This window comes from Archocentrus centrarchus, chromosome 17 (assembly GCF_007364275.1).
Source record: "Archocentrus centrarchus isolate MPI-CPG fArcCen1 chromosome 17, fArcCen1, whole genome shotgun sequence".
NCBI lineage: Eukaryota > Metazoa > Chordata > Actinopteri > Cichliformes > Cichlidae > Archocentrus > Archocentrus centrarchus.
In genome coordinates this window covers 8,063,253-8,134,225 of record NC_044362.1, presented here as the reverse complement: position 1 = coordinate 8,134,225, position 70,973 = coordinate 8,063,253, and the positions used below count along the sequence as shown (strand labels likewise).

The following is a 70,973-nucleotide window of genomic DNA, read 5'->3' as shown; positions in this document are numbered from 1 at the left end:
AGAACCAGGTGCACAGTGTGCTCTGTTGCGAAACTGTAAAAAGATAAAGGTGACTTTTAAACTATGTGCTGCAGGTAAAACATTAGATAGCCACATCTCTCTCTAGTTGTCATTCTTTCTTAACAATTCATTTCCTGCCCAAATTCCTCCTGCTGACTATATCCTCTGGTAACACCAGGAATTGTCTGTCTGTGAAACAGCGCAATGTTTTGGGGGAAAGCAAAACTATGGATGGTATCAGTGGTATGCGAGGAAACAGCTGGACCTGTTCCTGCTTGTTTTACACCAAGCAAAGACACAGCAGGTAACGCTGTAAGAAGCCTTACAGTGTCCCCCTTTTTTTGTTTTGTTTGTTTCCCTTTTATGGTCTGTTGCCCATGGTTGCGTTGCATTAGTGGAATAAAGTGGTTTTCTTGGTCAGTTTCATTTCAGTTAGTTTCACATTTTGTACTTTATGGCCTATCTTTGATGCATTGCTTAATGCTGAGATAAAGATCACACTGCATTGTCTTCTGCAGATAGTTTGTGGATTTCAGACACACACCCACACACACACACACACACATAGATAGACATGGTCATCCCTTGCCCGGAAGCTCGCCCCTCCTGATGCTGACAGTGCGCTGGGTTTAAGCCAGGCCTGAAAGGGAAGTGCTGAGAGACACAAGAGCCCCTAACACACCAGTGTTTGCAGGGCTTTTATCTCTCCAAAGGAAATCTGTGCATGAAAAGAAAAGAGCAAAACTTTATCTGCCCTATTTAGTGTAACCAATATGCTCACCGTCACTCTGAAACTAGGCTGTGTGTAGTGGCAGTGAGCCAAAATCTGCTCCTTGGTGGAGTTTCAAAAGAGGAACAGGTGTCCATAATAATAATAAAAAAAGAAGTGCGAAAAGCTTTAGCAGAAGTTGATTATATTTCCACACTAGGCTTGCACGCTTCTCAAACGAATGACCCCTCCCTGTTTATTTACGTGCACAATTACCTTTTAGTGAGGAATAGACTCTGAGGCTGAGGGAGTGGTAGCCTGAGTCTTGTGTACATACAACAGAATTATAAAAAGGTATGCGGGAAATTTTTTCCCCCCATTTTTCGCTGCAGGTGCGCGGAAGACATTCAGCTAATACCCAGGTATACACACTGGCTGCAAGGTCACGGCAGCCAGTCCAATCAACGCAGGATAGCACCAGCTCCTGTACAAGTGTAATCTGTTGTGACATCAGCAACCCAGTTTCAATGGCAGGCTCGTCAAACCGGTGTTGAAGCCTGCGGGAGTCACTGAGACCGTTCAGACTGCCAGGAGGAGCCCACCTGTGTCGCTGCATTCACTCGCGTTGTTCCCAGACTTAATTTGTAGCAGCGCCCAAATCTGAGTTTTCTGCCCGGTGCGTACAGAAGAAAGAAGGAGCAACTTTACATGAAAAGCTGCATCAAGGGACACGCGTGGGGAGAGGAAGAGTGGACTGCGTAAAAAGACACAAACTCGAGAGAAGATGGAAACGAATGGGATCGAAAATAAATCTCAAGGTAGGACCCACTTTGGATTAAGCTGAGTAAATTAAATTATACTGCGCAAGTCTCAGATACTTCCAGAATTTTCCAACTCTGAATAACCCCTAATACCAAAATTACACATCAGCAAAAAGTGGTTTTCATTATTATATATATATGAAAGGGAAGTGCTGAGAGCCATATATATATATATATATATTGCCGCTTAATGGAGAGAGAAGAAGATAACCTATGTACACTTAAACACTCGAAAAGGTGTGGCACGTTTCATCCAACCTGGCTTCACCTTGCTGCAGGCACACTGCTTATATTACCAGAGTAAAAACAAACTTCCACATCCCACTTCAAAGACTCGGACGGAATTGAGTGTACCCACATTTATCTTACCGTATAATTCAGTGTGTCTGTTGCCGTGCAATGGCATACCTGTAAGCTTTTTAAATAATGAGAAGCCTAGTAATGTTGAGGTAAGTCACGGCGCTCAGCAGTGCCGTGGGTGTCACCACTAGATGGAGCCCGTAAGTTAACAAATGTAGACGTCAACACCATGCAGGCTCAAGGGGCAGGTGTCAAACTCATGTTAATGATTATGATGATGATATCATTTAGGATTTTCATATTACAAGCCTCCTGTAAGTTCAGCTTTTTTAGCCACCCTATTTATCTTCAACTTTCTAGCAACAAGACACAGACCAAGTCAGGCAGTAGCAATAATCCTGCAATTTCTCCAGCAAATTGCATCGCTTTGTTTTAATATGAGACACATACAGCCGAATTTGATCTCAAGTGTTTCATACTATAACACCAAACAAATAAACTCAAAAATTTCCCTTTAAGCGTAAAGAAGTATAAACTTAACCTGAGCCAGAATTAAATTTGAAAAAAGTAACACACGCACGTATATTTATTTGTTACTCTTTTTTTTTCAAATTTAATGAGCGACCCATTTACAAAATGAATGAGCACACTGAAATACAACGTCGTTTTTCACTCCTGTTGCACAGCTGCCAGCACCACAAAATGAACAGCAGTGCGTTTTATTTAAAAATGATTTTAATGGCTTCACTGCAGTTTTCACACTTCGCATCAAGCCATCCAGTTGACCCTTCGGAGGTCTGACGCATGTTTGACGCGCCCGCTCACTCGTAACTTCAGCGTGTCTATCTGAGGTTGACTGTGAATATCTGAAGGTTGGCTCGGTGCTTTGGAAAAACAAACAGGGCAGAAATATGCAAACAGGAGGGTCTGGAGTCGCTTCCAGCCCCGTGCGTGGCTGAAAGGGGACGTGACGGAGCTGAGTGAACTTTGAGTGGGGCAGGTATACGCCCTTCCTCTCCACATAACGCCTTGTGAACACACGCACTGTGTGTTGACGTTGGAGCTCCTGACAACACTATGTCATGCTTAAGAAAAGAACCCGAAAAAAGCAGGTCTGAGGAATTACTCCAGTATGCCAGGAACCAGAAGGTGATACAAAAGAACGTGAAGCTTCTAGGTAAGCTGCACTGCAGTTATTTGCATACAATCTTGCAATAGTAACTAAAGGGTTATCTAGGGTCAGATTCCTACTACTTTGCTGTCACTGTGTAAATCTTTGTGTAAAGCCACAAAACTTTATATGACTTTTTATGAATCCTGCTTTATGATTTTTGAGTGTTCACACTTTCCCTGGAGTTTCTTTAAGATGGTCCTGTGTTCCCTGCTTTCTCAGGTTTGGAGGGTGATCAGGACCTCCAGTTCCTCCTGAAGGGTGGAGACCTCCTGAAGGTCCGTTCCCCAACCTGGAAGAAGACTCGGTACTTCAGGCTCCAGGAGGACTGCAAGACCATGTGGCGACAATCCAAGAGAACCTTCAAGAAAAAACAGACCTGTGAGTGCTGTCCCAGCCAGCATCCCTCCTGAATGTGTGTGAGACCAGCAGAAGTCTTGCACACATCTGTCTGGCCAAGGCTCATGCCTCCAAGCGCACCCAAAACAATCTTTGATATTTTCTCTCAACCCAGATTTATTTTAAGGATTATAAAAGCATCGCATCGCCCAAAAAGCTATCTAAAAGTCCTTGGCATTATCATACACATCTGGATTGCTCCTGATAGCAGTAAAATGTGATGTGGGTGTGTTTGTGGAGATAGTGATTTTGTTTTATATTGTGTGGAGGACTGGGTGTGGTTAAAATGGCTCTCATTACATTTTTCTGCTTGCATTACACCCATAAATTGCTCTCATGTGGTCACAGGCTGACAACTGCAGTATTATGAAGTCTGCAAGCTGCATCCAACTACTCTGCTCATTAGTGACTTCAATGGGAGGCAGGGAAAATGGCAGGCTTGTGTTTATGTGTAAAGATAGAGTCATTTTTAACCAGTATGCCACATTTAAGTGGCAGGAAATGATTTTCTTAAATAATTTAATGTTGGCATAATTCCGTTTGCTTCACTCATTTTGTCTTCAGTTTCACTTGACGACATCTCGGCAGTGCAACTGGGTCGTCAGTCGGAGGGCTTGAAGAAGAACACGGAGGAGCAGGTGGAGGACCGCTGCTTCTCCATGATTTTCAAGAGCCGCCGCAAGAACCTGGACCTCATCGCCAGCTCAGACGAGGAGGCAAAGCAGTGGGTTAAAAGCCTGCAGAAGGTGATCTCCAACCTAAACAACCTCAGTCTGCAGCAGAAGAGAGAGCAGTATCCTTATATGTGAGAGTGGAAGTTAGACTGTGAGCAGGACTGAAGAAAATGGACTCAAACGGGTGGCTGCTGGTTAAGAACCTGTTATCAGATATCGCATGAGATTTAAAAGGTATCTCTTGTACTCATTCCCTGTGCTATATTTTCATTTTTGTGCTCAACTGGAACAAATTTGCATCAGTTATAATGTAGTATAACTCTTCTTTATTTTACACTGCATGCCACAAGTTCATCCTTCTGTTTTAGCTCCTTTCTCTTTAAAGCCACCTTCCATGTTTGCCATTTTATTCTTATTTGGCCATCACAGAGCCAAAAAAAGAAATGTTTGTGTTTAGAGCACAGTAGGTCCTCTTTCATCTTTCTTGAGCTTAGCTCAATAACGGCAGTATAAGTAAATAATTCACAACCAATTAGATAGAGCTGAATGAACGGTGTTTGTATGTCAGGTCCTTACATCACAAACCTTCCAGCTGGATCTTCAGCTGCTTGAGTAAAGCAGACAAGAACAAAGACGATGAGCTGAACCCGTTAGAGGTCAAGGATTTCCTGAGTCTGATCAACATCAAAGTGGATGATGAATATGTGAAAATGCTTTTCAAGGTTATTCCCTCAGAGCTTCTTAATGATTCCTATCTTCAATAGTGAATCCAACTTTTAATGTGTCAGTAATTTCATATTATTTTTCAAATTAAAATGTGGGCTAATCTTTGTGTTACTTTCCCGCAATACAGAAATGTGACAAATCACAATCTGGATGCCTGGCCGGAGGGGAGATTAAACACTTTTATGAACTGTTGACCCATCGGGAGGAAATTGAAGTTATCTACGGGGAGTACGCTAAAACCACCGGCTTTATGAGCCCTCAGAACCTGGTGGACTTTCTGATGAAAGAACAGAGGGAGAAAGCAACGCTGGCCGATGCGCACAAAATCATTGAGGACTTTGAGCCAGATGAAAATGGTCAGTACACAGCTCTCTTTCAGGTCTTTCCTGTGAAGGCGAAGTCTTCTCAGGACCACAGGGTTTGTGGTACTCAAACTCTTGTCTTCAAACTGTGTATTATTCTATATTGTGTTCTTCTGGGATTGAAGTCTGCAGACACACAAATCTAAGGTACACTGTGGCCCTTTTAGCAGTCTTATGAGCTCATTCATGTCACACAATGTGGCTTCCAATCGAATAAACTTGGGACAGACATAAAGTTTGGTGAATGCAAAGTGAACGTTGATATTCGCTCTTGAAACAGATGCTAGAATGCATGGAGGCAATTCCTCTATGCTGTGTCCTCCTCAGCATGTTCCCATCAGCTGGAGAACTAGATTTTCTTCTTTGTTGGAATTCCAAACATTTGCCCCTCCCTCAGCCTGGTTCTGCCGGAGGTTTCTTCCTGTTAAATAGGAGTTTTTCCTTCTCACTGTCGCCGAGTGTTTGCTTGTTGACTGTTCATTTTGACTGTTGGGGTTTCTCTGGATAATTGTAGGATCTTTAGCTTACAGTATCATGTGCCTTGATGAGACTGTTGCGATTTGGCACTATATAAATAAAATTGAATTAATTTCTAAAGTTTTACGTGAGTCTAATCTACCTGGGTTTGCTTGTCTTGTTCACAAGTGTCAGTGTGTCACTGAGCAGTGGACCACTTCATACTTTCATATCTGCTTTCCTAGTAGATGTAAACAAACCAGCGGTCACACTGAGAATATTGATGGGGCTATCTTTGGTCACAAGACTGCTACAACAGCCGTATTTTAACTTCACTTACTGCGTGGTGTAGGACCACCCTCAGTAAATACCCTCCATCAAACAAGTGCTTACTGTCTAGTAATAATCTTCAACAATATTGCCACAAATGATCTTCGGGTCATCTTATAGATTTTAGAGTTTCAGAAGTTGTTCTGCAAAACTGGTTTGGAAAAACACCAAACAGGAAGTGCTGAAATGTATCTCAGCCACTGTTTCATGTTATGATGCCAAACCTGGATTGTGGCAACTTTGCAAGCAGAAGTAACATTCCTTCAGTGGATTAATCACATTCTTTTCAGCAAGGTAGTCTTACTTTGGACTATGAAATACTAACAAGGGAAATTAACATGTCTTAAGCTGTTCCCACACTTTTCTGAACAACCTAAAGAGTCTCAGACTCACAGATAAATTACCTTTTTAATTTTTTTTTTTTTTTTAAATGTGCTACAGACTGATCCGCTGCATTGTGTATATGTACTTTCAGTCAAGGGGAAGAAGCTGCTGTCCAAAGATGGCTTCCTCATGTTCCTGCATAATCCAGATGCCATGATTCTCAATCCAGATCACAAGGAGGTGTACCAGGATATGAGCCAGCCCCTCAACTACTACTTCATCTCCTCCTCTCACAACACCTACCTCATGGAGGATCAGCTCAAAGGGCCCAGCAGCACAGAGGCTTTTGTTAGGTACCCTAATCTAAGCTTGAATATTTTGTCTTTTATGTCCTGAAAGTTTGCAGCTAGTTATTTATCCAGATTTTGATATTTTAGTCATCTTCCTATCAATGTGGAAAGAGACCAGGGACCTTAGAAGGGTTAACTTCTATTCAGCCCCATATCAGGTAGACAATAACTCCCGAGAGCGCTCAGCTGCACCACCAGATCAAACCATTCAAAACATTAACTAGTGGTGTAGCAACTGGTGTGATGGAGGCATGAAGGAGAAAACAGCAGCACTGTTTCTGCCAGTAGGAAAGGTCAATCACTTTACTGACTTCAAACAGGACCTGTTATGTTTGTCCTTGTTTTTTAGATATATATACTGTTACGATGGTGGAAGCTCATCATTAACCATGGCCAGAGTTTACCAGAGTTTAAAAACCTAGGCAAAAGCTCAGACATCAGATTAGAGCAATGTTTTTATTTATATATATATATATATATATATATATTTTGTTTTTTGTTTTTTTTGGTGAGATTATATATGCCCCGCCCACCCGCTATTCAAACCCTGTGTTTACCAGGGGGAGCCAATCAGGGTAAATGTACCATAAAGGGAGGAAGAAGCTAAAACAGCTCAGACAGGGTGAAGAAGGATCATTTTGACAGTTATGTTTGGCAGCCAATGAGGGTCGTATATGTGGTTCTTGACTCACTCAGACAAATTCATCACAACTTACACATTTCAATAGTTTCTTGTAACCATCTTTCACCACATTGCACAGTTTCACTGATTGCACTGCTACACCAAACAGTGTGCTTGTACATAAATTCAGTCACTAATGCTCACTGCAACTCTGTCAGGGCTCTGCTGAAAGGCTGCCGCTGTGTGGAGCTGGACTGCTGGGACGGATCAGATAATGAGCCAGTGATCTACCACGGCTACACTCTCACCTCAAAGATCCTCTTCAAAGATGCGATCAAAGAAATCAACGAGTATGCCTTTAAGGTTTGTTTAGCATCTGTTAGTATCCAGCATGTCTTCACTTAGCATCCAGTAACAATCTGATGTGAGTGTCTGTTTTTTTCCCTGCTTGTTCCCAGACGTCCGAATATCCAGTGATTCTCTCCTTGGAGAACCACTGCAGCGTGGAACAGCAGAAAGTTATGGCCCACCACATGAAGTCCATCCTCGGCAGTGCACTCATCACCTCTCCTCTGGGTGACGGCATGCCCACAAATTTCCCATCGCCTGAAGTTTGTATTTGTTCTTGCTGGTTACATCAGGATGATTGTCAAGGTTAAACACATCACACAGGTGTGATGGAGGATGGGAGATGAATGATGTGTGCGTTTACCTTCCTGCAGGAGCTAAAGGGGAAGTTTCTGATCAAGGAGAAGCGTTTAAACAAACTGGAGGCCGCTTTCGCTCCTGAGGCAGCTGCACATGACACCGATGTGACGGAGGAGGAGGAGTCAAGTGAGGTGGAGCAAACGGTAAAGTTAGTCGAGTCCATAAATAAGCACATTGCCAGACACATGTTTATTTACCCTTAAATTCTACTAAATATTTAAATGGAAAAAGCCAAAACAAGCGAAGGAGCTGTCCGACATGGTCATCTACTGTAAGAGCGTCCACTTCAACGGCTTCGAGGACGCCAGAAAAAACCTGAGCTTTTATGAAATGTCATCCTTCGGCGAGGGGAAGGCCTTGAAGCTGGCAGAGGAGTCGGGTAAGGAAGATGTCAATCTGAATTACAGTAGACGATGGGAAGCAACTTTGATTTAGCGCTGTAAATAAATCTTTGGTCCTGTTTTCTTCTACAGCAAACGCCTACGTGCGCCATAATACAGAAAAACTTAGTCGCATCTATCCAGCAGGCTCCAGGACTGACTCCTCAAACTACAACCCAGTACCTCTGTGGAATGCTGGCTGCCAAATCGGTAATAGAGAAACACTGATAATTGTATAGCAATGGCCAACAGCTCATGTTGATCCATATTCTCCTCAGTGCATGCCTAACATCACTTTATTCTTTCTTTTTTTTTTTAGTGGCCTTAAACTTCCAGACTAACAGTACATACATGGATGTGAACCAGGGCAGATTCTTGGTTAACGGCAAGAGCGGCTACATCCTGAAACCAGCCTTCATGAGGGACGCAGCCACAGAGTTTGACCCCGTCACCCTGACCCGAGGAGAATGGCTGAAGCACAAGACGCTGCATGTCATGGTGAGGTTTTCACTGTGCAGACGCACACTGGAGTTATATCCTTGTTTGCTGTTCAAAATCACGATCTGTCTTCACCTGCCAATAGATCATATCAGCCCAGCAGCTCCCCAAAGTGAACAATAAAAATTCCTCCATAGTAGACCCGCTGGTTAAAGTAGAAGTCTACGGAGTGCAGGCTGATGTTGCTGCGTCAGAGACCGGAGCTGTTGATAACAACGGTACCAAACGTTTACATCTTTGTTTTTTATTTTAGTGTGTCAGTGATAAATCAAGCTAATACTGTATTTTCTGCTTTGAAGGCTTAAACCCTTCCTGGAATGAGAACTTCCAGTTTGACGTGTATGTCCCAGAGCTAGCACTGGTTCGCTTCGTCGTCGAAGACTACGACGTCAGCTCTGATAACGAGTTTGTGGGACAGTACACGCTTCCCTTCAACAGCCTGAAAATGGGTGAGTTCAGCAGCTGTCGGAGGATAGTTGCTGTAACCCAATGATGTAAAACCACTGATGGTCAGTTGTTCATTTATGAAGTGTGAAAACAGAGACAGGGAAAACAGTCTTCTCTGGTGTAGCATAGAGAATCCCGTTCACCCGCTCCACAAAGAGCACTTCATATTCTCTCATCTAATCACTGACTGCAGCCCCTTTGTGTTCCCACACAGGATACAGACATGTGCCTCTGCTCAACAGGAACGGAGACCTCCTCCCCTCAGCCGGACTCTTTGTGCACATCATGGTCCTGGATGCCGAATAAGAAGATGACTCCAACACTAGGACCTCCTTTACACAGCCATGTTTTATTTCCCCCCCCCCCCCCGCCCTTCACTTTTTGTTTTCATAATTTTAGCTTATTAACTTATTGCTTTAATTCTAGTAGTTTGAGAAGCTACTGTGAAAGTTGAATAGGGACTGCATTTTTCTCAAGGAAAAGCAGCTTCAGTCTAGAGATTGTGATTTGCAGCTGGTTGTTGGTTGCATTGGGCGGTGGGTACACTCACTAGGTTTCCTAGACTTTGTAACACTCCATAGAAATCACACTAGTGGCTATTTTACAAACTGAATTCATTTGTATGAGCAGCACTCGTACCATGTTCAGTTTGCAATGGCGTGAGTTTTTTTTTTTTTTTTTTTACTGCATTTGTCCCTTATTTTTAGGAAGTTTGTTTTTGTTAATTTTTTCATCCAAATGAGCTTTGTGGATTTTAGAGAGAAACGGGCCGGTGTGAAAGCTACATGCTTCTTCATCAGTGATTTTAGTCCTCCAGTATGATCATTTCTCATGTAACATGATTTTACCTCTTTTTGTAAATCAATATGAAGACATAAAAATGTTACACAATCATTTCTTGCTGTTTTTGCAGAACTGTATTCTCATAGGATTAACCTGGTTAACAGCCTTCAGCTGTATAGTCCTTAATCCTACCCATTCCCCAAATCTTAAATAATGAAGCCTGCAGTACTTCCAGCAGGAATACCTTTATGGACTTGAATTTTATGCAAACACAAGACAGAAATCAGTTTGCAGTGAGCCACTTCTGCCTTTTCCCTAGAATGAATTACCTCCCTTGTGAACTTTGGCTGGACACACCCTATGCAAACAGACACACAAGGTCATGGCAATGATGCACACAAATGGGACCGCGCTCTGTTTACTGTTGAATGAGAACCTTTAGAATCGTTATTTTAGATCTTAAATCTTTAAAGATACTAAGAAAATAGTTTGTACAACAAATGCATCACAGGCTTCACCAGATGATTATCCTCAGCTCCACAGACTTTGGTTGTTACCAAAATGGTGATATCTAGTGATAAAACCCTAAATATCCACTGTATAGACTGTTAAATAGTAACAAAGTGAACCATGTACTAGCTAACCAGGGTTAGCAGAGCCCAAAGGTTACTTGGCTGCTTTGCCATTTTTCAGTTTGTTATAAGAAAACATGAACTCACTCCTGCCAGCTCATTTAGGCTACATAGAAACAGGTGGCATTAGTCTGCTGACAGAAGACACGCAACAGTCCTCCAAAAATGTGCTTTATTGTGACATGTCTGAAAGGAACCTAATGGCAAAAATAATCCAGGATGACTGAAAAATACTCAACAGAAAACATTCTCTTGACTTTTAGTTAACGTACCGTATCAGGTATAGAGAGACAGTAGAAACCGCAGTCACACCAGTCTAAAGTGAAGATCTTTGGCCTTAATGCATGAACCACGTTGAATGTTTGAAACAAACTAAAAAAAAAAGACATGACAAAACTATTCCAATGAAGCCATTTATTAAGGAAAGAAAAGGGAAGAAAATGATGCTCAGGATGACATGCTGCCAAAGTAGAACAAAAGAAAAAAAATGCAAAGAGGAACTTTATTTAAAAAAAAAGTGTTTTAGAACTTTGGTGTTAACTTAATACAGAATGAACAATGTGTGATTATGAGTGAAGTGAAACAAAGAAAAACTGAAAGGCAGCACGCACAAACACACACACTCGTCCCCTGATAGGTGGAACGAGACCTGACTTATATTCTTACCAAAGGCAAGAGAGAGGGACAATACCGATCTGAAAGACGTAGGAACAAAAAGCTGGATATAATGGGTAATATGCAACTTTCCAAACCAAATACTGACAACATGTAGGTAGAAAAATATATCACAATGATACAAACAACATTTTCAGAGAAAGGTAATCACTGAGAGGTTGAGAAGCGTCAAACACTTCTAAAAAAGACATTGCACTGAAACCATCATCATGAGCTGCACACTCACTACCAACACAAACGCTTATGCAAAAAGAAAATATGTCTCAAGGAGCAGCAGACTTTAAAAAAAAAAAAAAAAAAATGGAAATTATTAAGTAGTGTCTTAAATATAAACCCCATGACCCACAAACCAAGCAGTAAAGGTTTGTTTTAGGCAAACAATCCCTAGATGGCACCACAGAGCTTTTCCCATGCTCCATTTTATTGTTACATAACCACCTGAACCAGATACGGTCTACATATATGGCCGATCAGTTTTCACACTCCATAAGAAAATACTACAGAGACAATGCTAAAACATGTAGGTGTAACCTTGGAATTAATGAAGAAACATTACTTTGTGCCTCCACAGGCAGTAAGGCATTAATGCCATGATGAGGTTCTTCACAGTCCTAATGCAGTGCCCCAGTAGTGTTTCATTTAGAGCTGGACCCAAACATTTGGGGTGGGGGGGCTGTCTGGATGAGCCTGGACTGAGCACCCATCTGCAGGCTTGGAAGGCATCCTTTCCCCCCACCCTCACCCACAACAGACGCAGTTAACTATGGCAACACAGTTAACCATATGTTTGGCTACTGTTTGTGAAAAAACCCAAGCGACATTCAAGTTGTTTCAGCATTGTATCATTTAAAGTGTATTTGGAGAAAAAAAAAAAAAAAGATCTAAATGATATATGGATATCCAGTTTTTGGATCTACTTATGTGGAAAATTAATGTGTAAGTTCTTTCATTAACACTGAAAGCAACTGTGAACACCAGAGTGGTCTTACTTTTAACAAACCCTTACTGGCCCATTTATTCAAGTGCTCTAGACACCCACACCAAACAGCTGGGATGCCCCCCCCCCAAAAAAAAAGGTTATTGCCATGGAAGCTAATGTTGCAGCATTCGGTTTGCTGGGCTTCTCTCAAACGTAGGCACTGAGGTGAAGAGCAGTTTAAAAAGGGAACAAGAAAAAAAGTCTGGGAAAATAAACAGCACAGGTGGCATATCCACTGGTTTTTATACCAGGGCTAGATGAGGCCAGGCCACCACTGTAAATCAGGGTAATGGTGCGATTTAAACACTGTCCAGACTCAATCTGACACTATCCTGTAAAAGACACCGATGACATGGAAAAATTGAAAACATGGCACTCGACCCATTTGCTGTAAGATCCTGGACCATTTTAAACAACTAAAAGGACACCTTTGCAAATGTGTACAAAAGTTCAGCCCCCGAAGGGTGAAGCTGCGCCACTTGTGTGCAGCAAAAAAAAAAAAAAAAAACAAAAAACTGGGCTAAAAGCTAGCCATCTGATGAGCATGACAGCATCTTCTAATATTAAAACATAAATGAATTTGACATCTAGCTGTCAAAATAATAAAACCTATAACTTTATACTCATAACTAATGTGTTAACAGTTGCAGCTCAACCCTGGTATGGATATCAAGCCTGGTTTTTTTTTTTTGTTTTTTTGTTTTAAAAAAAAAAAAAAAAAAAAAAGTTCCTTATTTGGCAAACAAAAAGAAATGGCACATTTTTACCCAAGCTTTCAGATCAAGTGATCAAACACAAAGAACTACTGGACTTGCTGCAGGTGGGGCGTGAACGTCGCAACTGCAAACATCCTGTTTCCTAACAAAATCAACTATTTCTAGGTATAATGAAAGCAGAAAGAAACAAAGTCACATCTATATAATGGCACAAGCATACTGGGAAAACAGAAGAATACTGTGAGACAACTGCCCAGCGTTTGATGACCAAAGGAAAAAAAAAAAAAAGTGAAGTCAAACTTTCATATAAAGATATTTCTGTGTCCACTTTAAAGCATATCTGTGTGTGAAAAGACCAAAGTACTCTGGAAATATGCCATGTACAAAATATCTCCCCATATAAACAACATTCACACAAGGCACTTCATTCAGTAAGAAAAGAGAATCACAGTCCTTTCTACTACCAGAAACTGCCTGCATAGCAACAATATGAGGACAAAATCTGTTCAGACTTTTGTGTGGTACCACAAAAGAAGTCTCAGACAAAAAAGTCGGTTTTGTTGGGTGTTTTGTTTTTTTGCTTTTAAAATAAGCGCTTCACCAAATAGTAAAACTTTGTTAATTTGAAAATAAAGACTAGAGTTCATTCCTCTTAGTATTTTGTCCCCAATATTATCAGCTTAGGACGCTCTGTACACTTTCTGGTGTGTGTGTGTGTTTTTTTTGTTGTTTTTTTTTTGTTTTTTGGTGAGACACAGTGCTCCTGGGATATTGAACGTTTTTGTTTTTCTGATGGCACTCAGAAGGCAGCCAGTCGCCAGGAGATGAGATCAGAGACAGGGTTACGATGAAGTTTTCCACAGTGAGACTCCAAGGCGTCCCTTTAGGGCGCGTGTGGGAGGATCTGCCTGAGTCTGAGAGATACGGTCGTAGAAAGGGACAGAGATCAACACAGAAGACTGGAGGGCGCAGGCGGCACTGTGGTGTGTCCTGCTACCTGCTCCTTAGATTCTGCAGGACTCCATAAACCTCCTCTTCTTTGCTGAGTCCCTCAAAGAAAGGCAGCAGGTCCAGGAGTTCTGTGTCATTCATATCGTCAAACCAGGACTGAACTGGGACCTGAGGAGACACGTAAAGCACCAACAGTTAGCCTTAAGAGGTAGGGCTTTTTCCCGTGACTGACCACTGTGCTCAAACTTGACATCAGAACAACAGGAAAAGTTAGAATAGATTTTACACTGGAAGCAGAGACTTCAGACGGGGGAGGGGGTCCAATTATGTACTCTGATATTGCGGGTCTTTTATTCCACTATTATCTAATTAAAAAGTCAGTGGGGAAGGAACTAAAGGCATGCATTCACAGTGCTATACTAAAAAACTACAACCACTAACAACATAAAAGTGTAATTATTTTTGTCCCAATTAGGAACAGTACAGTACTGGAGAAAATTAACTCCAGCACACAACAGTAGTGAGTACACTTTAATCCCATAGTGCAGAAATTGTATCACCTCTCAATAACTGCATTATTTTAAAGACGACAAGCCAAGTTATCCAACACACAAGGCAGAAAAAAATAACTGCATGAACATGATTATAAAATGACCTGTGAGCACAAGAACTAACTTAGTTTCTGCCCCTGCATCACAGCTCCACATGGAAAATAACTGCCAGAGGAAACTGACTGAAACCCAAAAACAGGTAGGGAAGATCTGTGACCAACTAAAAATGAGTCCAAAATACAGTCGCTGCAGAAACCAGGAAGCACAGAAAGAGCCATGGTGCTGCTAATCAGAGCTGCAGAATGGCACCACAGGCAGTGAACTACCCATACATACAGCCCAGCTCAGAACAACAGATAAGGAAATGCTTTGCACTTGGTACGGAAGTTATTGACAGAAATCAGAGTTTCTGTGACAGCTCCGACAGCGTGAAGCACATTACATAATGTCACCCTCTATGGAAGGACTTCAAGAAAACCACGTCTGCCTCGGTGAAGCGTATTTGGTGTAAAATAGGCCAGGATTACCACAATAAATACACAATCCTGAGACAGTGAGAAACATAGGTGGGAGTGTGATGATATGAAGCGGCATGAGAACAAAAGGTGTTGGGCAGATGCAGATACAGATGACACCATGAATGCATGAGGATACACCAAATTACTGACTGCAGAAGCTTGTCAGAGGATGATTATTCCAGAGTATTCAAAGCACACGGCTAAAATTTCACGAGATTCTAAAGAAGAAAAATGAAAACTATGACCTGGACAAGTATGCGGCCTTACTTAAATCCTTCATATTCTTCATATTCAGCATGCAAAAGAAGACTGTTTCATGACAAGGCAAATTCAGGATCTAACAGATGTTGCTCTGACTGTAAAAATATTTGAGGTTTGCGAACTTACAGCATTTTCTGGATGGAAAATGTAAGAAGCGGGTGAATTGTCGACAATGATAACGTTGCGGAGTTCTCGCCCCAGGCGGCTGAGATCTTTGACATAGTTGCCTCTGTGAAAAACGCAGGATTCTCTGAAGAGCCGTGCTTGAAACACACCCCACTGGTCCAGCAGATCAGCCACAGGGTCTGCATACTGTCCAAGCCAAACAGACACAACACAGAGGAAAAGCACACTGCTATTAAAGCAAATCTATATTATTTCACTGCCATTACATCAAAGAATATGGGAAAAGCAATTCGACTTGGGGGTGTTTGGGAAGGTATATAGCACATCTTTCTGTAGAAACAAAACTTGCAAAAACTAAATGCTACATACAGTATGTTTACAAAAGAAAGCAAAGCATGGTGTCCCTCATAACAGCATGTATTTAACAAGGAAGGTGCCACTATTCTATAACACAGCAAAGCACCGTCAACTCCTAGCTTTTAACTCAGGAATATCTGATTCTACAGAGGAATTATTCCCATAAACACAGTTATTTCTGTCTCATTCATTACACTTACCCATGCATTATTGGCTAACATGCAGAAGGGACAGATGCAGAGAATAGCAATGGAGATGTAAAATTCAGAAAGCAGAAAATTAATGATGTTCACAGTTCCACAGGTGTCACTGGCTTATAACCGAAACACATGTCAGAACAGAAAACATGTCCACACTCGAACATACCTTGGCAAGACTGGCTGTGAAGAGCACACATTCAAATAGCTCTCCCATCTTTTGAAGAAACTCATCCACATGGGGTCTTTTCAGCACATACACCTGCAAGACGGCACACCGAATTTTAGGCCAGGTTAAAAAGAAAAAACACCACAACGACAGCACACACGGTGTGATGGGAGTGTCAGAAACACTACAAATACAATGTGTATTGAGAAAAGTTTAGGTGCACAATTGCCATTTATATCAACACGTACAAGAAACCTTAAGGACTGATCCATAAGAACTCCTGCTACTCATTTCTTGAATAATTAAAAATGATCAGATTGTTTACACCATATCACTCACATGATTTTACCCCCCCTTGCTCAGTGGCTGCCACCTAGTGCAAGTAATCATGAATAGGCCACCCAGGATACACACAGCCTATCCTGGATTACTTGAACTGGATAACAGCCTTCTCTTCAGGATCTTCACATCAGAGCGAAATGGACTCCCCCTAATAAAAGAGACTTGCTACTTCACAACGATTTGTTTTACATTTAATTATTATTAATGTACAATACCTGATGAACGGTACCATCAATCTCCACTGGGACAATGAAATCAGCATTGTTGATAGGCTGTGAGAGGAAAACACAATTACTAATGTTGTAGAACCCCAACTGACCACCAGAGGTCATGCTATTAACACTAAAACTCAATTTGCAGAATGACAAATCTGAGGTTAAAAAAAAAAAAAAAAAAAAGTATGTTTTGCTAAAACAACCCCATCATCACTGCTCTCCTTTAACTTCTGTAATAATTTCACAGCAGACAATGGAGCAGTCGACAGACAGAAGTGGACAGCAGGAGGACAAGCTGGAGTTGAAATTAAAATGTTGGAAGATGAAAAAGGAGCAAAATCAAGTCTGCACAGAAGACACAACAAAAACTTCCTGCAATTCAACAAAACATACTATAATAGCTTATTAAAGCACAAAAAGACACTGTATCGACTGCAGTGGTTGCCAACACATAGGCCCTGTTGGCAACCATCTGCCATGGTTGGCAGCACTGACTATGGCTCAGTGCTGGTTGTCTGTATTTTTCCTGTTACAATTCTGCACCGATCATAAAGTCTCAATCAGTACTGTGATATTGTGCTCGTGCTCATCCTCTGCCACCTGCTCATCTCGTTCTTTTGTTTACACAGTGATCTAATAGATTCAACGCAGCTTTAACTTCCTCCATATCATTAGCTGAACTTTGGAAATAAGTACAGTATATATTACTCTCACTGCAAGATGCATACTCAAGAATGGTTTAGACAGATGTAGGCAAAACTCAGTTTTTGCTTTTAGTTAGACCTGGTAGGAAAAGTGCTCATACGGTCTCACATGGTAAGCACACAGCTGTGCAGAACTTCAACAGTAAGCCTTAATTTAAGTTTTAGCCCCTTCTTACCTTAAATGAACTGTGGACAAGTGTTTCATCCAAGTCAATCACCACACACTTTTTGCCATAGTCAGATATTTTCATCTCTGGTAGGAGGTATTTAGCTGGCGGCTATGGGAGGACAAGGCAGATAATGTCAGAGAGTAGTACATGAGAGGCAAAGACAGGCAGCGCCAAAAAGAGAAAATGAATGCTGTATACTTATACTTAGTAATGTTTAAGCCAACAAAAAGCCAAAAGCATGTTAGGAAGGGGCAGTTCTTTGAGAAACAAACTGAGATCAAGCCATCTATTAATAACAGTATGAAATTCGGTGGAAGCCAAAGAAAGAAAGAAAAACAATAAAAAAGCAACCTTCAGCCCCTTTACATCTTTATTAAGATCAAATTAAATCTCAGACATTTGTAATGACAGAGGCCATGCACAGAGCTGGCTGCTCCTGTAAAGCGACCTTAGTTTTGCTGGGTCCAGTCAAACACAACTGTGTTAAGTTTGGAACTGCCAATACACCATATGACAGGGTGAGGTGAAGAAGAACCATGGTTCAGTGCTGGAATAAACTGGATGGACTTGAAAAATGTAATTACATTCAATCACTGCTGGTTAATCTCACTAACTTTTTTTTGGCTGGGGCCGCAGATAACTGGAATCACATTTAAGGCTTTCCTTGAGTGACAGCATTAATGACTTTAACCCTATAGTTGAGTAGCCAAACCTAAAAACTAGGAGCTAGTGTGGTGTTTAATTCTCACTCAAAATGATTTAACTGCATGGATCAGTAACACAATAAACAACATTTTACATAGAAGCTCCTGAGGCAATAACAGAAACAGGTTCGCACTTAATGTTAGACGGTTACTGTTGCGGTGTTTTGGAAAGCATACAAAGGACCAAGTGTCACTCATGCAGCTCAAGCACTGAGACATTAAAACCCCAAAGGTGCGCGAACACCTTCTACACAGCCAGTAGTACAGTGCTACGATCGGCTGACAATGAACTGCGGTACAGTAGCAGAGCTAGAGCTCTCTGAGGAGCAGTGGAGCCCACACACAGGATGTACCACCAGCCCACTCAGCCTGCATGCAAAGGAAAAGGGGGAGAAGAGGAAAAAAAAAAAAAAAAAAAGAAGAGGCAATACATACACTAGGGACAGGGATGACCTCGACCTGGTCACACTACAACACAAGAGATAGAAACGCACATACAAAAACAGGGTGAGGAAAACAAAAGAGAAAAAAATCAACACGTCGACAGAGATAAAACAAAGAAAACACTATTCACAAAAACAGACAGTTTACAACAGATGGAAAACACTTGCAGACTGATATTTCTAGAGTTTTCAACAGGACGACCAGCATTAGTTTAGTGGAAGAGCAGCTCACCTTGGGAGGCGATCCGTTCTCCTCAACAGGTGGAGGCGGGGAGCTGGCGTTTGTGTTGGTGGCTGGAGACTCCACATTGTAGTTGCGGAAGCAGCAGAAAAATGTGCTGAAGATGCCTCGGCTCCTCTGCTTCTTTAGGCTGCTGTTTGACTGGGACGCTGGCAAAAATAACAGGAAGGGGGTGGAAGAACAGAGCGTGAACAAGCATTTATGCAAACTGACGTTTTATGATAAAAATACTGCAGGATGAAACTGTGAATTCTATACATTTGAATATTTGCACATCAGCATGTATAACCTGTTTTAATAAAACTGCTTCGTGTTTGGCGCAATGTTCCTTAGTGGCCACAGTGGTGTGAGCCACACTGAATGACAACAATAGGTGAGACCTTTACAGTGTGATTAAATGGCATTAGTTTGGTTTTGTGTACTTGCCCTGGCCGAACCACTGATCAGAAAATAACTTAGCTGGCTGGGTGACCTCATCAGTCACACTCAGTGACAGTTCAGAGCATGCTCTGCTCTCATTCCTGAACCACGAAGCACGGCCTAAAATCAGACACTGAGCTTTTATTAATAGTGACAAGTTGGAAGCTGTACACGCTTCCCTCCCCTTTTTGTTTTTCTTTTTTTTTTTTCCACATTTGTGGCTCCCGCCATTTTGAAAACTTGCTTTTGATTCCCTCCAACGTTTCAGCTGGCAGGTGAGTGACTGAAGCAGCCTGAGCATGCACAAGAAAGGCAGAGAGGGAGGAGGTGGGAGGACCTCAGACCCCCTCAGAGCCTATACAAGGCTGCATTCCTCTCCACCCATTAGTCCCCTGCCCAACCCACCAGAATGCTTTTGCAACTGAAGAGTGAATAGCATTATGTCATGTCTTTTGGCATCTTGATATTGTGCCACTTTGTACTACTGACCTTAAAAAAATATGTATCAAGTCGTTGTCAAAAAAAACACTGTCTGAAGCTTGTACACAAACAAACAGTCGGAGCAAATATTAGAATTATTTTTACACCTTCCCGTCACTGTCTAGTGCTTTACCATAAAACAGTTTTGTGCATCACAGGATCTTGAGGCCACAAAAGCAGCCACAGTCTCTTAACTTGTCGTAAGGGAATGTGGAGCCACTAAACCATTCGTTTTAGCAGACTAAATGCTCGTTCATACAGTAAAGTTATCAGATGCTGACTGACTAATGGCATGTCACAGCTACATGAAACACTTTCTGCACTTCCCGGTCTCTCTGTCATTTTCCTCTATCACTGGCTTCCAGTAATGTTAATTACAGCCTTTCGAGCAAGGGCATGTTTTGTTGGGTATCGAGGCTGTATCTTATCAGTGGCACAAGCTCTTCCAAGTCGAGCTAACTATAAGCTGCAGCCATCGACAAGGGAACAATAAAACATTCAATGAATCTTCTAAGAAAACTGAAGCATGTGAATTTCTAGTTATAACCCAACATTTCAATCCAGTGAAAATACCACACTTTGAAACAACATTGTAACAAACACCAAATACCAAAGCTGTAAACACATTTAGAAATGTGTTTGGAAAATTACCCACTTGAAAAATGAAGAATGTTTTCTTCAGACGTTTTCAAATTACCTCAAATGAACATTAACCCCATTGTTATCCATGTTTTACTTAAGTTAAAAAAAACAAAAAAAAAAAACAACTAAGATAATCATAGTGGCTACACTAAGCTCAGTTTTGATCTCTAAACACAATCAGAGCACAAAACTTTATTTTTTTCTTAAACAAGGCTTTATATTTTAATTTCAGCTCTGTAAAACTGGGACAGAGAGGCAGCTGTCAGCTCCCTGTGACTCATCACTACAACCAGCCATATTACTGAGTCCTGCACAAAGATCCTTAGCAAATTCACAGGACTACTGAGTGAGGCACAGAGCAGGACTGCACCTCAAAAAAAAAATCTCTCACCTAAGATAAAAGGAACACTGTAGTTCACTAATGAAAAGGTGAACTTCGCAAGTAAAAATTCAGTACCTTTACATTCCAAGGGTTTCACTACCAAAAAAAGTAACCATATGTTGGAAACAACAAAACATTGCCAGTGCTGTTTGGCTGTGCTCTCATAGGTCACAGCAGAGATAAGGGTCAGACCAAGGGAAGTCATCTCTCTCTAGCTGAGAATTCTTGTGTTGTTTCCAAAACTGTTTTTATACATGAACTTAAGTCCACATTAAATCAGAAGACTCGCATAAGGGTATTTTACACAATTGTTATTTTATAACAGTAGGCTGCTTCAAACATATTCACACTACTGGAAACACTCCATGTGGTATAAGCGAGAGAGCTGCACGGATGCATGAATACAACATTCGGGAGGCAGCAGGTATGCAGTGAATGCACTAACCTATTACCTGCATTATTCCCACACTGATGCAGTGCAACACCACCTGCTTTATTCTAGCAGGCCGACAGTTTAAAGACCGGCTAACGTCCAGTCTGACTGATTTGGACATTTGTTTTCTCATATGCATCTCAGCTGGGTGATGTTCAGAAAAGTTCAGGCCTCCAGTGCATGTGTGAAAACAGTTACTGACTCCTGGGTGGGTTTGAGACTATTGACACAGGCTATAGATTTGGCTAAGGGTTAATTGAAGAGAAGCTTAACGAATTCCACACCACCTCCTGTAAGCAGTGCAATCTCAAGGTTTTCTCCACAGTGAATCTTAACTCTTTTAGTGGACTAATTTTCTACAGGTCAATAGAGATCCACTCAGGAGTACTTCATCCACTGTCATCTACTAAAAAACAGTTAATTCAGCTAATCTACAAATGATGATTAGTACATCAAGACTATACCATTATATTAAGAAAACCTCTGTAGAGAAAAAGAAAAAAAAAAATAACACTGGAGATGGCTATAAATAAAATCTTAATGATACTAATGGCATGCTCAGAGGTCTGACTATTGATTCCCTCACTGACTACTGATCAGTTTTCTGCCTGGGCACAAAGCAGTAATAGACCTGCAACAGAAACGTATTTAGGAGGACGGGTGTGGATGCAAAGCGTTACAACATTAAGCTCATGCAGCCCCCAGTTTTCAACAAAGTCACTGATAACACAACAGTAGCAGTTGTTTTACATGCAGTCTGTCTGCACACACGGCAAGCACAAAGAGGTGGAGCTGCTATGGAGACAGTGAGCTCAGATGGAGCAAAAGGAAAATTTTTTTAGCGTCAAAGCAGTAGTGCTTGTTCCCCTAACCACCATTAAACCATCCATCCATCCATCCATCCATCCTCTTCTGCTTATCCTGTTCAGGGTCGCAGGGGGCTGGAGCCTATCCCAGCTGTCATAGGGCGAGAGGCGGGGTACACCCTGTACAGGTCGCCAGGACTGTGAGAGGAAACCAGAGTACCCAGAGAAAACCCAGGCAGACACGGGAAGAACATGCAAAAACCACACTTTGCTGGGAAACAGCTGGAGGAGCCCTTCATCAACCACCTGACCAACAAGTGTTAACGTGAAGAAACAAGAACTTTGTAGCTGCTCCATCACCGCTATTTGTTTCACACAGTGAAAAATCTGCAGTTAAGCTACAGAAGTTAAAATACACGGATGAACAGTTAATAAGGCAAAATTCTTTATCTGATTAATGGATTAATTGATGGAATAATCGATAGAATACTCGATTACTAAAATAATCGATAGTTGCAGCCCTAGTTTTCATTGTCAGTGCAACTGTTTTATTATTTGAGTCTAAACACAATGTAGAAACTACGAAGGAGTATTAGGGCCACATTGAGAAAAAAAATTTAATTGTGCATTTTGAAGTCAAAATTTCGATAATAAAGTTGAAATTCTATTTTGAGAAAAAAGTCGAAATGTGCAGATTTAAGTCGTTTCAAGTAAAATAACTGCCACGCCACGTCTGCTATAACCTCCAGAATGTCTTGTATTATGAGTTAGTGAAACTATACTTTAGAATCAGTTTTAGTAACAAGGAACTTATTTCTCTTTTAGTACACAAACACAATGTAGTCATAACTATGAAGATGTTAATGAGATGGTGCAGAAAGCTGCATTGGCTCAGAAGGAAAAACCACACAAACTGGCAATGGTCAGATGCAAGGATTTCGATGATACCGCACCTTCGTGCAGTACTGAGGGGATTTGCAGAATCACAAGACACAATAAGGGGCTGGACACACGGGGAGCGACGTCGCTTGCTCTTCATTCACTTCCTATGGAACTTGTGCGATGAGGCTACAATCGCTTCGCACAAGTTCCATGAATGGAGAGGGAGCGACATCGCTCCCCGTGTGTCGAGCCACTAAGACAGCTGATCAAGTTGTTTCATCTACCCAAGGCATTTTGTAGAGGGTATAGCAGCTGTGGCCGTTATTTGACTTGAAACGGCGACTTTGACTTTTTTCTTGAAATTTTGACTTTATTCTCAAAATGCATGATTTATTTTTTTTTTCCTCGATGTGGCCCTGATACTCCGTGGTAAGAAACAGAGAAGAAAAAAAAGGCATCCGTGTCATTCAGATGTGAAAAAGCTCCACTGCCACGAGTTTGTCATCACGTTTTGCAATGTGCAGTTTGATTTCCCATCCTTACCCAGCACCAAAGAATTAAGACAATATTCTGAAAGAGTGCTAACAGACATCTTCACTGCTACCATAAGTGGGGGCTGAAAAAAAAAAACAAAAAACAAAAAAAAAAACAAAGGGTGTAAAGTCAAACCGTGCAATATATAATCTCAGCGTACCACAACCAAAAACATTTAAACCTGTAATTTTTCACGAAATTGGTATTTTGATTCAGTTAGGGCCCACAGAAAACCAAACACTGCAGACTTATTAAATGCTGAATAAATATAATATATACGAATTTCAAATACATACACACACACACACACACATTTTTGTGGCTTTATAAAAAAAAAATAATAATAATAATGGCATGTATAATGTTTCAGAAATATTTGTATTCCATTTTGTTGATCAAGGACTTAAAACTAAATTTGAGACATATTTAGTGCTTATTTCTTCTCATCTGAATCCATTTAATGTGTTCATGAGGTTACAAATAAATAACAAACAAACAAACAAACAAACAGGGACCCCGAGAACTAAAATAAGCAGAAGAAGCTAGAAGAAGTGGAGCGCTGACTGAAGGTCACCACACATGAATCATTCTTCAAAATTATCTCGGACATCTTCCAAAACTGTTAGAAGGGAATGTATCATAAGGGTAAACGGATCACGTATGACACCCGCATCCATCTTACAGCTGTATTAAATAATAAAGTCCCAGTGCAACAATCTCAGCATAGTGGTGACATTAAATAGATGAAACCAACAAGATACCCCCCCTCCCCAAAAAAATTCCCAACAAAGAAAAAGGCCCACAAATCACTGCTCTGACAACCTTCTTTTGGAAATTAGGCACTGTTTTTTTTCCCCCCTTTGCCTTTCTAAAGCAAAGTATGTCTATGACAATAAAGAAAATTATCATTGTCATCTTACAAGCAGTTACACTTGGACCCAAGGTTAATTCCCTTCCCAGCAAGACCGTAGGTCTATATATAAGCTGCTGCTTGGTAGCCAAACCAGTGCGAGAGGCAGACACATGTTGCAAGACAGCCAGCAGAGCAACATTAAGAGCAAAGGTGGTCAGTTTTTGTCCAGACAGTTTGGCGCCTGTTCAAGCTATTGGAAGACTACCTATTAAATTCCTCTAGGACAGCTGGTGGATGGGCTACATGTTAGGTGATTTGCAATAGATACATAATTAACTCATTGGCTAGCTTTGTATTTACATTAGGAAATAAAGCCAAGCGGTCTGCTGTCAACTCTGGCTGTGAGAGCGTATAGAAATAAAGCTGTTAAATATTTATGGACTTTTTAAATTCAGAAACCTAGCTGTGATTATAAACTCCCACCAAGTCCCAAATGTGGATGAGTTTGTTTGGCAAGTAAATCTCTTTAGTCTATCCACAACACTGGTTGTTAATTTGGGGAGAAAACAAATGACAACAACAACAACAAAAAAAGACTTTTGTTTGTTTTATCAGTTACAGTTCCCCCAGGTTATTACAGGTGGGAACGGTGTCTGATGGCTTTATGTCACCCATCAGATAACGTATAATAAACTGGGGGAACGGTAACTGATGACCCAATGACAGCCATCAGACACCGCTTTTTGCCGCGTGGGCGGCGCGGAGACGGTGGGGAAACAGTATCTGATGGGTAAACGCGACTCGACGGAACACCGGCACCCTGAAGCTGTGACGTCAGCTCTGGATGGGTACGTTTTAGAGAGTTAGTATGTCGCGTTGATACTCTGTTAATTTTTGTACAGTAATGTTTCTGTTGGTTTACCTGTCGGAAACAAATTCTCGTGGATGATGTTTGCTAAGTGGCATCATTTCAGTTATGTTACCTAACGAGTGAAGGGCAATAGGAGCGTCGTCTCCTAATTTTTTTTCTCACATTAATATTAGCGTTCATTTGTTCAATAGTAAACCTCTTCGTGAACTGAATCCACTGTCAGTTATTTTGGATGGGAAAAATCTTTTTGATTTAATTTGAAGCCTTATTTGAACTTTTGGACAGAGGCCATTTTATTTACTTATTTGCACATTATATTTTCATTTAAAAATAAAAATTGCATTCACTTTAATATGCATTGTTTATTTGATATTTATTGTGATGGTCACATTAATGTTAAAAATACATTTGATTAGTTTCAAACTCGTATTTTTATGGGTCATTATTTTGTTTGTGAGACGAAATGACAAGGTGATATATATTTACAGGTGGGCAGGCTTGAACAGGTGAGGCAAGATTTAAATAATTGTTGACTAATCAACTAAAAAAAAAAAAAATTGCCGTATTAGTTTACTACTAAATTAATTGAAGCTCTATTACATACACTCTGGCAGTTAGTCCAACGTTATTTCATGCAACAACCCAACACAAGCGATGAATTCCATTAAAGTTAATTTGTGCATGGCTACTCAAACTCCTCTGTTGGCATTGAAATCACAAAATACTACTGGGGTGCAGTCACTTGCATGACTTCAGAAGCAGGCCTACTGTTTCTAACAGGTGTGCAAAACATATGTTTACTGATAGTGCAAGTTGCTTTAAAAGTGTTTATCACGGTACTAGTATATGATTATTTTTACTGACATATACCCATATAACCCCCATCTGAAATGATAAAATCCAGCACACATGCAAAAATAACCTCCCAAGACGCCCACACATGTTCAAGTGACACAGAACCCACTGTAGTTACTCAGGGTCACTTTTTTAGCTTACAGGCAAATGCATTGTTGTGCTTGAAAGACTTAAGTTCTCACATTACTGATGGTCTGACAAGAGAGGTTTGAGATGTGATATTGATACACACCCCATGCACCAGGGTGACCCGGTGCACGGAGAAACTGTCAAAGGGCGCCAGGAATGAGAATCACTGGATATTAGGAGCTATGGGTCTCCTGGAGAAGTCTTTCGTGATGAAGTGCCACTAAAGAAATACAAGCTAAAAAAAAAAAAAATCTATATATAAATTTTTAACTAAGAGGACATTTTTAGTAGATATATATATAGGAAAAGACCGAAAGCTGGAGGTTAATTTCACTGCATAAATACACAGACAGAATAAGCGCATCTCAGACAAACCGAATAAGTTAATATTTGTGCGCATCTTATGATATGGTCCAGGCATTGATGCCTATGCTACGTGTATGAAATCAAATGTATTGATATCCAACAGTAGCAGCATTGTTGTCTTTTGTTTGTGTACTCCGAGAAACTTCTTGCTGCCTTAAACCAAACCACCGCGAACTCGATCCATACATGAATCTACTGTCAGATCATATGGTCCTCTCTTGTAGCGGAATGTACTGTCCAAATGTTTAGTGCAAAACCTTTGCATCGTTCGCGTGAGTTTGGTGTAGACAGTGAATTTCCGTAAATGTTAAAAGGGGAAAACGCTTTGGAGCGCTCTTCATAATGAAAACGCAATAAACAAACGTTAGCCTAGTTGGACAACTTACCCGGGGCAAGGCCCCTCAGATAAACTTGTTGCGTAGTTGAGAGTTTTTGTTCAACACAAGACATGTTTCCATGTTTTCACACAAAGACAACTGAAGAATTTTAACTCCTGCAACAGCTAGCAAGTGCGAATAAAAGCTAACGTCAAAAGAGAAAAGTAGTTAGCCTACTAGCATTAGTTCTCTGCCATTAAATGACTTTTCCCTTACCTTTTTCCTGGTTAAATATTATTTCCTCCTCCTTAGGATTGGAAACTTGAGTTATAATGGACATGTGGTCCATTTAGACGATTTATTATTCCTGTTTTACTTCCCACAATGTTATTCGTACAAGCGCGCTCGCTTCCTTTGCTAGCTACTGTTAGCTAGCGGTTTAAGACGAGGGCAGGTAGCTAGCCCACGAAGCCAGGAAAGCGTCCGAGGCGCAGGGGTTGAGGCAGCGGTGGTAGCCAGCCAGCTAGCACAGTGGTGAATGGAAGCCAGTGAATCACTGTCATTTATGGCTTTCCGCAGACTACCATCGCTACAAAAACCTGTCTGTGGGCAACACTAGGAGCGTGCGTGGCTTAAAAAAAAACAATAAAAAAACCTAAAAAAAAAAAAAAAAACTAAAAATAAAATAATAAACAAATAAATAAAGCCGCCGAAATTGCTAACTAACTGAAGTTAGCAAATAGGTTAGCGAGTTAGCCGCAAAGCTCCGATTATCCAAAATGCGAGGCCGTGTCTGGAGCACCGTTGAAAACACTTGGAAGCCCAGATGGTGGTTCTAGTCCAAAAACATGTAGCGACCGCAAGTTGTTCAGCGTTAAAGTTAGCAGACACTTTCAGACAAACGGTCCATGTGTGCTGGCCTTACATCCCCTGTGCAACATGGAGGCTTTATGTATTTTGAGTTGCATCTGAAGCGGGGGCACCGTGAGTGGGAGGGGGCGGTTTGTTTCTGTGATGGATTCTCTCAGGCAGACTGCACAAAACTCGCCGCACTACATTGCTCAAGCCTTGCAGCTGGCTGGACGCGGCTTTCTTGGGCTGTAATTAGTGCTGGTCGCACGGAGCAGACCATAGCTCTTTATTATTAGCATTTTTAAAAAACACAACCAAACAGACTACACCTAATTTAGCCGTATACGGAGACATCACGCTATAGATTTAACACGCTCCCAGGCAAACAACAAACCGAGCAAATACTTGACGTTAATCCAAAACCTCTGGTATTCAGGCGCCCTTGATATGGTCTTTAATAACCCGGGAGCGACATCTAGTGTCTAAATTATTTCAATGCTAGTGCATGAAACAGCCTGCAATGTATCCAATCCCGTCAGTCGCAGTGGTCTGTGTGATTTGGAGTGGGTGGTTTCTTGAGAAATGACATTTTATATTATGAGTGATTTTTTTAAATAGAAAGACACAGATGTGACACTGACAAGGGAAAGCACTGACTCAATATATGAAAATTCACCAAATTCCTTAAGCATTGATACGTTTATAATGTGGTAAGCTCTGATGATACCACAGTGTGCCAAAAACATTTCATTCAAATTAGGCTAGCATGGTGGAACAGCGGTTCACACCACCGCCTCATAGCAAGAAGGTCCAGGGTTCAAAGTCACCATCAGCCGGGCACCCTGAGGTTGTGTTTTCTCCTGGCCGCCTCCCAAAAATATGCACTTAGCGAGATTAGGTTAATTGGCGGTCCTAAAATGCCCGTAGGTGTGAATGTGAGTGCGAACAGTTGTCCGTGTCTCTGTGTTAGCCCTGCGACACGCTGGCGACCTGTCCGGGGTGTACCCTGCCTCTCGAACCGTGGCAGCTGGGATAGGCTCCAGCACCCACCCTGAATTGGATAAGCGGCTGAAAATAGACGGATTCTTTCCAAATTATAGCAACCTTGCTTTTGTCGCTTCCAATTGGAAAACGTGACTTGGATCAGCAATTTATATTTCATTGCCCTTTTAATGTTTGTGTGTGATTCATCAAGTCAGATCCATTCTATTTATGAATGGCTCTCAGTTAATTGCTGTTGATTGAGTTTATTTTCTTGCCATTATAAACCATTGTCTTCGGTTGTTTGTGAGTAAGATCCGATGTGCTCGGTGTGGACCACCCCTCATTGCAGTACAGTAGTGGTGGATAAATATATCCCCCCTCCTCCTCCTCTTCCTCCTCCTTTCGTTGAGTCCGCAACATCCTGACTGGCAGAGGCTGGTGATCAGAAGCAGCGGCAAACCCCCAGCAAGACGAATGAAATGAAATTTGCTTTTGCCGCCACCCGCTTTTCCCCAATTTCTTTAGTATATTGAAGAACTGGCTGTAAACGCTGCTTCCCTCCTCCTGACAGTGTGAAGCGGACACAAGGTTAGTAAAACAAGTCTTTTATTTATGCAAAGTGATAAATATAACAGAAACCACCAAAATCAGTGTAAACGACCGGTGTGTTATCGACTCTGTGTGCACGGACCACTGAAAGAGTAAACCTGAATTTGTATGCAGGGCGCTTTGCGGGGGATCTGCATAGCCATGGTTACATCTTGGCACGGACATGCCACACTTGTTAGTCCAACTCCTTTAAGTTCAACTCAAAGTGCGCCACATGAACCTGCTACGCACGCACTCACGCATCCAGGTACAAGGGCTATCCACCTGAAAGTAACTGTTTCCCACTCCAGTGCACCATTCTTGGTCATTCCAGTAAGAGCTAATTATTCTGTGAAGTGAGTCCCCAGCGCCTCTCAGATCACATAGCACTGCAGCTGCCCTGCTGTACAGCAAACCAACTGCAAGACAGTACTATAATAGGAAGGAGAGGTAGAGTTGCGCAGCTGACGGTGCTGATTCCGAGGAGCCAGAGCTCTGCAGTCCTATTTAAGTCACTGGGCTGTCGATCCTGGAGGCTTATTAGTAAAATATCACCTCGTTGAAGCACTCTGGTCTGTCTCAGACGTGAGGAACTTGTGCTAATACTGTGTTGACGCATGAAATACTACAAACAACCTAAAGCGTTTTTGTGGGTGTATAGTTTCTATAAGCTGCTTTCCACTGGGTAACATCACCAAGGGCATCTACCATAAAAATAAATAAATTTAAAAAAAAAGAATTGTACTGATGACTTTCTCCTCATATTTAATCCCACGTGTGCCACTAAAATGTAACAATTTCCAAAGAATAATCATCTGAGAATGACCCTGTTCAGCAAAGGAAACCCTTTAAACCTATCAGCTAATTTGTCTCAGACTTCTCTGTTTTGTTTTCTGTTGACTTATACTGACACTGCTTCCCTTCAGTTCGGTCTAACATTATGTGGCTGATTGCTTTTCAACCCGTTAGGCTTCCAGCGTACAGATTCACCATGGGGATCAAGACTGCCCTCCCTAGATATGAGCTGTATCTCTACACAGCAGTACTTGCTGTGGCCGTGATATGGGCAGGCAGTTGGATATTTGAAGCCTCGAGTGGTGAGTGCACAACTTGTCAAGAGATGTCCAGAGCACACACACACAGGCTGTCAGTGTAACTGAGAAAGTCCAAAAAAATCAATATCACAGTGCTTTAAGGTTTATAGAGGTTAATTGAAATCCACTGATATTCACTGAAGTCAGAGTGAGTGGACACGTTTATGCACCTGCTACCAGCTTTATGAGCCAAATTCCACTCATGATCAGATAAATCTAACTGAAAGACAAATAACAATACAGTTTAAATTCAATGCAATTTAAATACAGCCTCAAAAAGCCACGTCCTACATCTATAACAGCGCTCCATTTAACCTGAAATGGTGCAAAGTTCATTAAGTAGATGAAAAGAGACTGCTTTCCCCCGAGGAACTCCTGCATGTTCTTATTAGTGTGGTGCCAATTTAAAAATGGTCCACTTACTTTCTAATTATTTTCCTGATGGAGATATTTCTGACAAAGTTACACTGAGCCAACTAATACCAAACTCTTTATCCTGAAATAATCCCAAATGTTTGCATAATATTCAGAATATGAAACGCTTCAGTCAGCCTCTTCACACACTGATGTAAATGGACTGAGTGTAATCTGGTGACTGGTGCTGTCTGTCACTGTCTGTGCTGTCACACAGTCTTGTTGTCAATCATCATTTTTGTCCAGACTTTTTTTTTTCTGAAGTGTTCGGTCTCTGTCTCTTAAAATGGTGATTTGTAATGCTCAGGTCTTCATGCTACAGTAGCCCTGTATACCGGTAATAGTAGTCTGGCTGTGTTCCCAGAAGCAAGAGGCTTTTCCCGACTGACCCTTACATTTTGAGATCCTTTTTCATGCCCATTAGTACAGTCAGCCAAAGCTGGAGGAGCCGCCGTGGCTACAAAATCACATTTGTTGCTACACTGAATGCCTCAGCTTTGATCATGACAGTGATTGTTTTTGGTGTTATTTTTGTCATGTATATGTTAGCATTTTGTTCAGGTTACATAGAAAACTAATCTCCCGCAACAAGATTATGTCCGTATGACTAGATGTCAGCCTCAGAATAGAAAGCTCCGCAGTGAGTGTATTATGTAATATCTGGTGTTATAAAATGGACTGAAAGCTCTCTCACCCCCTTAAATTCACATTAATCCAACAAATACACTGAAGCTGTTAAATCTGTGACTACCTGCGGGACCCTTTTCTTACAGAGGATTATTCGGATGATATAAAAATCCCCCAAACAAAGCTGCTCAAAGCCCGGATTCCCCAACATATAGGCTTTACAGTGTTCTGCCATCACCTAAAGCTGTTTTGCATTATTAATAACACACATTAGCATAAATCCTTGAATTTTGTTGGTGATTATCCTGTTTTGTTTTGTTTTTCCTTTTTTATTCAGAGAATGTAAACAGAAAGTCCTTTAAAGAAAGCGTGAAACCAGGATGGCACTACTTTGGCAGGAAAATGGTAATTCCTCCTTTTACATATAGTCACTATATGGATGCACAATCCCATGTTAAACAGGTGGTTGCCATTTTATACTAAAGCATTTTCCGTTGCTGCAGGATGTTGCGGACTTCGAATGGGCGATGTGGTTCTCGACATTCCGCAATCATATCCTTTTTGCGCTCACTGGTCATGTGATCTTTGCCAAGATATTTACCCTGGTAGCTCCAAAGGTGCGTGGGTGTGAATGCTCATGAGATTCACTGAATACATGTACAAGTGCACGGCCCTTTTGTTTGTAAATGCTGCACTGTATGTATGTGTATGAAATACATATTTGTTTGTCTGTGCGTGTGCTCACATGTGAAGAAACATGTTACATGCAAAGCCGCGTTCCACTGATGTGAACAGAAGGCGTTGAGCTGTTTAAACAAATGTAGTTTTATTAACTGAAATGTGATTCTGTTCTAAAACAAAACGTTTCTCATGCTTTATATTTGAGCACCAAGGCCTAACAGACTGACTGCCCACAATGTGAGCATGAACTGCATTCTTTGATGTTGAGTTTCTGTCTGTTGTTGTCGTTTCTGTGAATATATTGACATATTTAAAACAGTTGATCATGTTTTAAACATGTTTTCTGTCTTGTTTCATGTTTACAATGAAGATTGGTGTAAATGGATGTAAGGTAACATTAAAAAAAATGTGTGAATTTCATGAGATTTGTCATGCATTTCATTTGAACTAGGCATGTGCGGACAGTAGATTTGTTTTATTTCCCCATAATTTAATCCTTTCATCCTTAACTATTTTCATTTTTTCAGGTTCATCGGTTTTATTATACTAACACCACTCTTCATATGTGTTTGTCTGAATTCTGAATTGTTAAAAAAAACACATCCTGTTATCACTAAATCCTGGCCCCTTCTTACCCACAGCACAGATCCTTGATCTTTGGGGTGTATGGCGGTTTGGCAGTCCTAATAACGATGGGCTGGACCTTCATGGCTCTGGTCCTGTCTCATTGCATCATACTCTACAGCGTGGCTCTGGTCAAGATTAAATGGATGTGCTTTGCAGCAGGCTTGAGTACGCTGGCCTCCCTCAAGCTGGAGCCCTTTAACTCCTGGCAGGTGAGTGGATGGTAGCAGAGTAAAGGTTTCACACCTTCACCTACTTCCAAAGTACAGGGTGGGGAAGGAACAGCTTGAAGATGCCAAAGCTCCAGCAATACATGTAGTAAACAGTTTGTGATAGACCACCACATTTTTTCCTAATCATCCTAATGGATGCCACAAGCTGAAACTATAAAGTTCTTTTTACTACAACTGTTGCTGGAGTTTTGACCTCTTTTGGTGAGTGGGCAGGGTGTTTCCAAGATTTTTGAAATGGGGTGGCACAGGCTAAGAACCTGTCATTAGAGCCCACTGGAAATCAGAAAGTTTGATTAGAAATTAACACAAAATGAAACCACTTGAAAATTCGTTGAATTTAACTCCAGACAGACCTCTCGCATCCATAAACATGCTCTAAGAAAAGTGATTGCCCCGTAATATTAATGTGTCTATAATGCTCCACACAGTACAATGGAGCTGACAAAATATTGTGTGACCAAAATTTGAGGCTCATAATAACTTTGACACCCTCCCCACACCAGGAAGCCTTGGTGACTGGTTCCTTCAACCTTCAAGACATCCTGTTCTACGGAGGTTGTGGCTTCAGCATCATGCGCTGTATGAGTTTTGCTTTAGAGAACTGTGAGAAGAAGGATGGCAACTACACATTCTCAGACCTGGTGAAATACAACTTCTACCTCCCATTCTTCTTCTTTGGACCTGTAATGACGTTCGACCGGTATCACGCCCAGGTGAGGTTTGAAAATGAAACTTAATATAAAGACAAACTTTTAAATAAAGAAAAAAGAAAAAGAAAATATCAAAACAGAGTTATTTGAGCTCAGACAGTATTGAGGCCTCATTTATTTAAAAAAAAAAATTATAGGCCTAAATGAGTTAAAAGTTTATGTAATTCAGCTATTCTGAACATGTTATTACATCAATCATGAAATATTCAAGATTATATTTATTATATTATTATACTTTTTTATGGGTTTTTTGTATTACTGAAAGCTTTTATTTTATAGACAAATAACACTCAGCTGACCCGTAAGGAGAGGGAGATGTGGAACATCACCACCAAGGCCTTGTTGCACCTGGGAGTTATTCTCGTGGTGGACGTCTTCTTCCACTACCTTTACATCTTGACAATACCCAGTGACATGAAGCTGGCCACCAAGCTGTCTGACTGGTGTCTGGGTGAGTATTTAAATATGAACCTTTTTTTTTTTTCTTTCATACTTAGAGTTCACTTGTTTTTTTTTATGTGGTTGCAAATAACATTGTTATGTCCTTAAATCACATAGGGATTCCAAGCTGGAAAAACCATGGAAAAAGAATACTCTAATATTATCATGAGACATCATATTTTCTACTGAAGCACACATAAATGAATTATATCAGGCTAATCTGCTTCTGCAGGCCTTTCTCGGGAGTTTAAATAAATGCCTCAAAAAAACTGTGAAATATAATGTTATAAATAGGAATTTGATGATCAATATTTATCACCAGCTACTATGCGATTTCATGCGATTCACAGCTGGACTGGCTTACTCCAACCTGGTGTACGACTGGGTGAAATCAGCTGTAATGTTTGGTGTCGTTAACACCGTGGCGACGCTGGACCACTTGGACCCTCCGCAGCCTCCCAAGTGTATCACCATGCTCTATGTCTTCGCTGAGACGTACGTGTGACTTGCATCAGCACTCTGAAACCACTGTGCAGTTTCCTGGTTCATTCTGCAAAACCCTAAAATGTGTGAACGTACTTATGAAATGTTGTGTCTTTTGTAGGCACTTTGACAGAGGCATCAATGACTGGCTGTGCAAGTGAGTGTCAGGATTTTAATTCATGGGTATAAATAACAGAACGTAGTATACGCTAGATGATTTTGATTCATCATTGTGTTGCGTGCAGGTATGTTTATGACTACATTGGTGGAAATCATGATAAAATCTTCAAAGAACTTCTTGCAACAACCTGCACTTTTGCCATCACCACCTTGTGGCTGGGCCCATGTGAGTTGGTTTATATCTGGTCCTTTTTCAACTGCTTTGGCCTCAACTTTGAGCTGTGGGTGGCCAAGTTCTTCTCCCTTCCACCATTTTCTACCATAGAGGTGAGAAATAATAAGGCAAACATTAAGGCACGCATGCAAACATGAAAATTCTAGCTTTAATAACAATTTGTGTCCGATACATTTTTATTTCTTCAAAAAAGGTTGAATGAAATCTTAAATATTAAACTCACACACAAACCTCCAGAGTCATCATAATCCACTTAATTTCTGGATGCATGATCTCTTCTACATCACTGAAAGTCCATTCTTGGTGTTTAATGAGCACTGCCTTTAAGTCTCCGTGTCACCCTGCCTAATGGACTGACCTGCAAAGTTGTTGTGATGACATAGTGTAAAAGTGGTCCTTGTCTCTCCATGGTCTTCTTTTTTCCTCTTCCCTTTCCCCTCGCCCCCTCCCTGAGCCCGGTTCTGCCAGAGTTCTCTTCCTGTTAAAAGGAAGTTCTTCTTTCCCACTGGTGCCAAGTGCTGCTCATAGGTAATTGTCTAATTGGTGGGATTTTCTCTCCAGTATTGTTCCTGGGAGTTACAGTATGAAGTCCCTTGAGGTGACTGCTGTTGTGGATTTCCCCTTGATAAATAAAACTGAATTGAATTAATCTGAGTATTAGGGATACTAATATCCCTGAATAAAGGGATAATAATATTTCTTAGGATCAGTACTTTGAAGGACCTTAATACAGTAACTGAGCTGAGAGAAATGGGATCAACACTAAACTGAAAGACATGATTTAAAGTTTTTGCATAATTTTTATTTATTAAAACGGCCGTTACTAAAAGGAGTGGATTTACTATCTAAAAATATATAATAGGCAACAGAAAAGTGTCTATTAAATATCAGGAAAGATCGTAATCTGATGACTGACTGAGCACCAATCAAACATATCACAGTAGGATAGCAGCAGATTTACAGTTATTAGATATTCTGGAGCATTTTAAGGAACCGTGCTAACTGTAATTTTGTGCTCTTTTGTGTGTCTTCTGTTTCAAGAGTGCGATGGGTGAAGCAATGTCACGCAGGATCCGTGGCGTGTTCAACGCTGCCAACTTCTGGGCTATCGTCCTCTACAACGTTCTCTCCCTGAACAGTTTGGAGTTTGCCAAAATGGTGGGCAGAAGACTGATTTTCAAAGGTGGGGGACAACAGGAGTATAAGGCTTTTCTCTCAGTTTCAGCGACACAGAAAATCATGAAAAGAAAAAGAAGCTCAGGTCCTTAATGTTCCAGTAGATCACATGACTTCAGCATCATCTCTGATTTTCTGGCAAGGAATTAAAGATTCTTACTAACACAGCTCTGACAGGGGTTGGTCACAGGATTATCGGCAGCATCTGATTTAAAGTCATTCTATGATGTTCTCATGCTCCCCTTTCCTCCTTCTTCTTTGTTCTATTGCTAGGTTTTCCTCTGTCCACCCTCTCAGTGTTACTCGTGACCTACTGTGGTGTGCAGCTGGTGAAGGAACGAGAGAGACAACAAGCCCTGCTGGAAGACCCAGAGCCAGTGAAGCCGGTGGATGGTGGCAAAGAAAAGGCAGAATAACCAGGCAGAAAAACAGTTGCACAGACATAGTGGTCCACGGGCGCTCACGTGGTTCCACCCTCAGCCTTGCGAACTGTAACAGAACCAGACTGTAAACAGCCAGTCAGCACCTATATCGTTCAAACCCGGTGTTTTTGCGAGGCACTGTTTCAAACTGTGAAATCCGCAAGTGCACTTGCTGTTGATAATCGCCACATCCTTTGGCACAAACCCACCGACAGTGCATTTTATATTTGTATTGATCTGAACAAAAGATTGTTGAAAATATTACAAAAAACCCTGAAAATATACCTAAAAGTACTTTAGGACATATAGTATTTTAAAGGAAAAACTACTCTGATCTGTGTGCTTCTGCATTTTTATTTTTCTTCTTTGTCTTTTTTTTTAATCACCATCATTATTTTTCATTTTATTGAGATGGTGTTAACTTTGCCTTAGACCCCAATCATATTAATCTGTAATCAAACTGAAAGGATAAAACCTGAAAAAAAACTTGAAATCGGGGTGCCGCAAATGGAGTGCAATAAAGAAAACAAAGAAAGGGTGCTGTGGAGATCCTCCACAAAGCTTGCAGCTGATTGTAATGTACAGTATAATTGTTTTACTCTTATTAAGAAAATTATAAGTGAAGGTAAAGTACTGTATTTTAGTTTGAGAATGTATCAGATCTCCTGTGATTTTAAGTATTGAATGTAGCTAAGTCACTGGAAACCTTTCAGAGAATGATTGCCTTACCATACCGTCCTCAGGAGATCGCTGTAGGTGTAGGTGTGGGATTTTGGCCCATCATCCTCACTCACATGACAAATACCCCGACTCCAAAGGCCACACGCACAGCAGGGGATATGGGTCGGTGTTATCCTGCCTGTCAGTAAAACCTGCTGTGTGTCTTCAGTGCAGCAAGCAGAGAGAAAAACACAGATTGCATTGCTTTTCTCCACTTTGGGGTATTTCTTTTAAAAGTGTTCATTTAAAATTTGACTTGTAATGAAGTTGTGTTTCATTCAGAGGGGACACTCCTGCTACAAGTTTGTTTTGTTGCTGTTTGCAGTGAAAATCTTTGTGTATGTGCGTTGGCCTGGAGGGTCTGTATTAAAACATTTGAACAAATTAATTTGGTTTAAATAGATGAAAAGGCTTTGCTGCTGATTTGTGAGACACTGTCGTCTATCACCACAAGATGGCCCAGTTTGACCAAAGCTGATCACTGCTATTTACGTCTGCAGCATGGATGATAAAAACAATTCAGTTTTATTCATATAGCGCCAAATCGCAGCAAACAGTCATCTCAAGGCGCTTTACATCAAATGTTCTCTGAACTCAAGGTTGTCTCACAAAAGCATTGTCATGTATTTTCCCTGATAATCTTTTCACGTGGATGTGTTAACATTTGGAAACATGAAAAAGAAATTGTTGAAGTGGGTAACCATTACAGTATGACACCTAAAAAGCATTGTTGGCTTCATGGTGAGGTTTACTGGCAGAGAGATTTATTTAACATGATTAGTTACACTTGTGATTTTTATATGCTGCTGCAGCCCATAATGACTGCTGTAATAAAACTCTATGCAGCTACAATCTGTCATCTTAATGTATTTGCATAGTGACAAAAAAATTGCTTTGCTATGAATAATGCTATGTGATGGATTTTAAACATCTGAATTGTAGCCTTTAAACTGTTTTGCAAGTACAAGTTTGATGCTTAATAAATCAGACAGTGGTGCTGCAGTGTTGTTTAGGGGTGGCTGTGGCTCAGGGGGTACAGCAGATCATCTATTAATCAGAAGGTTGGTGGTTTGATTCCCGGCTGCTCCGGTCTGCATGCCAAAGTGTCCTTGGGCAAGATACTGAGCCCCAAGTTGCTCCTTATGTGTTCATCGCAGTGTGACTGTTAGACAGTGACGTGCAGTCAGGGGAGGCAGGTGAGGCACGGCCTCACCTGTCATCGTGGAAATATTAAATTAAAAAATAAATTAAATGGTTATATTCATTCAGTGATTTGTATTTTAAAGTTCTTTTCCATTTAACTACACCATTTTTAGATTAGTTTTTTCAAAATCGCTGAATTTTTGCATTTGCCGGTCAAATACTAAGAGACGAACGGTGAGGCACCAGCCCGGCGAGCCGCACCACGGATTGCGCAATCCGTGGTGCGGCTCAGTATAGTCATTGCCAATGACTACTAACTGTGCTGGCATGCTATGCAGTGAGACCGGATTACTTTCCCTTTGCATGTGGCTATTAAAATGTTCTAACACTTTTACTATATGAACTAAATTTCTATATTTTAGCTGGTGTATATAATGCACAGTTTTTTTTTGTTGTTTTTTTCATTAACAATATGGAGGACCAAAACTGACATAATCAGAAATAAAAGCAGAAATATATATATAGTGTATATATCTTGTTTTTCCTTTTCCTTATACACGCGTTTTCATCAAGAAATATATAAATTTTCTTTTTCCTTTTCCTTACACATGCATTTTCATCAGGAAATGTATATATTTGTTTTGCCTTTTCCTTATACAAGCCTTTGTTCTTTTTACATTTCCTCGTCCGCTTTTCAGGATCCATGTGCAGATCGATTGTGCATGCCTGCGCCTTTGACTTCAGTTTAGCAGCCCCGAAAAGTTCGGCAATATCCGTAACTGACACACTCGCAAGCAAAAACGACTCCAAGGCATCAGCGGGCAGCAAATATCCAGGTCTCCCAGCAGTTCTTGTGTGGTACACAGACTTGTGCAAGCGACACGCCACCTCCTCCAAAATCTGGAGAACTAATGGGTCAGCTTCATTATCCGTGTCTGCAGCTAAATGCAGTAGCCTCTCATTCAAAAATATCTACACTAAACAATAAATAGTCATCACTGACAGTATTGCTTTCAGTTAAGCTAGCAAGGTGACTTAATTCTTCTGCAATTGTCTGAGACAAGACCTGGAAAATTCACGGATGCTCATCATCTTTATGATATAGCGAAAGGTAAGGTTAACAATAACAGTACTTGTTAGTTAGCCGTGGTAATGTTATCCAGCATTGTCATTTTATCATTCTGTATCTGCGTATAAAAGAAACAATCTCTGATTGGAAAGTAAGCTAACATCAACTTTAGCCACAGGTAGCTAAAATATATACTGCTGCCTGTCAGTGCTGTAATGTTAAAAGGTTTACTTTCTATATTAATGTAAAAATCAGTGACATCTTCCAACACTGTTGTTTAGAATAGTGTTTTAAATATTGACCTGAAAGCTATATGCCAAACCATTTCCATGTTCTGTGATTCATAATTTTCTTTTTGCCTTCTTCTTGTGTCCATCTTTCTCAGCAGCAGCCCACCTAACAAGCATGTCAGTCATCAAGATGTTCCTACAGTGTGCCATGCTGTTCCAATAACGAACAAAAAACTAGTGTTATTTGAGTTTCCACGATTTTCCAGTGGACACAGAAATACGTGTCTGTTGAGGGAGAGCGATCAGGAGAGATGAGGGCCAAGTTTTAAAATCCTTTGTGGAGGAGGACAGTGTGTGACAGTGTCTGAAAGGAGACAAACCAGGTCAGAGCCTCCCTACAACTCACACTTCTTGGATGAACATTCATTACTGCAAGCAGCTGTGTTGGAAATCAAATCTCTCTGTACATCTAACCTGTGCTTTTTAAAAAAATAGCTATTAATGAATGAATTGATGTGAAGAATTCTGTAAAATGTTTTGTAAATAGCTTGTCTTGAGTGATATGCATATGTACATCTTTTACATGTAAATTGCATATTTTTGTACATTTTACACATTTGGCAATGGAGCACATGGAGGAGAAAAAATGCTCAAATTAAAGCTTCCATTGTGGAACAAAGAAACAAGGTTTGTGGCAGTTTCTTGCAAACATTTATTAATTATATTAAACACTGTACATGGAGCAGTGATGGTAAAAAATATATATATTAGTACATACACAATTTAGGTCCATTTTGCATTGGCAGAGAAAATGTATTTATGAAAGGCATATCAATTGCATTTCAACATTAAACTAAATAAATTTCTCAGGGTTTTGCACTGAAGAAGACATCCATGTAGATGTCATGATAGAAATGATCAAGTCTCTGTCTCATTGAGAGGATAAGCTCCTCATCCCCTCCAACTCCATGCAGCAGCTTGTATATCCCTGGTTGTGGACGTGTGTCCTTCGGTTTCTCCCTGCTGGCCATGATGTGAGGATCTGGAAGAGGACCTGCAAAGTGAGATACGTCAATTTTAACATAGATTTCATTATGTCATGTGACCTTGCAAACTATGACAGTCACACTAATCACCTCCCTGTACATGTTTGTAATGCAAAATAACTCCTTTAATAGTTCAAGCTGCTGCAAATTTTAATAGTAAAATTTTATTATAAAGATAATATAGAGGGCATATATGAAAAGCAGTACATACTATTACATACATACTATTCACTCTTATGTTAGAAATGCATTACCATCTTTGAATAGCTGGGGGCTCATATATATGTTTTGACAATATTTATTTATTTACTGTTAATCTATTAGCATAACTTGTTCTTCAAATAGCCATTTAGATGATTGGGGGATGAATGAATGTGACTGCTGCCTGGGTCTTCTAGGTTCCTGTTTGTCTGCAGTGTTTATGTCCTGACATCAGACGGCTCACTGTGCACCTTTCATCCTCGCTGAAGCTGTTCAACCTGGGATGAGCGTCTTCCTACTCACGTCTGTATCTTTGCAAGAGTTTAATTTCTTAGGACGTGGTGCAGTAGCGGGTGGACAGTAAAAAAATGCGCAGGTGTCTGTCTGTAGGCAACCGAAACTGCAGGACGCTCAGGCAGCACCGGGAAACCACATTTAACTTCCAAATAACAAACGATTGCGTATTTTTCGTGACGGGCGGCAACCCTAGTCTATACTATAAGGATCTAATCAAGATTAGAGCCTAAAGATGTTCTATTTGCAAAACAGAAAGGTCACGTAATGTTAGCTAGCAAACAAATTGACTAATGCTATCCTAGTCTATTAATTAACAGCTAGAAAAGACAAAGACACGTACCTGTGTTCAATGTTCAATGAAGAATTTGTAGCCTTTGTCCAGTTGTGAACGTGTTGTTCGTGAAAACTTGTCATAGTATATCCTAAAACCATATTAGACTGTGTAAACTCCGTGGCCATAGACATATGGCCAAAGGCGCAGGCATGCACAATCGATCTGCACATGGATCCTGCTCCTTCCTGTTTATTGACCAATAGTAGAGGAGCTGGAGCAAGAAGACAACCCTCCTCATTTGCATAATGAGGCAGAAATGCATACGGAAAAGGAAAAAGAGCAGGCAGAAATACATGTGGTAAAGGAAAAGCGGACGAGGAAATGTAAAAAGAACAAAGGCTTGTATAAGGAAAAGGCAAAACAAATATATACATTTCCTGATGAAAATGCATGTGTAAGGAAAAGGAAAAAGAAAATTTATACATTTCTTGATGAAAAACGCATGTGTAAGGAAAAGGAAAAACAAGATATATACACTATATATATATTTCTGCTTTTATTTCTGATTATGTCAGTTTTGGTCCTCCATATAACAACTGTATGTGTGTGTAATGCATTCTTGTGTTGAGCGATCATGAAACTGCTGCGAAGAGACACTAGGTGAGGCACGCAGTTCTCGTGCCTCATGGTAGGGGGCGCTGGTGATCCCAGGGACTCTACGACTCCTCGGCGGCAAGCTACCATAAACAGTTAGCAAGGCCAGTTAGTTTTTCCTGTTGCTTGGCCTTATGTTCAACATGGAAGATTACATAACTCAACTGAAAGAATTTTCTAAACTGGACTTTCAATCGAAGCAGAAGATAATAATTAAAGGAAGACCAACACCGGAGCTAAAAGGTTTGCTTCAGACTATGTTAATGTTAAACAAAACAACTGTTGCCAATCAAATGGTGAATAAGCTATATGTTTGTAAATCTGATGTGATGACGTCAGTGCCTCACCAGTCACGACCCTCACCGCACGTCACTGCTGTTAGATAAAAAAGCACTTGGCTGTAGAAAAAGTGCTTGTGTGAATGTGTAAATGCAAATGTGTTGTATAAATTGCTTTGAGTGCTCGAGTAGAAAAGCACTATATAAGAACCAGTCCATTTGTAACCCTTTATATAAATTTAGACTTTTTATTCTTTACCAAATAATGTGACGCACTGATGACATTCTTCAGTGTCATTTTCAACCACCAGATGCCGATAATATTCATCACTTGGTATACATCTCTTTGTCAAAACACTTCACGTAGGCACCTGCATGCATACAATATATATATTTAATAATTACAGTAAGTAAAATATGTAATATCAGGTTTTAAATGTGTGCCAGTTGTTCTTCTTAACCTGAGGAGGGTTCACGGAATGAACAGTACATTTAAGTATTGCGCTGATTTAAGACGGGTTCTGAGCTAAATAAAAATTTCTCTGACAAAAGTTTTTAACCCTGGCTGTGAACTAAAGGAGACTTGTTATGTGACATGTTAATCTTCCAGAAAATACCCAGCTGCCTATACAAAGTACTATATATACTCCTATACCTTCGTTAATATTCTTGCAATATGATAAACTGCCTGTTGTCAGCCGGTGTGATCACTTTCAAAAATTGAATCAATATTTGATTACGTGTGTGTGAAAGTATCACTCTGATCAGACCCAGCAAAGCTGCCTGATGAGTTCTTCTTCTGGATTTAACAACCCCTCTCATTCAGCTGTTTGTGGGGGGGGGGGGGGGGGGATAGAGGATAGGTCCCCTTCCCTGTCCACCAAACTGGATTCCTCAGCTTTGAAAGGGTCCTGTCTATAAATACCCCTGACTTACACAGTGACTGACAGCCACAGACAGCTGCAGCCACAAGCCACTAGGAGAGACTATCCAGATCAATCTGAACCACCCTGTGAGTGCTGTGAGTCCTGCTCTGTTGTGGGGAGTAAGTAAGGAGCCCACGAATCCCGACCAGGAACAAAATGGCTGCCATGACTATAGATCCAGTGGAGCAGCCTCGGATGTACCAGCAGACCCTGCTTCAGGATGGACTGTGTGACCTCTTAGAAAATGACAGATTTGTGGATTGTGTCCTCAAAATCCAGGACAAGGAGTTCCCCTGCCACCGCTTGGTTCTGGCGGCCAGCAGCCCCTTCTTCAAGGCCATGTTCCTGTCTGACTTGGAGGAGAGCAAGAAGAGGGAGGTTGTCCTCAAAAATGTGGAACCTGGGGTAATGGGGATGATCCTACGGTACTTGTATACATCTGACATTAATCTGACAGAACAGAACGTCCAAGATATCTTCATGGTTGCCAACATGTACCAGATCCCTTCCATCTTCTCCGTATGTGTGTCCTATCTCCAAGAAAAGCTGGTGCTGGGCAACTGCTTGGCTATCTTCAGACTGGGGCTGGTTCTGGATTGTCCCAGGCTTGCTCTTGCTGCAAGAGACTTCATCTGTGAGCGCTACCAGGTTGTTGTCAGGGACCAAGACTTTCTGCAGCTGGGCCCCAGTGAGCTGGCCATCATCATCACCTCAGATGCCCTTAATGTTGACCGGGAGGAGCAGGTGTTTGAGTCCCTGATGGACTGGGTCAAGCATGATGAGACACATCGGGTCAAAGATCTCCCAGAGCTGCTGCACTGCATTCGTTTCAGACTCATAGCTTTGGATTACTTCAAAGAAAAAGTGGAGTGTCACCAGTGCATCCGCTTCAGCCAGGAGATCAAGAAGGAGCTGGATCTCGTCAGGGATGCTCACAGAGGACGTCTCCCCAAGCCAAAGAAGCCTGCAAGAGATGGGGCGAAGGGGGGTGAAGGCAGTGAGGATGAGGAAGATGAAGAAGAAGGTTACCTGCCTGGTATACTCAATAACAACCCTCGCTTTGGGATGTTTGAGCTGGACCTCATACTTATGATTAGCGACACAGGGACTGTGGCCTATGACCCGGCAGGAAATGAGTGCTTTGTGGCATCAGAATCCACCGAAATTCCCAAGAACCACTGCAGCCTGGTGACGAGAGAGAACCAGGTATTTGTTGTTGGAGGGCTTCTCTACAGTGAGGAGGACAAAGATGAACCATTCAGCTCCTACTTCCTGCAGGTAGCGTGTAACTCATGAAAGCCATTAGTGGCTCTTTACAACCTGAAATCTAACAATGATTCTTATATTTTTTTCTTTTAAAATCTTAAGATATTTTAAAATATTCCTCCCACATCATTGTTTTTATCTCTAGTTTGATCCAGTCAATTCAGAATGGTTAGGAATGCCTCCACAACCCAACCCACGCTGTCTGTTTGGCCTGACCGAGGCTGAAAACTCCATCTTTGTTGTTGGAGGGAAGGAACTGAAGGAAGGAGAGCAAGCACTAAGCTCAGTCATGATCTACGACAGACAGTAAGTATAATATGCTGTATTAATATGGAAATTTGAATGCATATTTTAAATAAATTATGACTAATTCTCTTGGAAATATATCCTGTTGATTTCTGATTAAGTCTTCTTGTTGCATGAGTCATTCACTTCATCATCTGCACATCTACACAGGTCATTCAAATGGGGAGAGTCTGATCCTCTGCCTTATGAAGTGTATGGCCATGGAACTGTATCACACAAAGGTCTTGTCTATGTCATCGGAGGAAAGTCTGAAAGCAGGTAAGTGCACTCCAAACTTTAAAACCCCACATTTTTATGCCTATGCTGGTCAAAAATGTCATTCAATGTCATTCAGCAGTCTCATGGCTTGTTCTACTGGTTTTGTAAGTCAATGTATAACTTGTGTGTGTGTGTGTGTGTGTGTGTGTGTGTTTGCAGAAAATGCATGAGAAGAGTCTGTGTCTACAATCCCACTAAGTTTGAGTGGAAGGACCTGGCTCCTCTGAAAACAGCCCGCTCTCTGTTTGGCATCACTGTCCACAATGACCAGATCTTTGTGGTGACAGGAGTCACAGACTCAGGCCTCACCAGCTCTGTGGAGGTCTACGACATTGCCAATAACAAGTAAGACAATATTTTATTATATGTATATGACCTACTTTATTATATATAACCTACTTTATCTCCTTGTAACGAGGTGAAGCATCTGTCCACAGTAGTGAGTTGACTCACTGAGCATAAACAGCACATCATTAGATCATAAAACACCACTCATGGTACTGGTGTGGGAGTCATACAGTGTTATTGAAGCTTGTTTAACACAGTCACTTCCCCGCATGTCTTTGTGTACATGTGTTTGTGTGCGCACGTGTGTGTTTGCACACGTTTGTGTGCGCGTGTGTGTCCTGTTGTATTCCAGGTGGTCTGAATTCACAGAGTTCCCTCAGGAGCGCAGCTCCCTCAATCTGATCTCAATGGGGGGGCTCTTGTATGCTGTGGGTGGTTTTGCCATGATGCCCAGTGAAACCAGTGAGGAGCCCGTCCCAACAGAGATGACTGACATTTGGAGGTGAGAACCCACTACACATAACAAGTGAACATAAGGTGACCATAATGGCAGAAAAAAGAGAAATGAATCACTCTACACAGAAAGTTGTATTTTTAGTGATTAGGGATTTTAGTGAGTTTTACAAAATAATTTCATCCAGCAACAAATTTTTGGGGTTAGGTTAACTGGTGATTCAAAATTGCCATCAAAAAACATCATTAGTATTTTTTAATAAAGCTGTTTTAGTGCTGTGGTTTCTTTGGTAACCAGAAATTTATCTAAGATGTTGTTTCCATCAAACAGCTGAAGGAGCTGATGAGCAACAGCTTTCTCATAAATATTTTAAATGAATGGAAGACCTATAATTATCTAAAACAGTGGGGTTGGGGGGGGGGGGGTGTTTAAACAGAGGGAAGACACTGGCTGTTTTAAAGGGATCTGAAATGCAGATGAAAAGGAATTATTTATGACAGCGAGAAGCCGGGAGAGATGACAGGTTAAACCTCGTTAATGAATTTCACAGGGATAATGTTAGTTGGGTAGGAAGAAGTATGCATGTGTGGTGTAACTATATCAAGGATATCTGTTGTGGAAATCAGATTCAGCTCCAGCAACAGAAGTGGGTGGGATATTTGGGCAGGTATTATTATTATTAGTAGTAGTAGTAGTAATAGCAGTAGCAGTAGTAGCAGTAGTGTGCTGAAATGGGAAAGTTTCTCTGAGTTAAGCTGAAATCTGAGTTGGTGTGGCATAACTGCAAGGCATTTCCAACCAGCTCTTCAAATACAGTGAGGAGACATCTGAAAATACTGCATATTCATGAATTATAGATTTTCCAGTGAATTCTGGTACATTATAACTAAAAATACAATATTAAGACTTTTATATATGTTTTCTAAAGATATATATGTGTGAGGGTAGCGTTTTAAGATGAAGAAGTCATTTTAAGGTCATTACCAAACATAGAAACCATTTTAAGTCATAGCAAAAAAAAAAAAATTACTGTTTAATTAATAATGTCCATTTATATTTTTCTAATGATCAGCAAATCTGCTCTAAAGAATTTGTGAAACTAAAGTGAAAACATTCTCTGTAGATGAAAAATATTGAGATTGCATTTGTTATTACTGTATGCTTTCCTAAGATGCTATGATGGGAATTCAGCTCTAACATGTTTATCTTCCCTACAGATATGATGAGTCAGACAAGTGCTGGACCGGGATACTGCGTGAGATTAGCTATGCGGAGGGATCCACTATTCTTCCAGTGCGTCTCAACACTCTGCGCCTCACAAAGTTATAACTGGACCAAACTCTTAGTGTCATGAGGGGAATCATATAACTTTAGCACCAGATTAAAATAATGTATTGATTAGCTGAGGGTCAGAAGGTAACAGGTGGGGATGAAAAAAGGTGTTATGAAACAAGCATAGAAGAATTTTATCTCCGTTTTTCAGCAGGGGGAGACAGATACATGCCAGAGCAGGACACGAGTCAGAACATCACACCAAATTTATTTTTCGAGAAAGCTAAAATATCACTTTGTACATTTTTTTTTTTGTAAGATCATTTCATGATGTTTATTATCTGTAATGCTTAATTTAAATAAATATAAAATATTGGCTGATTACCTTGCTTTCAGTGTTCTCTCACTCATAAAGTACGAACAATGCTGAAGCCGTCCCCACAGTGCAAATGGCTTTATTCATCTTCATTAAATATTTTGTTCAATAACATCTTTACATAATGCTCCACATACTGTACAGTACATCATATATGACTAAAATTTACATGGCAACACATGAGAGACACTTTGCCAGCTTTACACTGACAGTACGCAAACATCACGAGTGAGGAACGAACTTTTAAATGTAAACATTTATTTCCAGTTGACACCTGGGCACTAAAAAGAATCACCGTAGAAAAATAAACCCCACAATAAACCGGTTCTTTATCAATATTGGCACTATATGCAACAATAGCTCAGAGTCCGAGACACTTTCAGTTAGTTTTACTTCAGTTCCAGTTTATGACACACACATACCACAAGAACAAAAACAGGAACTAAAGTAAACACCAACATGACTCTGATGGAATGTGACGCTGGACATGCGAGAGTACGAAACTCTTTTTCTGAAGAATATGTGGCACATTTTTTAACGAGACACGAGCTCAAAGCCAAGCAGGCGGAGCTTGGCACTAACATTTATGTAAACATGCTCCCAGTAACAGCAGGTGAAAGGTTTTAATTTCACTTCTCCTAAACCCCAAACTACAGCTGAAGCTGAAGGAAATGATATAACTGTTGCAGGTATTTGGTCACGAATCGATTAAATGGAAAAATTAACACTTTGACCTGATTATGGAAATACTGAGTAATCATGTCATTACAGTTCAACCTGAGGGAAGCATGAATGCCTCCACTAGTTTTTTTGTTTTTTTTTTAATAACTCACCCATTTAAATTATTAAGGGCGTAGTGAGTTGAGTGACAGGTGGGTGTGTCACCTCAGCTGGAGGATTTTTTTTTAAACAATCAACTGACAAATATGACTTTCTGTATTGAACAATGTATGCAGTGTGCTATTCTTATTATCATATATGTATGACACTCAGCACTGGTTGTGTTATGCACCCATACATTTTATGAATGCAACTTGCTAACAAAGCTCGACTGCAATAGTTGCATTAGTTATCTCCAAAAACCCAACATGGCAACAGATGGGAAATGTCACGGTGGCAACGTCCATCTTTTATATACAGACTATGGTTGGGACCAGTGGGGAAAGTCTGGAAGTCATCTGGGAATTGTGAACATGTCAATCCATGTTGTAGGTAATAAGATATTTGACAGCTAATGAAAACTTGTGGCACTAGAAGAGTAAAAGAGATGAAAACATTCAAAATAAATGCAGTGGAATAAACTATCCATGCAATCCAGTTAATGGAAGTAAGTTGTTGTTACTATGTATTTATTTACAAACTGTGGACTAACAGAATACATCTGGTCCATCTGTTATCTGACTGTGCGCTAAAAGCCTCAGTAATCTGAGCTAAATTTCACAAGCAGGAGCTTCAGTTTCTTCTCTGGAATGTTAGCCGGCAGTAATTCAGCAGAATATGTTCCGAATAAAACTGTCATAGGCAGGATTAGGAACGTCCAGTGCGCTGGCTATACTATAGATTCCTCCTCTGAGACTGCTCCTCCTGACAGCCCAACAGAGACATTAAAGCTGTTCCCTTAAGCAACACGGGCCATTAGTGGTTGGTGCCCTCTTGTGTAACACACCCTTTTAACAAACATTTTGCTTCTTATAGGATGCAGCTTGTCTCTGGTGCTATCTATCAGAGGACCAGCCAAGAGCCCCATTTCCTTTTAATTCACTCCAGTGTCCATGAGAGTTATGAAGCGCTTTCTCCCTGCAGTACCATGTTACTGTTCTGTAGTTATTTTTTTTTTTTACAGAGGACTGATTCTCCATAACTTGCCTGTAGCCTTTTCCAGTTGACTCATGACATGATATCAACAAAGCATTACTATGCAGTATAAGCCCTTCTGTATATATTTCCATGTGATATTGGCTTTCATGCAAATATCAGATACCTGACAGTCAGTGCAGCCCTCCCTAATCAAAGGCACCTTATTATAGTGTTCCTTTTTTTGGTTATTTACCCAGTAGGGAGTGTTTTCATAGCGGATTTACCTTTCCATTCTGGCAAGAAAAAAGTTAGTCTTACTCGATTTTTGACAGGTAATCGCTAAAAATACTCTGTAACAATATCAACCATATGGCAGCAGCCACACATTCAGTACTTTGGGATTAAACCAAAGAGGCAAGGTAAAAGGTTGGGTTTCAAATGGATGAGAGGCGCTCCTGACACGCAGATGTCCGGCGTGTCGTAGGGCTGCATTTGGTCATCATGGTGATCTGGGTGCTGAAGTTGTTGCCGTTGCTGCCCATGGAGGGCTGCTGGTACTTAGTATCAGCACCCAGAAACCTCTGCAGCATCCATCTGCGCCACTTACGCTTAATCTCTGACTGCACCTGCAGGAGAAGCAAAGAGGTAGACAAACAGGATGAGGAATGTTGTTACAGGGGTATGAAACAGAGGTGGCTCGTGTAAAATGAGATTTAGGGACTTTATCTTACTCACCTCTCCATTTAGAAAGCAGTATAAGACTGTAACCACAAAACCCTGATGAAGAGAGAGAGAAAAACACCTCCCTGTAAGAGCTGCTGTTGAAAAGAAATATCAGTACGATCGAACAGCTGGGGAAACACTCAAAATTCTTGTGTATGAATAATGATGGTAAAATGATGACCAACTTCAGGCTCCGACAGTAAGTTTATCATTCAGATCTCCTGGGAAATGTTCCCAGGAGATATCGCTCTGCACTAAAATGGTTATAAATTGAGAATACTTTCCACTGCACAGCTTCCATCATTGCACTTTGCTCTCGGAGTTTACTTTCAATTTAATACTCGGCAAATTAGCAAACTTATTATTCAAGCGCACAACGTTAAACATGTCAGCGAAAGCAACCATTCGTTTGCTCGATCTGACAAACTGTCTTCATGAAACTTTGTATTATAAATGAAAGGATGTGCACTTGCGGCATCAGTTTTGTCTAAAACATCATATTTCAGTCATTACATAAACTCCAGGGATTCATCTGTAAGTAGTGCCGCTTCTGTCCACCATTTGGAAAGTGTTGCAGGCTTGATGCGGTTTTGGGATGTTACCTGAAATGACCCCAGAATAAGGTCAACCACCATCCTCACTTGTGGGTGAATGCGCTCAGGAATGAAAGCAAAAATGATGTAGTTTATGCCAAAGAGAGGAATCAGCAACAGTGTTGATTTAGCCAGCCTCCTAAAAACAGCAGGGAACAAGGTTTGTGTTCAGCTTAATTAGAATCCAGAAAGGCTGGAATCAAGGATTTATCAGTGAAAGACCTCTTACTCAATATTTAAACCTAACAGCAGAAAATTAATTAAATCAGCATCACCTGATAAGAAATGACTACAACCCACACTATGATAGAGATGCTGACATTTTAGCACTGAATACTCACGAGTACTGATTGGACTCCTTTCTTCCGATGTCAGGGCAATTCATCTTCTGTCGCAAATCCGGATGATACAGATGAAGAGGAAAAAGTTCACCTGCCACAAAGCAGCAGACTGGTTAATTTTGCATTAGGCTGAGAGGTGAATGTTACTCACAAGAGGTGCTCTGACTCACAAGTATGGTGAATAGAATAGGGGTTTTGATGATCCACCAAGGACTGTCATCAATTATCTCCCAGCATCTGACAGAAAAGAGGAAATGCAAACAACTAATTCTTATAAAGAAATCTTTTTTTTTTTTTTTAATTCATCATAAAAATAAAAAAATAAAAAATCCTAAACTGTGCTGCAATTAGAGGAAGTGAAATGAAATCAAGCTGCAAAAAAAAAAAAAAACATGAAGTTTTGATGGTATTTAGCCAAACTTTGTAACAGATGCTGTTAGTAGTAATTTATTACAGAGTAGCACATTACCAGTATCGAGATTGGCTATTGGTCTTACTGTTATAGCACTGTGCAAAAGTCTTGAATCACTTCTGCTTCCAAAGAGCCAGACTGTCAGTCCTCCAGGCTTTCTGAAGGTCTTTCAGAGTTTTTCTTTGGACATTGGCTGCTTTTTAACTCATTTTCAGTTCAGTCCTTGTACCTGACCATTTTCAAGGAATGGTTTTTTTTGTTAAGACACTTATTACTGACCTTTCAAGCATGAAAAAGAACCAAACTCGAGGGATGAACCAGTGTTGTGTCTACACATAACAGACAGCTTAGCAAAGAACATTGCTACTAGCTGCCTGTCAGAAACACACATAATTTGTTCCCATCTCTTTAGCCAAATCAATTAAAAATCCTAAGATAACACAGTTTGACAGATTACATTTTTTTTTTTTTTGTACAACACACTGATTCCCAAGACTATTAGCTGAAAACTTGCATATCTCAGCATGGTGTGCTAGGAAAAAAATCCAGCATAGACCCACAAAGAACCTGAGAGCTGCATCTGTCCCTTCAGTTGACCCATCTACTGTTCACTGAAGCCTCAACAGAAATGGTCTCAGTGGAATCTTTTGCACAGTACTGTATTTCTAATATCTGCATCGGTATTAGCCAAGGCTTTCACATCAGTGCATCCCAAATGATAACTTCATTTTAATCAGCAAGAAAACAAGGCTTCAAATGATTAACTTACCCAGGGTGATCTAAAAAAGCCTTCGTAATCGGCCCATGCTGAGATAAAGATGGTTGGAGCTCCTGCAGATAAATTACAACATAAACAGAATTAGTTGTAGGGTATTTCAACATTGAAATGAGCTCTGTTTCTCAGAGAGACACGATCAGTTATGTAGACTGCATTCAAAGACTGCATTTGGGCATAAAGACACTGTTAATCTTGTGAATGAGTTTAACAGCTAAAGCAATATTGCATGTTAGGTATGCTTATCATTCTTAACATGACTCATGTGTGCTCTGTGCCAATATTGATTCATCCTGAGTATCTGCGGGAAAGGCTTGCTTCCATTTTTTACAACATTTCAGGCCTATTTCTAGATTACTTCAGTGTGAAGGAAAAAAAATATTATTGAATATACATTTCAAAGGCAATTGAAGGATCAAAAGGTAAAATAGTCATATTTTAACTGAAATTAAGATGAAAGTGCTCAAAGGTTCCACCCAGCTCCCTTTACGAATATATGAATTTTGATGAAAGAGCCGTCACCATATTGCTGCTAAATGTAAATATAGGAGTTCAAGTCTACTTGTTTGATCTCTAAGTTTGGCATTGAATTTAATTTATTTATATGTTATGTTTGCCATACATGTATAAAGCTGTTTGCCTTCCAAAAGCATGGCAGGACTCTTTGACTGAATTATAACAATGACGGCGGGTGCCAGCTGCCTGTTGCTGCTAATCTAAACAAGACTCATTCACATGCAGATGGAAAATTCAGCATTTCTCTGAAGCAGCTGCATGTATTAAACCTCATTTACATGCAATAATATATACTCCAGTTCCCTCCCATAGTCCAGTGATATGCATGCTAGGGTAACTTGGCTGCAAGTGTGAATGTTAGTATGAATGATATCTGTCTTGACCCTGTGAAGGACCAGCCACCGGTCCAGGGTCTACCCAGGTTTTTGCCCGGTGCCAGCTGTGATGGGCTCCACTGCTCCATACACCTCTACATGATGAAGCAGTTATAAGTAATAGACGGACAGATGTAGACTAATGAAGGCATTCAGGTTGCATGATGACTGGGCTGACACATCAAATCCCCTTGCAAATGAGGGTGATCTGCAAGCGTACTCATCAATCACCAGCATGAGAACTAACACTTACCCCATCCAATGATGATGTACCACCAGAAGTACTTCCTCTCAGAGAAGAAGGAGACAGCTAACAAAGCGTGAAGATAAAGGCCCTCCACCAGCAGCCAGAAGTAATTGGCCATGACCCCATAGTGGAACAAGACCATCACTGCCTTGCAGCCCACCTAAAAAAACATTAACATGTTACTGGTCTAACTGGGAATGCACCAGTGAATGTAGATAATATATAAATCTATTTCAGTTCAGATGATTCACAAGGTTACATGGAGGAAGCTTTTAGCAAAGGGGCATGTTTTTAAGCAAATTATCAACTTAATTAAATAAATCAAAAGGACACTGAAAATAATCAAAGCTCAGTATACATGGTTATTATGTAGTAGGGCTGAATATACTGACATGGTGTTTGACTAATTCTATCTGTAATCTTCAGTAAATGTAACTAAGATTCATGTTTAAAGCTCATTGCAGCAGTATGGGGATCACAGTGGGGTCTATCTGTTACATTACAGATAGACCACACTGACCCACCACGTTAAAGAAACACAACTGATCCACAGTAAGATGGGACTGCCCTGCAGATGACATTGAGGAGGTCTAATAAACATTCATATATCCCTTTGTCAGATACATTAAGTAACAAGCAGCTCAGATAGAATAGACAGGGTTTTGTTTTGTTTTGTTTTGTTTTGTTTTGTTTTGTTTTTTGTGGGGGGGGGGGGGGGGGTCTGTACTTACTAAAGTGTGGCTACTTTCGTTTTTATTAATGTTTGGTATTATCTGTGAGTAACTTTAACTTTTTGTTAAATGAAGGCCACAGATGCATTTTACATCTCACTCTCTCATTCTCTAAAAAAAAATTCCCCACTCATCATGCAGGCATCCAAGCTCGGGTCCTCTACCAGAGGCCTGGGAACTTGAGGGTGCTGCGCAGTATCTTAGCTGTTCCCAGGACTGCGCTCTTCTGGACAGAGATCTCGGATGTCGTTCCTGGAATCTGCTGGAGCCATTCTCCCAGTTTGGGGGGTCAGTGCCCCCGAGTGATCCGATTACTACGGGACCGCTGTTTAACTCACCTTCCACATCCTTTCTGGCTCTTCTCTGAGCCCTTGGTACTTCTCAAGCGTCTCATGCTCCTTCTTCCTGATTTTACTGTTGTTTGGTATTGCAACATCTATCACTAGCCTTCCTCCTCTTGTCCATCACCAGTTTGTCCATCTATATTTGGAAGTCCCACAGGTTCTTAGCTCTATTATTCTCAACCACCTTTGGGGTGTATCCCATTTTGACCTCGGGAATTTCTGCCTGCTAGCATCTTGCACCCTGCTGTTATGTGCTATATGCCTCAGGAGCATCTCTGCACAGCCCTGCACCTGGGGTCTTGCCTTGTGTGGTACACCTCAGCCTCTATCGATCTTGTACTCAGAGCTTGTTCCTGTGCTGCCATGATTAGTGCCTCTGTGCTGTCTGTCAGTCCAGCTTTGTCCAACCATTGGTAGGATTTTTCTGTATCAGCCACTTCTTCTATCTGCTGGTAGTACATGCCTGCAGGAGCCTGTTCTTCCATGATGGTACCTGTTCTTCCTCCTCTTCTTTCTCAGGTTTCTTCTGCCTGAGGTACTCACTAAGTACATGATCCTTTGTGGCCATCTTCCTAATGTATTCATGAATCTTTGTTGTTTCATCCAGGATTGTTGTTCTGGCACTCACTAGTTCTCAGCCTCCTTCCTTCCGCTTAGTGTACAGTCTCTGTGCTGGATTTGGAGTGAAACTCTTCATGCATGATAAGGAGCTTTCTTGTCTTGACATCAGTAGCTTCTATCTCCTCCTTTGGCCAGTATATTTTCCCAGTAGGTGTAATAACTGACAGGGTGTAGGTGTTGATTGTTTGGATCTAGTTCTTCCCATTCAGCTGACTCTTCAGGACTTGCCTTATTCTCTGCAGGTACTTGGAGGTTGCAGCTTTTCCAGCAGCCTCTTCATGGTTCCCATTTGCCTGTGGGATTCCAAGGTACTTATAGCTGTCTTCACTGTTTGCAATGTTGCCTTCCAGCAGTGCAGTTCCCTCAGTTCTGACTACGTTTCCTCTCTTAGTTACCATCTGACTACACTTCTCCAGTCTGAATGTCATTCCGATATCATTGCTGTAGATCCTGGTGGTGTGGATCAGTGAATCGATATCTCATTCACTCCTGGTGTACAGCTTATTGTCATCCGTGTACAGGAGGTGGCTGATGCTGTTGGTAGCCATAGCCAGTCTTGTTGATGATCTTGCTGAGCTGATTCAGGCTTATGCACAACAGCAGAGCATCTCCTTGGTAAATCTCACACTTGATGGTGACTTTACGTTGGCCTCTAGTGTTGTTCTCCACATTCCCGTTCACATTCTCTTGATGAAAGCTCTTAGGCTCCCGTTGATCTTGTATAATTCTAGTCATTCCAGCATCCTTGTGTGAGGCATCGAGTCATAGGCTTTCTTGTAATCAATCCAGGCGGTGCACAGGCTGGTCAGCCTAGTCTTACAGTCTTGAGTGGCTGCTCTATCTACTGTACCAGTAGATGGTGACTTGCTCATCTTCGTATTCCTGCCAATTTCTTTCTGGGCCCCGTTCATGTATTGAGTGACGTGCCTGCTCATCTTGGCTGATATGATGCCTGACAGGAGTTTCCAGGTTATTGGCCAGTAGTTTGATGGGATTGGTCCCCTCTGAGGATCTTTGGGAATCAGGACTGTCTGGCCTTCAGTGTGGCATCCTTTCATTCCCAACACATTACCCATTTCCATATCAGTATAGATATCCAGAATATATTTTTTTTAAGCACTGTATGTGTATGTATGTGTATGTGTACAGTGCCAGTCAAAAGTTATATATTTACAAATAGAGAGAGAGAGAAGGAGAGGGGGGGGGGGGGGGGGAGAAAGAGCACATCACATGATGAACAAATTGCTGCACAAATGAAAACAGGTATATTACAACAGTTAAACTACACAAAGATAATATTAGAAACTTAGTAAACCGTATACAGTTAGTGAAGAAGTTGACCTGAAAAAGCCTGAAATTCCAGTCACAATATCAAGACTGCTTAAAGCTACTCAACTTGGGACAAGAGTTTCAGGGCTGACACATAACCTGGGCTAACACATTCAAGAACTTGGTAATCAGCAACATTTTATAGATAGCCAACGGAAAGTGGCCAAAATATGCAAAATATGCTTGTGTTACGTGTCTAATCTAACTTCAGCACTTTGAACCAACTGCAACTGGAAAATTAGTGAGTCACACATCTAAACATTTAACAAGTTCAAATGTGTAATAAAAGCATCAACAGAGTTGGCTGTTTGTAGAAAATACTACTAATGAAAAACTGCAAAGGCAACAAAGCAAGACCAGAGGTTTCTTTGCTTTGACCAGTGATGAGGTGGATCAATGACATACATATCAGCCAGGCCTAAGATATTCAGTTTTAGTCCCTATGGGCGAAGCTAAAAAACTATAGGATTGGTTTTCTTGTTGGGAATGATGTGAATATTTTAACATATTTAACAGACAGAGTGGTATCAGTCTAAGACATTACACAGAGACAACCATTCTAATGCTGGCAGGGAGCTTTTGTTCCATTAACATCAGGTTCATTCTCCCTTATCTAAGATAAACAAGTATCTACTATCACACTTGCTACATACTAAATGCACACATTTGCAAGTTTTATATCAGTGTTATCAAACAATACTGTTTTTCTATTATTTTCCACCTTCTTCGTTGTTATCAAATGTAACATTGCTTGGTACTCTCTGTCCTGCTTGGCTGACGTTGTTAACCTGAGGTGGATAAGGGCTTATGGTTATACGGTTAACTAAAGACAGCTAATACGGGGAAATTAAACAAATAACATAGTCATGGTAAAAAGAAAGTACATCAATTCTACATTTTTACATATGAGGAAGTAATTAAAAATTGCCCAGACCTTAAAGGGTCTTATAATTAGATAAATATAGCCTGAGATTAATTAGTAGTTAGTTTTTCACACACTGCTCCTGCATTTTGGTTTAGCTTTTGTTAAATCAATAATGACACAGCATAAAATGCCACATTTTATTTCATCTGAGGTTGTGTTTTAAGACCACTAAGGGACAATTTTAATGGTCAGACATATAAAATTCTTAAATGTAACAGGGTGTGTTTTTATCTCACCGTAACTGTATATGATTATTTTTGTTAAAAAGTGGCCATCCACAGAAAAAAGATAGATTTGATTTTGTTCCAAGGCTAGATTAACATTAATGTTGGGTGATTTTCAACCATGTGAAAGTTAGAGTTACAAAAATAATTTCAGTGTTCTTGGGTTAAAACTCACAACTCTCAGTGTGATTTTGCATGAGGTTTTCCAGTTTCACTCCGACTGTATGAGTGGTGCGCTTCATACCAAGTAAACGGAACTGATTTTAATGTATAAAACTATACTTTCCCCCACTTTTGTTTTTCCTCTTTTACTGTGGAGTTCAGAGATTTAGCAGCTGTGTTTAGGTCAGTACAGTCTGTGTACTCTGAAGAAAAAATGTCCAAACTCAGCCCTTAAGCAACAGCACTTAGAGATACAGCACTCTGGTAATAAAGTGGCAGATTCAGCCAGAGCATGATCTAAGAAAACAGCACCGATGCTGGTGACTTGATCCACCAAATGACCATAAAGAAGCCTTATTATATAAAACAATAATCCAAATCCAGGAGCTTATCTAACTATTTATCTTATCAGTTATGACGCTGCGGTATGTCGTGGTGATAACGTTATTACAGCACTCCGAATGTGATTTATTGATAAAGCTGTCTGCAGTTCAGGCTTAATGTTCAAGTTCAGACTTAATCCTCATCAAACAGGAACTCTCTCAACATCCTGGTGCACAGATGAAATGGGATACACTGTTTTAGGAGTAGAAGTCCCTTGGCAAACACTGCTACACCCAGAACACTGAGTAAACTCTGAGACAAAGCATTTAAGTCAGACTGAGAAAGCAGCTGCTGAACAGCGATGGAGAAGTTCAGTTAGACAGAGAGGAAAATCGATTCATGCTAACAATTCAATAAGAGAACAATCATTTTGCAGCGCTTTCAGTGACAAAGAGAAAGGAGGGTGAGCAGCATACTCACAGATGCCTGGCAATTATCTGCCTCACCCACTTCGTACAGCACCACGTCCTTGATGAAAACAGTCACAGCTTTCAGCATGAAAGACACAAACAGATGCATGTGGATGTAGTTTCTCGTGCACTGCAGCTTCCTGCAGAAGAATACAAACACATAAATGAACATGCAAAATACTCTTAATGCATTTCGCCTGATTACCACTTTAAATTTTAAGCACTTAGTGTACATGATTATTGCTTTGTAATTTCCTACTACCATGCTCCTTTGTTTTCTAAATGTCACAGTACATATAAACTCTGCAATTGTTTCACACTTTATATGGCCACAGCATTTTCCATGAAAATAAGCCGGGGGGGTGGGGAGGGTTGGGGGCAGAGAAAATGTCACTAATGTAAATTCTTTCCTTCGGCTGTTTTCAAACAAATACCTTCCTTGAGACGATGACCTGGGGTGAATTGTGTAAACGTAGCAGGACGGTTGAGCTGGGAAGCAGTATCACTCAGCTGCCTGAAGATCGCATCTGCACCCTAACATAAACAGCAAGTGCTGCTCACATCCTGCGTCTCTGCTCCAGAATGCAAAAATGCAAACCATAAAGTCGAGGTGTAAACACAGCACTTGTTGTTTAGCTCAGGACACACAAACAGTATGAAATGCAAGCACGCCCAACTGAACAGAGCGGGATGTTTATTAGGAGTTGCACACATTCGCCACCTAAACTTATTCTAATGATCAGTCCTGTATTGTGCTAACAATCACTCGCATGATGGTAATGTTTTCTCTGCGCCCTTGAGAATAAAGGTCAGGACAGAGCATGCTGTGAATACGCCCATGTAAGTGGTTTGACTTTACAGTTCGACTTAGCAGCTGCTTCCAGCCGACCCTTCTGAAATGCTGACAATGTCAACACTCGCACTAATCCAATTACACTGCTGTGTGAAAAACTCTGTTAAAACCTCTATAAAATGCAGGAAGCAATATTAGACAAAATTAGCAAAATTAGACATTGACAGGCTTTTACGTAGGAACAATAAGCAGAATTTTGATGAATCTCCTTACCGGAAGAGACACAGTATGATGATGGCGACTGTCAGAGAAATGAGCGACACACTGTGACCGATGGTGTAACCCACTTTGATGGCGCTGAAGAATACTTCCTGTAACAATATGTTTCATTACACTCAATGAAAACAGTTTATTGGGTATGGGGCATTTAAGTTCAAATTCTGGTTGCCACACTGACATCATTATCCATGGTGATGTTGGGATTATATCCACAGTCTACTATGTAGGAGAGCATGCTGATGGAGGTCCAGCCATCCGGAGTGCAGGTCTTTGACAGGTTACCTAATGAGCAAAGGGACAGAGGAACAAGAGCGGAAATGATTCTTACAACTCTGTTGCTGTTACTGCTACCATTTAAAAGTACAATAAAGTGTGTGCTGAAATGAGAGTTGTAAGAGCTACAGGCCAAATTTACCACGACATCTAATTAAAGCATGCTGAGATGTTTGTCTCACAGGAATACACCCAAATAATCAAAGGAAAAGGAATGAGTGACTGAAGGGGATCAGTCGCCTAACTCGCTCAGAGATGCTGAGACAGTTCCCGTGTGTAACTGTTTCCATCTGTTTCTTAATTATGTTGAGGCTGTGCACACAGACACCGTGTGGCCATCAATCAAGCAGAGATATTTTTAGCCTGGCCTGCCCATAGGGGCAGAGGTGAAAGGTGCAGTTGGACTGACTGTTATGCACATGCGATCTCACCAGAATACAGTGTAGTGAACTTGAGGTAAAAATAAATAAATAAATAAAAAAGATAGAGCTCTTTAAAACTAAGATCCATAGAGTAGAGTAAAACTTGCTAGAACAATAAAGTACACTATGTGCAACAATGTAAAGTAGAGCTTTTTGGATTAAAGCTGAGCCCAGTAGTAGTCCAGAGTAGAGTACAACAGGCTACAGCACTCCAGATTAGAGAAAGCTCTAATCTGGAGTGCTCTTATCTAGAACTCTCCAGATTAGATACATCTCTAGTGCTCCAATCCTGAGTAAATTGCTGATCAGAGCTCTCCAGAGTTCAACTCTACAGCAAACTGGAGCTTAGCAGAGTGCAGGTCAAGAATTTAGTGGATTAGACTAGACATTGCATTTACCCTAAAGCCTTGATTAGCAGATTAGCGTAAAGATCAACTAGACCTTAGCAGAGTAGACATCTTTAGCAGAGAAATGTAGAGCTGTGCACACTATAGGCCAAACCTTAGTGCATTAGCCTAAAGCTTGGCAGAGTACAGTAGTACTCTAAAAAGGACTACAGAGCTCAACTTTATGGTAGACTAGAGCTAATCCCAGGAAAGAAAACAGCACTGGTTGCTACGTGGCTAAGATGGTCTTTACCTTACAGTGTTTAGTCCCCTGAGATTACTGCTGTTACTGTCAGTGTGAATTAGCGCTAAATAAATTTAATTGGTTATAGTTTATCCAGGGACTTTGCTTGAGTGTTGTTTCTTGAACGCTTCTCTTCCAATATTTCATGGAAGGGAAAACAAAATGAAGGACATAGATGGGAGATGGAACCTGAAATGAGGACTTCACTGAATTCTGCATCTAATTTTTAGGTCGTATTTACTTCCTATGCACTTATTGCATATGCATATGGATGGGCAGAATATATAGTATCTGATACAAGGAGGATTTAGGTTTTTATAGTGTGGAGAAAGCTAGAAATGGATCCATGTCCAAATCAGGTACTTAATTGATTAGAGTGAAAACCCATATTACTCCTGTCAATCCACGCTTCATCTAATCCTGAAGCGTGGATTGACTGCTCTGTGGTTTTGTTTAGTCTCTTATTGTGTAACATTTCTTTGTAGAATTTCCTCATCTCCTTCCCTGCCAGTAAAGAATGGAAGCTCCGTGAGTTGGTGACAAATTAATCCACGTACTGAATGCTGCTGTAGAAATCAAAATGTAGGACATTCCACACATTGCCTAATCATATCGCTCCACGGCCACTATCAAATCAGTCCCAGGTTGGGAAATGACCAACAATCCAAAGTCTTAGAATGTAGTTGGCATCAAAATTTGGTCGGCTCACAAATACCTGAACAGCGTAATGCGGAGAAGACGGAGGCTTAGCTTCCTCAAACAACATGACAAGACACAAAGGCGAAGCTAAGCCCCTGCTGTTTCAGCCCATACCACCACTGGATTTGGCTTGTTTGAGGGACTGCCAGAAGAATGCTTTCATCATCCCCCAAAACATGACTGCAAGGATTTCCAGTGTCACGCGTGACAACGAGGAGAGCTCATATAAGTTCATCACCCCATATAATCGCTTTTATTTACTTTTTTTTAATCTTGGATTTTTTTCTGCCAGTCAAAAGTTTTATCCTTTCCAATTATATCCAAATGTAAGATCCATAGTATTATTATATCAGCTTCATGAAGTATGTAGGTAAACCTGTTGACAGCTACAGTCGGCACTCTGTCATTTTCAGCCTGTAGAAAGGGATGAATGATTGCATGTTTGTGTTAGGCCTACTAGGTAAAGAGTTCATGAGAATGGCAACTCTATCTCAGCTAAATTTATGATCCAGAATCTCTATGGCGCCATGTTTCGTAATGCTTGTTTTTTTGTGTGTAAGGCTTATAAAACGAATGGCTCAGGATGTGTCAATACTTCCAGTCTTTTGCAACAATTCCCAGAAGTGGGGTTAAATTTACTCTGTGACATTCTGTGTAACATCTCCTCAAAAAGCAAAACTTACTGAAATGTACACATCGTGTGTGTGTGTGTGTGTGTGTGTAACCTGCCAAGGTCATAAAAGGGCTTTCAATTACTGAATAAACTGAAAAATTCACAGCCATTGAGCCACGTAAACAAGGCTGTTTTCATGTAATGCTTTCTTGCAGAGATACGAGGTTCTGTGTGCAGATGCTCAGATCGTTCATCACCACTTAATTTGGCCTTTTGATGACCTGACTGCAGACCAGGTTTAACCATCAGACACCTGTGCTGATTTGGTGATTTACTGCATTTACTGATATCATCCACATCAATGCAGCAAACCACTTCTCCTTCTTTTGAAGCCCCTGATCCTGTAAACCTCTTGACATGTCAGTGAAATATGTCTCCTCTGACTTCAACCCCACAGTTCTGGTGATTCTTCATCTGCCCCCTTTCTTTTCCCTGGAGCATTATGCTCTCTCAGGTCACACTATCGCCCATCTGGGCCATACCACATCTTCCCACACAACCTTTCTTCCCCTCACTGAACCTTCACATGACTGATAATGAATCCACAGTTTCAATTGCTCTCAGGTGCACAATATAATGCAGAAAGTATTGGCTAGATTACAAATACAAGACCTCCTTCTCAGGTTGAGTATACTGTACAAGCACCGTTTTCATTTACAGGTAGAATTTATGACTAAACTCGATCAGCTCTGCACAGTAGAAGTGCAGGTGCGCTGCACCTGTGGCAGCTCATTTATTTTGTTCTCTGCCTTTTCAAAATGCACGGTTTATATTTACAATATGTAGCTGTTGATAGGACACGTCTGACACACCCATCAAATAAGAGCAAACATACCTCAACATCTGTTACAGGCTGTTGTACACCATTTCAAGAAACCTGTCACTCAACCTGGAAATGGCCGCAAAACACTGCACACCCTTTTCAGGTTACAGAACCCTGGAGTTAACTTTGGGTGCAGTAAATATCCTCTACTGAAAGGTGTCACACACGTGGCCAAAGACAAGCTGCACACCCCAACAGAACTCCACCCATGTTAAAATCCACCATGGAAGTGGATGATCTACACAGGTGTGGATTAAAACAATAATACAGGGCAGGAATGAGACATCATTCCGTGCAAACTAGTGGTTTTATAGTTTTGTAGGCTAACATATGTGTTACTGTCACAATTTCAGGTTTTAATTTACTTTAATGATACTATTGCTACAGCTATACAAAATATTAAAAAGTGCTATAAGTCAAATTCACCTTTAATTAGCAACTGAACTGCAGTCAGAGTAGGGGAGTCAGAATATTATGCATATTAATGACATGATATCAAATTTTCATTTTCAAATACAGTGATTACCGCCAACACTGCCGCATGGAGACACCTTTAGTGCCGGAACCTGACCACTATATTCATCTGCAGCAGGAGCTGAGCTAAAGGACCAGCAACAGCTTTATGAGCACAAACGAGTGGAGCAATTATTTTTTTGACAATACTCCAAGTGACGGCACACAACTCAAACATGTAGACATGAGCTTACAAAGCTCTGTGTGCCAGTGCAAACTCACACCAGGACTTTTAGGGGAACTTAAAAGCCTTCTCATGGCTGAAACATGTTTCACAAAGAGTGGTCATTTGAGTCACTGCAAACATCTTTTTTTTTTTAAAGAGAAATGATTAACGTAGCTTTAAAGAGCCACATCTGTGATTCTACTGCAACTGTTTGAAATCCTGTTCTCAGGGCTACACATTTAAAGCTTCTCTGCCAGCTGACCATAAATCAACATCTCCATCAACTCTTACTTCACAATTAACTGTGGAGACTCTATGCAGTAATTAATGACAAATGCAGATATTCGAGAAACTCCAAGGGGAATATTCCCAGGAACTACTTTACAAACGTGCTCCAATTCAACCAGTAAATTCTCAGGACAGTGATTTCCCTTATACATAATTAGCACTACTTCCCTGTTGCGCAGATTAAAGGAGAACAAATAACCAGTGTGTCTCTTTGATGAGTGCATGGCGCTGGAATGGGAAGTTCTTTATCTTGTTTCCTGCTACTGTTTTGAATTTTATGGTATTATTTATGATATGCAAGATGTGATGGCAGAAAAGATAAGAGATCATGGGTTAGAATAACATCATGAATACAAGCCACTAGGACACTCCAAAATTTCTATTTCTGGTTGCAAACATGGAGTGTGATGATTCTGGCAAAGACTCAATAGCAGGGATAAACAATACCAACAAAAGGGAGGTTAAGGAAGGATCCAGATGAGCAGCATGCAGCATCTCTCCGATTCTTTTTAATATCCTGTACTTAACTCCATGAACAGGCATTTCATTTCAGGTTAATCTTAGACTCGGGGATATAGACATAAAACACTGGCATGACAAGGCTTAGTAATTATGTGATGTGCTATGTATAGGCTGAATTTGTTTTGGCCACAGCAGCTTTTATTGACAGTGTAGAGACAGGAAATGGGGGAAGGACATGGGGGAAGACACGCGGGCAAATATGCAACAGGCTGGGACTCAAACCCGTGCCACAGGATGGCATGTGCTTGCCTGCTCCACCACTGAGCCACCCGGGCGCCCCTAAGACTGAATTTGTTTTTGTTTTTGAAGTATGTCTTAAATATGCCCTGTTTGCCCCAGTTTTAATGAGCACAGAAACAGACGAAACAAACTGGAGTGAAATTATCAGATCAATTCATTGTTTTTTTAGAGACTTCATGGCATCCCAACAAGCTTCATTAGGTGCAGCTAGCTAGTAGCAGGTTGGACCCTTTTGCCTTCAGAGCTGCCTTATTCTTCATGGTACAGACTCAACAAGGTGCTGAAAACATTCCTCAGAGTTTTTGGTCCATACTGACATCACAGCATCACACAGCTGCTGCAGATTTGTCAGCTGGACATCCATGATAGGAATCTCCTGTTCCACCACATCCCAAAGGGGCTCTATTAGATTGAAATCTGGTGACTGTGGAGGCCGACTGAGTACAATGAACTTGTCATGTTCAAGAAATCAGTTTGAGGTGATTTGAGGTTTGTGACACATTGCGTTATCCTGCTGTAATCAGCCATCGGGAGCTGGGTACACTTTGGTGTGGCGGTTACCACTGTTGCCTCCCAGAAAGAAGGTCCAAGGTTCAAATCCATCAGTCTCTTTGAATTTTTCTGTGTGGAGTTTGCATGCTTCCCCCTGTATCTGCAGGGATTCTTTCTGGGTACTCTGGCTCCCACCCATAGTCCAAAAACATGCTAGGTTAATTGGAAATTCTAAGTTACTCGAAGGTTGATGGAGAGGTGAAGCAAGTGTAAAGGAAGTACCTTACAATCTTAGTGCTGATTCTGATCACTTTGCAAGAATTTGTCCTTATAATTTCTCTGCTTTTTCATCAATAGTGCCAGTGACTACCCACCACCAATGTATGAGTCTCACCATCTGCTTTTATTTTTTAAATTCTGTCAACTTTGCTGATCATCACCAAAAATTAAGAATGTGTTTGTTTTCTCTAAAATGCACACACACGTGCACACACACACACACACACACACACACGCACACACACACACACGTTTTGCAAACTTGATTCTTACGTGCAGGAACATCCCCGGAGTTGTCGAAGAGATATTTGGGGCAAGGGATGGTTACCACCTCTCCCTCATCAGCATTGGGCCAGCAGGTGATTTTGTCCCAAATCCCACTGCAACCTACAAAGAGAGAGAGAGAGGAGGAGAGGGACCAAAAGAGTCTGTTACCTAAACTCACAGACCCAAAGATAGAGAGAAACAGACTTTTGTTCCCATTTTGCTCAGTGTTTCAAACACGAATCCCCTCGAGTGACAAACAGCAGCCTGCTTAAGGTGAAGGTGGAGCACTGGTGTTCCCATGGCAGCCAAAACGAGCGAGCATCTGATCAGCCGTGCTGGGTTCATAACAGCAGACCATCCCAGTAACATGCTGTAACGATGACTAATAAAAAAGCTCCTGCGTCCTCGTTACACACTGTTATGTGAATTCAAAGATCTCGCTGTCTTCCACAGCGTATGCGCTCTCAGGTTGCAGAATCGGCTCACACCGCTTTCACAGCACACCTGCTCAACAGTTTGTCACCATGAAAGATTTTGCCAGAGTCTATTTGCAAGATTACCCTGTGGATTTGGCAGCATTTAAACTTAATGCAAATTTAAATTAAAAACATAATGAGAGTTTAATTACTTTTGCATCGTGTGAAACTAAACAGAGTCCCATGATACTTCCAACAATGTTTCAGTCACTCGCAGAGGCTCTGTGAGACACAGGTATCTTTTATGTATGTGGAACATAAGGTGCTGCTGTTGTTGTTTGCACTGTAATGCAAACAGCAGCAGACAAACTACAGATCAGGTGAGTTTTACTACTGCACTGTAAAAACATTAATTAATAGCATTTATATAAATTAAGAACTGGATCATTTTTCTTTGTAACTGAACCTGTATGTGTGATAAGTGGCTGGCATTAGGTGGAAAACAGCATTCAATCATGCAATTTGCAATCTAAACCCAGATGGGAGGTTTGGGCAGCTGAGTTCGTTGTGTCGCTTCAGTCGGAGCTCACTTGTTGAGTTAGTGCATTAAGATGAGACTGAATAAGTATGAGCTTGTAGTCAACGTGAAATCTGACATACTGTTGTCTGTTTTCAATCTGAGCCTCACAAATGCTCCTTCCTTTTCGATTTCGTTCATCATCTCACACATCTGAGTGGGAGAAATGAAAAGACCGTGGAGAGAGTATTTACATGTTGTTTTAACATACTTCTCTTTGGCCACAGCTGCATTTTAAAGGTGTTAGCAACACTGAAGGGTTACAAATGCGTGCAAAAATATGGGCACCACTTGAGAAACTGGTAATTGTAAAAGCAAATGTTGTTGCAAGTGCTTTTTTTTTTATTTTTCATAAACTTCAAAAACTGAATCTGTAATTTTAGCATGTGCACAAGTTTGAGGACCCTTTAACACAGGAAAACTTTTGCAAAGACGGAGATTATCCATAATCTTCTTCATGTTTATGTTCTGAGAATGGCGGGAATTATGAAGTGATTCATTGAGAAATATGAGGATTTACCGTCTGGATGTATACAGACGCTTCTGCAGGAGCAGAAGATTTACTGCTCTACTTAGAGCCATGAATCTCCTCTCTCTGGGCATTAATCAGACTGGTAGTCTGTGGCTATTGTTAGCCACAAAATGAGCCCATAGGACTCCAGTTTCTCTCCACACACAGATGTCTCCCTCATTTAGATTATGATTTATCTTGCACCTGCAGGCTCTGCAGCATCACTTGGCCCATGGTGATGACTGGACAGCAAGTTGTCATTAATGGATCAGCGCAGCCTTAAGCAAGTTGAAGTAGGAGGGGGGAAACTTCCAGCAGATAAATCATCGTTGTTATTATTGAGCTCCCATATTAGAGTCTGAAACAGTCTGAGTTTGCATAAATGCACATGTGCAGGATACTATTATAAGGGCTCTAACCTCAATCTAAATTCCAGCATAATTCATACATGTTTTTCGACATTTAGACAGTTTGGAGAGAAGGACGGTGAGGACCCAGAGAGGCTGCAGAGGCACACAAAGGAGGCCGTTGCCATGGATCCTGAAGGGAAACCAAGTTCATTGTTTCTCCTGGCAATTCATCTTAACCTTGGTCATAAAATGACAATGAAGGGAGCATAAAAACACATAAATGTCACTCAAAAACGATCCAGTCCATGACTACCGTTTTTGTTTGCTGCTGAAAAGCGGAATCACGCTGAACCTGAAGTCAAGAAAGAGAACTATCCGAACTTGAACTATTGTTTGTTCAAACTGTCAATAAGAACATACATTAAGGTAAAAAAGAAAGAGCCCCTTGAAAAAGAGATGAGTCATTTCATGCACACGCGCGAAACTGAATTAAGGTGCCCACAGGGTCACAGCGGTGCGCCCCGCATCCAAACCTCTGGAGGAGCGCCCGCGCGAGTGAGCCCGTTTGCTGGGTTATCAGAATAATCTGCGTGGTCAAGCTCGCGCTGCCAAATTAGGAAGCAGATGTGGCACGCTATACAGCGAGCTCAGGATCAGGTCATGAGAAAAAGTAAAAGTTTTAATAGAGCATACTCACGGGCTCCAGCAACACGGAGGCGAACAGGAAGAAAATGCTGTTTGAAATTTCCACCAACATTTCCTGTGAAATTGTTAATCTTTAAAAAAAAAAAAAAATTATAGTTTTAGAAAATGGTGAAAATACAATGATAATCCGTCGCAGGATTAAATGGGTGCCCTGACTGAGTTTGTGCGGTCTTGCGCTCTGAGTGGAGTGAATTGCACCACTCCTGAAGTCCTCCCTCTCCTCCCCCCTCCCACTCGGGCTTTACCTTGAACAGCCAACAAGTAACCAATGAAAGATCATCTGTGGACGTCAGTAACGAGGACGCTGACATGTACTACCTGCAAAGAAAAGGATTAAACTTACTGTATTTGTATATTCAAAGAAGAAAGAACCAATAAACGAACTGTGGCTGAACTCTCACTTAATGTTACTGTAAAAAAAAACTAAAAAAAAAAACAGCTTGTTCTGGCTTACAGAGTTTTGAGATACTTGTACTTTATATTTTGTTTTTTAGGCTACCTCACACAATTTGATGACAGTCAGGGACTGTCCACTGCACTGTAGGTAGGGATTCTAGAAAACTGGATCCATGGAGGACTTAAAATATAACAACTTGAATATTGGATGTTTCACTGGGTGTTCTTCCTCCTCTCATCTTTTTATTATTATTACAGACCAACTAACCTGGCCTTTAGGGCATTACCAACTGGAGGAATGCCAAAGAGCAGGGAAACTATTTTCTCATTGCCCCTGATCTTCTCCGCTTTTCCTTAAAGTCTTCCACCAACGTCCAGTGCGCCTCACACATTGTTAAAAACAGATGATGGCTGGTGAGAGGAAACTACAGACAGACTGCAAAGCACTCAACAGATAGCGGACTTTTCTGGCAGTATCATTTACTTACTTGCGCTGCTGATGAGTGGGAATCAGATATGTGTACCCAGGTAACCCATACCCCCTGTAGACCATCTCAGTTATTATCAGAATCAGAATCAGAATCTTTATTGTCATTGTACACAGAAGTTGCCACAACGAAATTTAAAATGCATTCCTTCTAGGTGCCTCAGACAATAAATAATAAATAATAAAAATATGAGTGATAAAAATGATTACTAAAATACAGTGCACAATAGTAAATTAAGACGAATCTAGCCCCAATACACACACCAACGCACGCACACAGTCAGCACTACCACCCCACATCACTGTCCAACCACACAGAGTTCAGTCAATGATAGCCCTGGCATAAAAGCTGTTCCTCAGTCTGTTTGTTCTGGCCTTCATTGTCCTGAAACGTCTGCCTGATGGCAGTAGCTGAAACAAGGAGTGTCCAGGGTGTGAGGGGTCCTGGAGGATGTTCTGTGCCCTCCTCTGGCAGCGGGCATTGAACAGTTCCTGGAGGGAGGGCAGGGGACAGCCTATGATCTTTTGAGCCGTGTTGATGATTCGCTGGAGTGTTTTCCTGTCTGCTGCTGTGCAGCTGTTGAACCACCACGCACAGATAGTAGGTCAGGATGCTCTCTACACAGCAACGGTAGAAGGACACCAGCAGATTCTGGGTCAGATAGTTGCTCCTAAGAACCCTCAGGAATGCAGTCTCTGTTGGGCCTTCCTGACAATGCTGGTCGTATTGATACTCCAGGTCAAATCATCCTGCAGATGTACTCCCAGGAACCTAAAATCTGAAACCAGCTCCACTTCATCCCCCTCGATGAACAGAGGTTGAATGACATGTGTTGTCCTCCTAAAGTCTACTACCATCTCCTTTGTCTTAGTGGTGTTCAGGATCAAGTTATTCTCACTGCACCACCTTGACAGCCGCTGCACCTCGTCCCGGTATGCTGACTCATCCCCGCCTGATATGAGCCCCACCACAGTGGTGTCATCCGCAAACTTAATGATGCAGTTACTGGCATGTATGGAGGTGCAGTCATGTGTGTAGAGGGTGAAGAGTAGGGGACTCAGACACACAGCCCTGTGGAGAGCCGGTGCTGAGGCTGATGGCTGAAGAGAGGTGGGACCTACTCTTACCCTCTGGGAACGGTCTGTCAGGAAGTCCTTGATCCAAAGACAGGTGGAGCGTGGTATCCCCAGATCTGACAGTTTAGTCACCAGTCTGCCAGGAAGGATGGTGTTAAACGCCGAGCTGAAGTCCACAAGAGCAGCCGAGCGTAGTTCCCCCCCTGCTCCAGGTGAGAGAAGGCAGAGTGGAGGGCCGTGGCAATGGCGTCCTCTGTGGACCGGTTGGCTCTGTAGGCAAACTGGTGGGGGTCTAGTCTGGGAGAGAGACTGGAGATGACGTGAGCCCGGACAAGCTTTTCAAAGCACTTCATAACAATTGGTGTTAGTGCCTACTGGCCTGTAGTCATTCAAACCTCTGATAGTGTTCTTCTTGGGGATGGGGACGATAATGGAGGACTTCAGGCAGGAAGGGACAGCAGCCT

At 41.1% G+C, this 70,973-nt stretch overlaps 4 protein-coding genes and 1 pseudogene across 8 annotated transcripts; 3 read left to right on the top strand and 2 right to left on the bottom strand.

Moving 5' to 3' along the window:
- Positions 1-1,077: 1,077 nt before the first annotated feature.
- Positions 1,078-9,639, top strand: LOC115795692 (1-phosphatidylinositol 4,5-bisphosphate phosphodiesterase delta-1-like). Of its 3 annotated transcripts, none has more exons than XM_030751720.1 (15): positions 1,078-1,527; positions 3,224-3,382; positions 3,965-4,193; positions 4,667-4,796; positions 4,928-5,156; positions 6,424-6,625; positions 7,463-7,607; positions 7,703-7,855; positions 7,967-8,095; positions 8,184-8,331; positions 8,426-8,542; positions 8,652-8,830; positions 8,916-9,048; positions 9,130-9,279; positions 9,492-9,639. In XM_030751720.1, the coding sequence occupies exons 1-15, from the start codon at positions 1,494-1,496 to the stop codon at positions 9,581-9,583; spliced, it is 2,229 nt and encodes a 742-aa protein (XP_030607580.1). In that variant the 5' UTR covers positions 1,078-1,493; the 3' UTR covers positions 9,584-9,639. The 3 variants fall into 3 exon arrangements, with proteins under 3 accessions (XP_030607580.1, XP_030607579.1, XP_030607581.1); XM_030751719.1 differs by lacking the exon at positions 1,078-1,527 and adding an exon at positions 2,869-3,007; XM_030751721.1 differs by lacking the exons at positions 1,078-1,527; positions 3,224-3,382; positions 3,965-4,193 and adding an exon at positions 4,280-4,308 and having other exon boundaries at positions 4,643-4,796.
- A 1,468-nt stretch (positions 9,640-11,107) lies between these two features.
- On the bottom strand, positions 11,108-27,601 carry LOC115795714 (CTD small phosphatase-like protein). 2 transcript variants are annotated; one of them, XM_030751754.1, is made up of 8 exons: positions 27,258-27,591; positions 19,003-19,160; positions 18,763-18,795; positions 17,630-17,731; positions 16,750-16,806; positions 16,193-16,285; positions 15,470-15,655; positions 11,108-14,181 (listed from the first exon to the last, which is right to left on the bottom strand). In XM_030751754.1, exons 1-8 carry the CDS (start codon positions 27,328-27,330, stop codon positions 14,056-14,058), a joined length of 828 nt encoding a protein of 275 aa, XP_030607614.1. In that variant the 5' UTR covers positions 27,331-27,591; the 3' UTR covers positions 11,108-14,055. The 2 variants fall into 2 exon arrangements, with proteins under 2 accessions (XP_030607614.1, XP_030607615.1); XM_030751755.1 differs by lacking the exon at positions 18,763-18,795 and having other exon boundaries at positions 27,258-27,601.
- Positions 27,602-29,237: 1,636 nt separating this feature from the next.
- Positions 29,238-37,773, top strand: hhatla (hedgehog acyltransferase like, a). 2 transcript variants are annotated; one of them, XM_030751738.1, is made up of 13 exons: positions 29,238-29,405; positions 30,375-30,502; positions 31,878-31,945; positions 32,044-32,157; positions 32,592-32,612; positions 32,863-33,057; positions 33,582-33,791; positions 34,068-34,239; positions 34,580-34,724; positions 34,834-34,869; positions 34,958-35,159; positions 36,109-36,250; positions 36,517-37,773. In XM_030751738.1, exons 2-13 carry the CDS (start codon positions 30,397-30,399, stop codon positions 36,657-36,659), a joined length of 1,554 nt encoding a protein of 517 aa, XP_030607598.1. In that variant the 5' UTR covers positions 29,238-29,405; positions 30,375-30,396; the 3' UTR covers positions 36,660-37,773. The 2 variants fall into 2 exon arrangements, with proteins under 2 accessions (XP_030607598.1, XP_030607599.1); XM_030751739.1 differs by lacking the exon at positions 32,592-32,612.
- Positions 37,774-43,588: 5,815 nt separating this feature from the next.
- LOC115795700 (kelch-like protein 40a) lies at positions 43,589-47,642 on the top strand. The gene is made up of 6 exons (XM_030751732.1): positions 43,589-44,781; positions 44,915-45,075; positions 45,226-45,333; positions 45,493-45,678; positions 45,974-46,123; positions 47,293-47,642. Exons 1-6 carry the CDS (start codon positions 43,660-43,662, stop codon positions 47,402-47,404), a joined length of 1,839 nt encoding a protein of 612 aa, XP_030607592.1. The 5' UTR covers positions 43,589-43,659; the 3' UTR covers positions 47,405-47,642.
- A 232-nt stretch (positions 47,643-47,874) lies between these two features.
- Positions 47,875-68,688, bottom strand: LOC115795721 (vasoactive intestinal polypeptide receptor-like; annotated as a pseudogene).
- Between the last annotated feature and the right edge of the window lie 2,285 nt (positions 68,689-70,973).

Coding starts and splice junctions, on each gene's coding strand:
- LOC115795714 (XM_030751754.1), bottom strand. CDS start 27,330: ATGGACCACATGTCCATTATAACTCAAGTTTCCAATCCTAAGGAGGAG. Junction 16,807..17,629: donor TTGTCCACAGTTCATTTAAG/GTAAGAAGGGGC, acceptor TTCCTCTCACAG/CCTATCAACAATGCTGATTT. Junction 14,182..15,469: donor TTTTCCATCCAGAAAATGCT/GTAAGTTCGCAA, acceptor GTGTCTCCTCAG/GTCCCAGTTCAGTCCTGGTT.
- hhatla (XM_030751738.1), top strand. CDS start 30,397: ATGGGGATCAAGACTGCCCTCCCTAGATATGAGCTGTATCTCTACACA. Junction 32,158..32,591: donor TTACCCTGGTAGCTCCAAAG/GTGCGTGGGTGT, acceptor TTTACAATGAAG/ATTGGTGTAAATGGATGTAA. Junction 33,058..33,581: donor AGCCCTTTAACTCCTGGCAG/GTGAGTGGATGG, acceptor TCCCCACACCAG/GAAGCCTTGGTGACTGGTTC.
- LOC115795692 (XM_030751719.1), top strand. CDS start 2,908: ATGTCATGCTTAAGAAAAGAACCCGAAAAAAGCAGGTCTGAGGAATTA. Junction 7,856..7,966: donor CAAATTTCCCATCGCCTGAA/GTTTGTATTTGT, acceptor ACCTTCCTGCAG/GAGCTAAAGGGGAAGTTTCT. Junction 9,280..9,491: donor CTTCAACAGCCTGAAAATGG/GTGAGTTCAGCA, acceptor GTTCCCACACAG/GATACAGACATGTGCCTCTG.
- LOC115795700 (XM_030751732.1), top strand. CDS start 43,660: ATGGCTGCCATGACTATAGATCCAGTGGAGCAGCCTCGGATGTACCAG. Junction 45,076..45,225: donor GTCATGATCTACGACAGACA/GTAAGTATAATA, acceptor ACATCTACACAG/GTCATTCAAATGGGGAGAGT. Junction 45,334..45,492: donor GGAGGAAAGTCTGAAAGCAG/GTAAGTGCACTC, acceptor GTGTGTTTGCAG/AAAATGCATGAGAAGAGTCT.